Raw genomic sequence first — 72,089 nt, 5'->3', positions numbered from 1 at the left:
GGCAATCGTTGGATTGATTTGTTTCTATTTTTGCATTTGTAGTTTCTTTGTTGTTAAAAGCTGCTTGTGTTTAAACATTGTTGTTTTTAATGGTAATATTGATGAAGTAATGATGCATGTTTTGAATTAATTATCTCGCATTCGCTCATTTTTCTTCTCTTATATCAAAAACAAAAAAATACATCAGTGTTTCTCCCATTCACTTTTCTTTATCATAACTTTTGTTTTAGCAAAGATTTGAGGGAGGATGACAAAAATAAGATACCCATAATTGCTTATTATATGCTTTCGGATAAAAACCTGCTGATGATGTACAAGCATTGTTTCAAATTCCCAAACATTGGAGAGATAAGGAGTTAATCCCGAGTCAAACACTTCGAGCCTAGAAGTATGTGTTTATTTCGGATATACAAACCCTTATGTTTAACCCGGGGCAGGGTAGTGTTCAGTTAATCTGACTATGCATTCAAATTACAAGATGAAATATCCAGTATGTGGATCAACTACATGCCATTCTTCGCACACATCCTAAAGTGTCGAAGGAACCTTGAAAAATCAAAAAGTTATGACGGTTGTTCTTCAATGACCAATGACTTGGCAGTCACATTCTAAAAAAGGGAATCAATAAAAAAGCCCGCTAAGTCGATACCCCAAAAGGAGACTTAGGCAAAAACCGGGGCAATCCCGATGGACTAAAGCTTCAAAAAGAGGTCCATGCAAAAGTTAGGGATCAAAACAAAAATCAAAGGAGGTCACGAAAATCCTCAACAAAATAAAAACAAGATTTAGTGACCACCATATCAAGAATCAAAGGGTCACCAATATCCATGAAGAGCAAAATAAAGTGTCTGTCATTTCAAGAGATCTTACACCTGCAAACTCTCTTAAAAGTTGAATGTGTATGGTGAATTAACTGAGTGTATGACTGGAGTTTATCAAGAAGAAGGGTGGGTACAAAAACAATTTTGAGCCTCATATCCTTTGTTTCGATAACCGTGAACCAGGCCATGTTACAACCCTTAAAAGACCTAATTAAAGCAGGGTTTATTCTGAAAGCATACTACAACAAGGTTGCGTAAATTGACTCCTAAAAATTTGCTAATCTTTTACTGTAGTATAATCTTCTTGTTGTATCCTTTGCATTGTTAAATCATCATTGCGTTTGGATTAAAATGGTTCATTCGCCACACACTATCACATCATTTCAATAATAATTCTTTTCAAAACATGCATAAGTATCACGTTAAAATTACCATTTCTGAATAAACAATTTTAACTGCAAGTCAGTACTTGACGTCAGGGAAATTTCAGCAAAGAGCAATCAGAGAAGCTTGACCATTTATCAGAATCAAGACTACCTTCAAACCTATGAATATGGGGCATGCCACCTAAACATTTGTTGATCATAGGAAGATTACTCCAAGAATTGGCCAGTCTTAAACAATCTCCAAACATCTGTTAATCAGGGGCAAGTCATTTCATGAATCATTTGATCTAGAGTAAATCATCTCAAAATTCTATTAACTGGGGAAGATCACCTAGAGGTTATGTTGGCCAGGGGCAAACCCCTTCAATGTTCAGTTATGGTGAGTTAAGTCGCTTCAACGCTCATACTAGGGCAAGCTACCTCAAAAGTATAGAAAAGTAAACCACTCCGAGAGTCGGTTAATCAAGGAAAAATATTTTCATGACTTTAAATTTTGGGGCAAGCCATCTCCAAATTATGGTACAATTGCTTTTGAAATCCTTTCGAGGTAAACGTCCGCAAAGACTCAACAAACTGGGGCAAGATGAGCCACATAGGAGCAAGTCCTCTCCATGTTTTCAAGCTGGTCAATCAAAAAGTTTGGTCGCACGTCAGCAACCATAGAGTTCGAGACAAGTTTCGAGGAATCATGATATCATCCCATAAAACAACCATCTGGAAGACAAAAGCCTTTCTGCAAAGAACCTTCCCTTTCAATACCCACGCATGGGCATTTTGAAAACCTGCAAATCATTACATAAATCATCATCATGCATTAGTCATGTCACTTTGCTCTAAGATAAAACCATGCATATCATAACATTCATCGGGCCTAATCCCATAACATTGAACCTGATATTGAAAAGCCTTGAAACACAAAATCTGACACCAAAGCCCAGTTCCCTTCTGGAAATTCATTTCAAAGCCCAGTTCCCGTCTGGAAATTTATGTCAAAGTCCAGTTCTCGTCTGACAATTCATTTCAAAACCCAGTTCCCGTCTGGCAATTTATGTCAAAGTCCAGTTCTCGTCTGGAAATTCATTTCAAAGCCCAGTTCCCGTTCGGAAATTCATTTCAAAGCCCAGTTCCCATCTGGCAATTTATGTCAAAGTCCAGTTCTCGTCTGGCAACTTATTCCAAAGTCCAGTTCCCCGTATGGCAAACTATTTCAAAAATCAGTTCTTGTAGGAAAAATCATTTACCAAATACCAGTTCTCGTCTGGTAAACTATCTCTTAATACTAGTTCTCGTCTGGTAGGTCACCTATTTCGATACCAGTTCCCGCCTAGTAGTCTATTTTTCGTAACCAGTTCCCGTCTGGTAGCCTGTTGTAAAAGTCAGTTCCCGTCTGACAAACAAAAACAAATTCAATCCTGTCTGACATTTTAATTATTTTCCCCAGTTCTCGTCTGGTAACATATCCTTCAAGTTTTGTCCTCATCTGGCAGCTCAATCTTCTTTACTAGTTCTCATCTGGCAGTTCGCATTTAAAGTCCAACCTCATTGGCAGTCAAGAATAAAACCCTACAAAAACATCCAATTACCCAGTTGCATTCCCGCATGCATCACATGCATCATTTCATGCATAATTTCCTTCCAAACAGGAAGATTCATCAAACACAGTCATATCAATCATCAACATACTCATGCATAACACTCCCACAAAATGGGAATTTCAACAAAATAAAAATCATTCGCATTCCTACATGCACATCCTAAATACCCCTAGCAATTGCATACTGCATACATCTCATGCATGGTGCTTCCATCCAAAATGGAGCATCACACAAAAATCACACCTAAATATCAGGATCTAAGGTCATGCATATGTATCCCATACTTTCCTCATTTAGTTCAATGGATTTATTACCCTGCAAGTTCTCGTGGAATCATTTCCCAACAAGTCATTCTTTGGATTTTATGGTTAATAATGATATTCCCCAGCATCTTTGCTATTATGGCTCACCAAGCAGAGGTTACCCTAAAAAGTCTCTTATGAGCTTTTCCCCTGCAGAGCATTTCTAGTAAATCTCCCTCAAAAGGAGACTTTTCTTAAATATTTCCCCCAACAGTTGAACATTTGAGATGCTGCTTCATTCATCTGAAGAAGCTCATTTCTCTGTTTGAGATACTGCTTCATCAATATGAAGAGTCTCATTCCAGATTTTTTTAGAGATACTGCTCTAATATCCTCGAAGAGTCTTAGATTTAATTAAGACATCATTCCTTTGGTCTGGAATATCTTAATTCTATCAGATAAGATGCTGCTTCAACTCGATACAGAGAATCTCATCTTTGCTGTTTGAGATGCTGCTTCATCAATATGAAGAATCTTATTCCAGATTTTTATTAGAGATACTGCTCTAGTATCCTCGAAGAGTCTTAGATTTAATTAGGACATCATTCCTTTGGTCTGGAATATCTTAATTCTATCATATAAGATACTGCTTCAACTCGATACAGAGAATCTCAGTTTTGCTGTTTGAGATGCTGCTTCATCGATATGAAGAATCTCATTTGTTCTTAGAGACACTGCTCTAAGTATCCTCGGAGAATCTTAGACACGACTGAGGTATCATTCCCTTGTTGGAATATCTCGATTATATCATGTAAGAAACTGCTTCGTTGATCCCCAGAGAATATCGTGTTTTCAGTTCAGGACAATGTTCTGCTAATTTTCAGAAAGTCTTAGATACCGCTGAGGTATCATTCTATTGATGGAATATCTCGATCATGGCATCCAAGATATTGTTCTGATAATTCCCAGAGAGTCTTGATTGTTTCATTTTACCTTCCGATAACCTTTTCTTACTGTATTTCTCACTGCATTTTGTTTCTGCATTTCTTCCTTGCATTTCAAAGGACAAAATTCAGGTATTTTCGTATTTAATTATCTTCCACCACGAATGTACGAAGACTATTGTCATTCATACTTTCTGGTTCAAGGTAATTAAATAGGGGCAGTTGTCATACCCCAATTTTGTCTGGGCATTTTAAAATTTCATGAATCCGATTTTTATTTCAATTTGCATCAGTTGTACAGCATAATATGCATTTCATCATTAATAACACATAAAATATCAGTCGGAATAAATTCTTGAAAATACAGACAAGTTGGTGAAATCGTTCCTCAAGTACGGACCAAAACAGCAGATAAAAAGTTTCGAAATTATACTTGCAGTCGCCAGTATTATTAATCTACGGTCCGCGTAGTTCAACCTGGTGCGCTCGTTATATTTTTGTCGAATTTTTCAGCTGCATCTTAATCCGTTTGAGCCTTTTAACCGGTGAAAATTTATTTCAAAACTTAAAGAAACGCTGTATTTTTTCAATAAGTATATTTCGCACTGATCATTTTCATGCATCCGATTTAATTTTCCGAGCAAATTTTCGCCCGACTTTTATTCATTTTTAGTCGTTTTAATTTTGTTCTTTCATCAAAATAGCCAGTTTAAATAAATAGAATTTTCCATGTTATTATTTTAGTTTTATCATGATTATTTAAAAAGTTGTGAATTATATTTGATTCAATTGATTAAAATTGTTTTAAATCGATTAAGTCATCTAAAAAAGGCATTATATGTATTTTGATTTATTTAAATAGTTTGTGTTTCTTGGTGTGCTTCTTTGATTCAATCCAAACCATCGATTCAAATTAATCAGTGACCATTATTAGCAATCCACACTTATCCCATTTATCCAATCAAAATTAGATTTAATTAATAATATTATTAGAGAAAATCAGAAAAAAAATTAAAATATCTTTTCCCCACCAATCCACATGAGCCACGTGGCTCCCTTATCCTTCCAAATGTTGAGTTCACGTGACATTTTAAAGGGATACCACTCAAAGATCCTAAGGAAGAGGCATCCCACATCTTTTTCAACATGAGAATGGGTGACAGCTGGCCATGTGAAGAGGTGAGGATGTAAAACTTTTCCAACGGCTCTCTCAACGGAAAGAAAAGGAAAAAGACAAAAGAAAATGGAGATTTTTTTCGGTGACCTCACCTTTCGGAAAGATCCACTCACTGACTGATAAAGGGATGGCTTCAAAAGAAAAGAAAAGGGGCAGAAGAAAGGATCTTGGGGGATTTCTCTAAAAAAGGGTCTCAACCTTTTCTTCTCCGTCGGAAAACCCTTCCGTCAACCTACGACACACAACTCCACACCATCTTCTCTACCTTACATGAAAATTCTCCACTCTCTCATAGTACACAGACAGTTATTTACATTGGAGATGGATTTAAAGTTGTAGTGAATCACCTTAAACACAACAACATAAACCACATCTCTCACCTTTACTATTCATCTTCTTCCCACCTTCCAACAACACCCTCCTACCTCCATTTCCACCGCCAGCACAACCGCGACGTCGATCCGCCTACTCCCTCGCGGGCGAACACGAACCCATCATGACTTGACCTCTTTCCGATCCACTTCGACATCTCCGCCGCAATTCTTTGCCAGACTTTAAAATCACCACACTCATCTCAATATTTCTTCATATCCCGCCGCTCTAACCGCATCTCTCCGCCGTCAACATTATAACTTTGTCTTAATCAACCTCACCTCAAAGCCGATCCGCTATTAAGACACCGAAACATGACTTCCGAACCGCAAACTAGAGGTACATACCTAAGTGAAGACTTGAGATGGAAGCAGGATGGAAGTGTGTGACTCAGTGTGTTTCCATCATGACGCTAGTCGGCAGTGAAAGAAGCAGGATGAGTCGTGAAACGGCCTTGTGAACGCAATTTGGTATGTACTTTTTTCCCTGTTTCTGCATCTCATAACTCTGTTACTTTTCCATTTACTGTTATTTGCTTCTTTTATTTTAATTATAGTAATAATAGTCTTGAGTGCCTTAAGTGCCTTATTATCAACAACAAAAAACGCAACGCCTTATTTTCATGTTACTGTATTGTAGTTCTTTGGTTTGTTACTTCATAATAATTACTATACTATTTAAGTTATTCAAATTTTTGGAAAAACAAGAACTTCGTTACTCATGACTTTCCAATGTGTCTTAAGAAATATAAGACCAACCAAATCTCTTACTTTTACTTTAATAAATATCATTGTATTTCTTATGCTTAAAAAAGAATTTCAATGAAAAATTGAGAGTTTGTATCTACAGGAACCCCACGATCCTCTTTGTTTTATTATTATTATTATTTTTTAACTATTTTTTCTTCTTTTTATTTGATAATTAAATAATCTTTTGTCAAATAATTAGAGTTTTGTTTGATTTGAGCTTTGGATTTTGGCTCAATGTTTTTCCTATTTTACACCACCCTGATTTTTATTTGCATCCCCTGATTTTGTTTAGTTACTTAATTTAATTTAGCTTATTTAAATTTGGTTTATTAAAAAAATATCAAAAACAAAAAAATATGTCTCTAGTTCCTTTTCGTTGTGCATGCCCTAAACTTTCCCGATTATAAACTTGTAAATAAAATTAAATATTTTGTCCTTGTACATGAATCAAACTTTCGAACCACTTTCTAAATTAGAATCAGACGTTTGATCCAATGTCAAGTTGTCTCCCAATTCTTCTACCTTTTTTTTTTGTTCCTTATTTCAATTTTTATCAAGTTATTTATATTCTGAAATTTTGTTTTATTAAAACTATAATAATGTAAATATGTATACCGTTTTTTTTCTTTGATAAACTTTATTGGTTTATGTTTATATTTTTTGGAAAGAAAAAAAGATAATGTTTGCATACTGATTAAATATGTTATCATTTGATTTTGGATTTATGGTGCTATGGTACAAGTGATATTATGTGTATTGATTAATATTTTGTTTGATTGTAGCGTTGTCATGAACTCTAATTGGGTTTTTGCTATTTAGTTTGATCACTAAACAAGCTTGTAAGACATTGTAGCATAATATAAATATTGTAAATAATGTTTTGCTTGTTGTTGTTTAATTTCATTGTGATAAATCGGATTTTTCATCCGTAAATTCAGCAATTTTATGCCGTTATGTCGCCCAAATTTCAAATACATCAATAGAATATTTTCACCGCGTTATGATCTTGCGTATGGCATTACTCATGGTGTCATCTCGCACAAACCGATTCTTGAGCACATTGTTACCAATTTGATCCGATCTTTTTTTAATCGACATCGTCACCTATCTCTTTTAATCACAATTAAAATTAGTTAATTAAATTTTGACTAGTTAGTTAATTTGGATTAATTAATTTTAATTAACTTAGTTATTTGATTTAATTCAATAGTTTTAATAATTAATTGATTTAACCAAATTTTAATAAATTAATTCTGTTAATTAAATATTGATTGATTTCTTCCAATATCATTTCATAATACAAATTTGATTTCATTCAATTGCATCATCAATCCAAACCATGATAAAAATCACACAACTCTCGATTTAATGTCGAGTCCATTTTCAACACCTTTTTGTAAGTCGATCGCTTTTAAAGCATCGCCATCAACCTCCCATGGCTTACTCTTGGGCTTTCTTACAATGAGACCTATTCAATTTTAATTAATCAATTAGATGAACTATTCACTAAATAAATTCAATTCATTCACAAACGCATATATTCAAACCTTGATCGAATATCGAATATTTTTATTCAAATTAAATTAAAATGCCTAATCACAATCAAATGTTATTTCATTTAGAAATCAAAAGGGGGGATGGTTTTGAGTTTTCAACTCCTCTCCTCGATTATTTGAATACGAGTTCTCTTACTCGGTTAGTCAAATAATCGCCATTTCTAACTCGCCCAAACTTAACCTCATCAAATTATCTTCATAATAATGCAAATGAAAAGGGGGATGGTTTTGAGCCTTCAACTTCTCTCCTCGATTATTTGAATATGAGTTCTCTTACTCGATTATTCAAATAGTTGTCATTTATATCTGATTAAGCTTAACCTAATCAAATCATTTTCATAATAAGAAACGAGAAAGGGGATGACTTTGAGTTTTCAACTTTTTCTCCTCGACTATTTGAATACAAGTTCTCTTACTTGGTTAGTCAAATAATTGTATTCCTCTATAAACTTCCATACCCCGATTAAATCAAACTTCCTTTCATAACGACAAAAATGAAAAGGGAGATGACTTTGAGCCTTCAACTTCTCTCCCCATCTGTTTAAATACAAGTTCTCTTACTCGGTTAGTCGAACAATTGACATTTTTCCGCAAATCAATAAATCAATCAAAACTATACGAAAAGGGTGATGGTCTTGAGTTTTCAATTCCTCTTCTCAAATTCTTGGATATGAGTTGTCTTACTCAATCATTCAAGTACTTGTCGTTCATTCTAAAATACGTCAACCATACGCAAACTAATTTTCATAATCACTCAGGTGAAAAAGAAAGCGGTCTAGAGTCTTCTATTCCCTTTCCCGATTATTAGGATACGAGTTATCTTACTCGATTATCCGAGTAATCTTCATACAGTCAAAATACCTTAATTATTACTAAATCCTTTTATAATTAAGGATGAAAAAGAATGTGGTCTAGAGTCTTCTATTCCCTTTCTCGACTATTAGGATACGAGTTGTCTTACTCGACTATCCGAGTAATCATCATCCAACCAAAAATATCTCAACACATCAAATCTATCTGTCCTCGCCCCGTGCAATTGAAACCAATCCAACAAAACATCAAACACAATAACTCTACTTGTCACCCCTGTGTGACCAAAACTCTTTCCAGAAAGAACACTGTTTAATCCTTTCTAATGCACACAACAAACTAGTGCTTAAGCCTCCGCCGAGAGTAGACAAGCCAACGTTTAGCCTATAGAACATGATCTAAACAACTGTTCTCTAAAAGACACCAACAAACCATAGTTCCCCTAACTACGAATGCTCTGATTTCCTTACTGCACCATAAGGATACGTAGGAAGGAGATTGTTGTATCTTCGCGAGCACACTAATAAAAAACCTCCCTTTTCTCCATTATGAGGTTGCCATCCATCTCCATTCAATATTTTATGACCAGAATAAAACAAACAACATAAGTTAACATTCAAATCACAAATTAAACTAAAAGGTTCCTGTTGAGTACAACGGACGTGAGGGGTGCTAATACCTTCCCCTTGCGTAATCGACTCCCAAACCCGAATATGGTTGCGACGACCATTATTCAATTTTTTCAAAGGTTTTATCGATATTTTCCTATCCCTTTATTGGGATAAATAAAAGTTCGGCGGCGACTCTGTTCAAACATAATTTTTTCCGCGACCATCGCGAGGAATCGTATTTTTCGAGATGCGACAAAATGAACATAAGTATGGAAGATGTCTTGGTTCGAGGATCCATGCTTGTGATTAGTGGGTTGAGTGTTCTCCAAAGAATGACTTAAACAAAAGAGCAAAAGCAAAAGCAATACTAACTCCTAACTCATTAACAACTAACATTTAATTCCAAGTCATTTACTTTTAATGCACTTTATTTTTTAAGCCTTATTCATTTGCCATTAGTCATACCACTCTAATTGTTTATGTTAATGTCATTTTCACTTTGTCCACTTGGACCATATTTTGTGATATATTTTGTTTGTGAATATTGTGTTGGCTTATGGGGTCTTTGACCATTAATGTGCATAATAAGAACAAAAACCCTAAAAAGTATCTTGTGTGGACTGTTGGTTTGATCTGAGACTATTGGACTTAGAATTTAGGCAACACTCCCTATGCAAAGAACTTGGCCAATGCCAACTTTAATTTAACCAGGTGCTTGTAGCTTGAAACTTCATCTGATACATCATTGAAGATCCATTTGAGTTCATCTACAACATGATCATTGTGAAGCTGTTACTTTGAACCTATGACTTATGGCATCTTGAAATTCATCTCCTACTTGGGCATTTTTGAAGAAGATCATGGAATTTCTAAGCTTGGATGTGGCTATCTTTATTTGATGCCTTGCTCTTCAAGTTGATATATTGTGCATTGTTTGTTGCTTGATTCTAATGTCCAAGGGAATTTGGGTTTCTATATGACATTCTTGTCTATTGGATTGCAGCCCATTGGTCAGATCTTTTCAACTCTCAACTTTTAAATTTTTGCTTAGGATTAGTCTCTTCATCTCCTCCCCACTTCTTTAATTTCAAAATCTCTCCCTCCTTTCAAAAATATTCTTTGCTTGTGTTTGTAGATTTTCAAACTTGGACCACTTTTGCAAACTAGAAACTTTGGCCTTAAGCCATTGCATTTTCAAACTTCTTTTCTAAATCAAACTTGTAAATAAACTTAATTATACTTGACTTAAAAATTTCAAAATCCAAAAATAAATAACTCATTCAAACCATCTTTAGGCCTTTGTGCCTTTCAAACTTAAGTTTTTGTTAAAAGCAATGCACCCACTTTGAAATTGATACCACAAACTATGAGGTTTTAATCCCTCATTTTTATGTTGGTACGTAGGCACAAGACCGAAGGTCTTGTCAAACACAAAAACATAATTAATGAATTCTTTTCTCATCCCCCCATTCTATTTGCTTGTAAACATCATTTGTACAGAAACACATATGCACACAAGAAAGGGCTCCCTATGAGTACCTAGGATATTTTGGGTGCTAACACCTTCCCTCTGTGTAACCAACCCCCTTACCTGTAATCTCTGACATTTTATTAGTTTTGATTTGAAAACTTATCATTTGTAGGTTTTGTTTGTACTTTTCCCTTTTCCCTTGGAAACAATAAAAGCGCGATGGCGACTCTTGTTATTTGATGTCTAGCTTATCCATAACTTGATGATCATGAATTTACCGCTACAAAAATTAAGTGGTGACTTCACTGGGGAGTACTCTCCAGTGGGTTTAGCCTACTTTTTTGTGTGTGTATAATTGTATATTTGATGTATGTATATTTGTTTGTATGATATAATCTTCTTGTTATGCTTGGTGATCTCTGAGTGGTGAGATAAGTTCTAACCCGAACTTGAGTGCAATTAAGATAGGAGGATGGTATAATCATGTTCAACTTGTGCGGAGTAGTCCTTAACAAGTTGACTTGAGATCCATCTACTTAGTAGAGACCCTTTTGGATTTGGAAATGTCACACAAGTATTTATGGTTAGGCATTACTATCTCTAATTTGGGGTCCGAGAAGCTGAGGATCGTAGAAAATTTAACCTCTCTTGGCCTATTTAGGACGTAGTGCAGAGACTGTCCAAGTGTAGACTTGATCACACTTGTTACGCGATACTACACTCAGACGAGTTTCTCTTGAGAATATTATGGGTTGATGAGTCAGTCATCCTAACCTGTAATATCCGATAGATGGAATTAAGGCTCTGGGAACTTTTTAGAACATGATCTACAGGTTAATATCCTTAGTTCACTCCTTTGGGATGGTTCTTACCCAGACTCCATGCTCGTGACTCACAACAAACCCTTGATTCTTGGTTGATCCAATCAAGTCTTGCCAATATCAATGGAACTTGGGTGTTGATAAGGTGAAAACCATAATCCACCAAAATGGATGATTGATCTTGGCAATGACTTGATTCATCCCTTTACCTTTGTTTGCCTTGTGTGTGATCCCTTATTTATGATTGTTGCATCCATGCATTCATGCGCATCATAACATTCATCACACGAAAATTTCAAGGAACTGAAGTATTATTTACAAATATTTTTATACCATGGATTATGGACGAAGGAACACTAAGAAGTATAGTTTTAGATGTCCAGATTTTAAAGAGTTAAGGAAGCTATCATCTTTTGTATTAGATCCCTTGGACTTCAAACAACGTCATGGGAAGCTTCTATCTATATTATCCGTTGATGTGGTTGAAGGATTTCTGAGTGTTTTGGTTCAGTTTTATGATCCTCTCTACCGTTGCTTCACTTTTCCTGATTATCAGCTCGTGCCTACGTTGGAGGAGTATGCCCATCTCTTGGGAATACCCGTTTCTAACAAAATTCCGTTTAGTGTATTGGAAGAGGTTCCTAGATCTCATCTTATTGCTAAAGCTCTTCACTTGAAGAAGTCTGAGATAGAGGCTCATTGGGTGAAGAAAGGAGGATTGTTTGGGTTGCCATCTGATTAACTCATCAAGGAAGCTAATGCCTTTGCTCAAGCCGGTAGTGTGGACGCTTTTGAAGCTATCTTTGTGTTGCTCATCTATGGTTTAGCTTTGTTCCATAACATTGACGGTTTGATTGATGTTAACGCCATTAGAATTTTCTTGATTGGGAATCTTGTGCCTACGTTGTTGGGTTATATGTACTTCTCTTTGCATCTAAGGAATTCTAAGGGTGGTGGAACTATTGTTTGTTACATTCCTCTTCTGTACAAGTGGTTTATTTCACACTTCCCTCAGACACCTGCTTTTGTGGAGAACAAACAATGTCTACGATGGTCTCAGCGACTTATGTCTCTCACTAATGATGATATAGTTTGGTATGATCCTTCTTTGAGCAGTTTGGAGATTATTGACTGTTATGGTGAATTCTCTAATGCGCCCCTCATTGGTACACAAGGAGGAATTAACTACAACCTTACTTTGGCTCGTCGTCAACTTGGGTTCCCCTTGAGAGACAAACCTAATAACACTTTGTTAGAAGGTCTTTTCTATCAAGAGGGTAAAGATCCCTAACATTTGAAGCAAAAGATTATGCATGCTTGGCATAATGTTCATACGAAAGGAAGATCCGAGCTTGGTCCGTGCAATTGTGTAGCTTTGGAAGCTTACACTCTTTGGGTGAAGAAGAGAACTTTGGAGTTGAAGATGCCTTATCCTTGTGAGACTTATGTCTATGGTTGTGGTTGAGCCATTAACTCTCTCTAACCAAGATGTTGATGAGTTAGAAGACGCGCTCGCCAAGATGAAGTGAGAGAAGGATATGTGGGAAGAGTGTTTCCATGCTTTGAGAAAAAAGCATGAGGAGTTGCAGCTTGAGTCTAAGGATAAATATGAACTTATTGAGCTACTTGAAGATTTAGTGACAAAGAGACAAAGAGAGCCGGAGGCTTCATCTTCCTCTAGCATGACTCAGCCTTCCGTTGCTTGGAAGAAGATCATTGATCAGCTTGTCCTCGAGAAGACTCAGATTAAGGCTTCTTTTGAGACCGAGATCCGACGCATTCGAAGCAAGTACGCGCCTACAGCCAGATCTTCTGACATTGTTGTTAGGGATCCTTAGGATGACTAGTCTCCTTTTCTCTTGTATTTTTCATTTGGTTTCTGAAATTGTACTCATTGTAATCCTTCCAATTATATAAATAAAAGAGATTTTTATAGTCATATCAAAGTATTACAATTATTGTTAAATATAAATTTGCAAATAACATAGTAAGTTCCTTGAAAATAAAAATAATCAAGCATTACATTTCATGCATCATTTGCATAAGCAGGTTTCTCTTTCGCCAGATGTCTCATTGGTGTTTATTTCGTGCTACAGCCAAGCTGACTCATCGGTACAATACTCGCGCCAATCACTCCAGAATTATGGAACATCTTGAGTAAGAGAATTGAGACTTGGAAGAGGAGATCGTCCGCCTGACTGCCATGATGGAGTTAATTTTAGCTGCACATAGCCAATCTTCTCCAACGCCTGTAACTCCTCCTCCTCAGAGGACTGTTATTTCAGAGGTGGCTACCCATACTGTTCCTGCAACTGTTGCTCATTTCGCACCCAACATGCCTGCCAGATTCCCATGGGGAATGCCGCCAAATTTCGTGCCTGAAGGATTTGCTCCTACATTTGCTTTTATATCGGCATCTAGCCTGGTCATGTCAATGCCACCGCCTGTTGTGCATACCTTGCCTCGTGTGGAAGACACCATCTATCATTCTGAGCCGTATGAAGTCCCGGATGTGTATGAGAAGATGGATGAAATGAAAGATCAATTTCTTGAGATGTGCAAGGAGTTGAAAACATTGAGAGGTAAGGACCTATTTGGGAAGAGTGCTACTGAGTTGTGTCTACTTCCGAATGTGAAGATTCCAGTGAAGTTCAAAGTGTCTGACTTTGAAAAATACAAAGGGAACACATGTCCACTCAGTCATTTGGTGATGTATGCCCATAAAATGTCTACGCAAACAGATAATGATCAATTGTTGATCCACTACTTTCAAGACAGTCTGATCGGCACTGCATTGAGATGGTATATGGGGTTGGATAGTGCGAGCATCCGCACATTCAACGATTTGGGTGAAGCATTTGTAAAGCAGTACAAGTACAACGTCGATATGGCTCCCGGCCAAGATCAGTTGAGATCACTGTCTCAGAAAGACAAAGAGACGTTTAAGGAGTATGCTTAGAGGTGGAGAGAACTCACTGCTCAGATTACCCCTCCTTTAGAGGAAAAGGAGATGACCAAGATTTTCTGAAGATCCTGAGCTCATTTTACTATGAGAGGATGATTGTCAGTGCCCCCAGTGATTTTACCGAGATGGTAAACATAGGGATGAGGCTAGAAGAATGTGTCCGAGAAGGACGGTTCTCTAGAGGGGAGGTGTCTTCCAGCAAGAGGTACGACATCAGTTTTAGTAAGAAGAAGGATAGTGAAGCTAATGCAATTTCAAGTGGAAGGCAAAAGAGGCCTCATATCAGAAGAAGTCAACCACCCCGTCAACATCATCATCACATCTTCCGTAATTCTCGTATTTTCAGTAAGTCAATCAACACCAGTTTAACAACAACAACGTCAACAACAACAACCACCGCAATGTACAAACACCTATAACAACAACAATACCAACAATCATCAGCAACAGAATTTTGAGAGGAAGAAGGTCTCTTTCGACCCTATTCTTATGACATACGCAGAACTATATCCATCTTTAGTTCTAAAGAACCTGTTGCAACCAAGAAATCCTCTGCAAATCCCCGAACCACTTCCATGGTGGTACAAACCGGAACTCCATTGTGCTTTTCATCAAGGTGCCCCCGGACACGACATCGAGAACTGCTACCCTCTCAAATATGAAGTTCAGAAGCTAGTAAAAAGTGGAATGGTATCCCTTGAGGACCGTGCACCCAACGTGAAAGCTAACCCATTGCCTGCCCATGGAAATTCATCTGTTAATATGGTAGACGATTGTCCAGGGGAGTTGAAGGTATTCGATGTACGCTTCATTAGAAGGTCATTGGTGATGATACACAAGGATATTTGCTTGGTGAGCGATTGTGAGCATGACCATGATGGTTGTGTTATCTGCAGTGTTAATCCTAGAGGTTGTATAATTGTGAAGAGGGACATCCAGTGGTTGATGGATGAAGGCTTGATACAGATTGTTCAATCCTGTCACATAGATGATGATGTTAATGTAATAGTGTCAGTATCCAAGACACCAGAGAGAGTGGTGATTTGGTTTGATAGCAGCAATAGTAACAGTACCAGCAAGAGATCGATATCACTGTTGGTTATACGATTGGCGGGTCTAGTCCCATACGCATCCGATAAAGCTGTTCCTTATCAGTATAATGTAACTATGTTGAAAGATGGTCAAGAGGTTCCATTACCTATGACCAGTTCTGTCGTAAGCATTGCTGATGTTACTATGGTGACCCACAGTGGTCGAGTGTTTGGGCAAGTGTTCCCAAAGGATGTAGAAGATTGTTCAGTTTGTAAGAAAGTAGAAGTGCCTGCAGTAGATCCAGTTAGTGCTTCAAAGCGTCAGTCTGGTGAATCCAGCAATTTGAAGACTAACGATGATGATGAGGTACTTCGATTGATAAAGAAGAGTGAATTCAATATGGTGGAGCAGTTGCTCCAAACCCCCTCAAAGATTTTAGTACTGTCTCTGCTTATGAATTCAGAAGCACACAGAGAAGCACTGCAAAGAGTTCTTGAGCAAGCTTTTATGGAACATGATGTTACGGTGGATCAGTTTGATCATATTATGGCTAACATCACTTCTTGTAATAATCTCAGCTTTTGTGATGAAGAACTCCCATAGGAGGGTAAGAATCATAACTTGTGTAACAATCCAATTTTTAGTATTTATTTCTTATATTATTATTTTATTTTATTTTATTTATTTGGAGTGTTAATTAATTAATTGGTTGTTAGGTAGTATAATAATTGATTATATTACTTAACTTGGTGTGTATATTATGTTGGTTGAATTTATTTGAACTAAATAGAGATATTATAATACTATGTCTTATTGGGCCTAATAATTAAATTAGAGGTATCATTCCTTAAGCCCAAACATAATACTAGAATAGTAAGAGGTGAGGAGAGTGAGAAGTAGCACTCATTTGGTCATTTTCAAGGCAACAGAGAAAGAAAGAGGAAAAAGTAAGGAGAAGAGGGGAAGAACAAGGGAGAAGCTAGGACTTCCAGAAAATTGAAGAGGTAAGAGGGAGAATCCTTATTATTATGGGTTAGTATGATTGGGTCAATGGGTAGAAAAATGTTTAGGTTGAAATCCCTAATTTTTATGGTTTTGAAATTGTTAGGTTTTGATGAGTAATTTGTGATTTGTGGTGGTTAATTGTATTTGGAACTGATATATGGGTGAAATTGAGGGATAGGTGGAGAATCCAATTTTGATGTTTTATATTGTAGTAACGTTAAGAAAAATCCAGATTTTACACCGTGTTAACCGGTTACCCCAAAGGTGTTAACCGGTTACATGCAAAATTGGAGCCCAGAAATTGAATTTTGTTTCTAGTTAACGGGTTAACCAAAATGTGTTAACGGGTTACTTGGTGAAAATCTGCCTAGGAATTGAATTATGTTTTCGTGTTAACGGGTTAACCAAAATGTATTAACGGGTTACTTGCTGAAAATCTGCCTAGGAATTGAATTATGTTTTCGTGTTAACGGGTTAACCAAAATGTGTTAACGAGTTACTTGCTGAAAATCTGCCTAGGAATTGAATTATGTTTTCGTGTTAACGGGTTAACCAAAATGTGTTAACCGGTTACATGTTGAAAAATATGCCCAGGAATTAAGTTCTGTTTCGGGTTAACGGGTTACCCTAAAAGCTTTAACCGGCTACCACTATTGAAAAAAGGAAAAATTGAGGATTTTAAATGCTGTAACCATTTTAAAATAAAATCTAAGTGTGCGTGTTTGATGATGAGCCTATATATGTGAATAGTATATTTGTAATGAATGTATATACGTACCATTGGTGGATAACTCATAGAGTTGAATTATGGTTATATGTGGAATGTTAAGATGGTAGAGATGATCTTAATTGCATATATTGTTGGTATTTGTACATTCATTCATGGCATGGTCGACTTTATGGTGGAAGCGGTGAAACTGTGGGTTCACATGGTAATAGACGTTGATCCTTGAATGGAAATAGGCGTCGCAGACGTTCATCCTTAAATGGAAATAGGCGTAGCAGACGTTGATCCTTAAATGGAAATAGGCGTAGCAGACGTTGATCCTTAATTGGAAATAGACATAGTGGCTTTGATCTTGTCCGGATCGGAAGCGTGGCTTGGATTCTAGATATTGAATCGGAAAGCGGTGAAACGTTGGCTTCACATTACGGTACCACATGCATAGAGTCACATGTCTTGCATTGAGTCACATTAGAGTTATGTGATAATTGAATATATGCATTGATGTGATTGTTATGTGTGTATAAGATATGGTAATTGAATTTGGTGATGTTTGGATACATAACTTGGTAAAATATGTGATTATGTGATAATTATGGTTATGTGTATATTTGGGAATATAGCATTGGATTTTAATATTATACTCCTTGAGTTTTGATGTATGCTTGAAACATGTGAAATAAATATTGGTTAGTATTATTTACATGGCTATACAAGGTGTGATGAATTCCTTTAATTGTTGATTTAATCATTGTGCTTTATTATACTTCTTCATAATGATTCGAATTCTCATCCTTCTGTTTGAATGTTGCCTTTACATGGGCATCGTGCAGATATTCAAGAGTAGTATTGCTGAAGTAAGTGGAAGGTAGTTCACTCGAGATTTAGTCGGAGAGTGTTCGTGTTTTGGTTTAGAGACTAGGTAGTGAGTCAATGCTCTGGTCATGTAACACTGGGTAGATTAGTAGTATTGAACTCATATCTTATTTGGATATGTATTATGTTATTACTTGTGAACATGTTTAATTGCAATTTCTGTTTGTGAGGCCATAGTGCCAAATAGTCAGGATATGGCTTTATTTTATCTTGAGTTATTGAGAGATGATCATGGTATGGGACTTGAATCATTTTATCAAATACACGAGTATTCATTATTTTCCGATGCGAATGCATATTCTTGAATATTCATGATATTTGAAATGTGTTATTTTAAATGACTAGGTGTATTGTATATTGATGATGAATGATATTGGTTTTGAAAGCTTTTAGTTTTTGAAAACGTCGATGTGACGCCCTTTTGTTTATCTGCGTGCTTATTCACTCTGATTATATGTTAAGTATTTTGGGGTATAAAAAGGGGTGTTACATTAGTGGTATCAGAGCATGGTCGACCAGTTGGTCAATAGTCGTTAATGTTTTCCAATCCTGTTGTATTTGATTTCTGCATCAGACACGATCGATACTGTTTGTCTGGTTGTTCGGGCTGTTTAGGACGATGGTAACAGGCAGGAATGATGATGCCATTGCTGAGGCGTTGAGGATGTTGGCTGGCTCCATTGGTCAGATCCCTCAAGCGAATGCTGGTAACCGAAATGGAGATGATGATGAATTCCGTGCTTTGGGGAGGTTCCAGAGGAACAATCCTCCTACCTTTGAGGGTGAGCATGAACCTGATAAAGCTCAAGCTTGGCTGAAGGAAATCGAGAAGATCTTCAGAGTCATGAACTGTGCTGATGCTCAGAAAGTGCAGTTTGGTACTCATATGCTTGAGAGGGAAGCTGAAGATTGGTGGAACAACACTCTTCAGAGGTTCGAAGAAGATAGCATTGAGGTTACTTGAGCTCTTTTCCGTGATATCTTCTTGGAGAACTATTTTCCAGAAGATTGTCGTGGGAAGAAAGAGGTGGAGTTCCTTGAATTGAAGTAAGGAAATGGTACTGTTGCGGAATATGCTGCTAGATTTTAGGAGCTTATCAAGTATTGTCCTCATTACAATACTGCTAATGCTGAGAGATCTAAATGCTTGAAGTTTGTGAATGGCTTGAGACATGATATCAAGAAGGCCATTGGTTACCAACAAATTACTCGTTTTGCGGAGTTGGTTAACAAGAGTCGGATTTATGATGAGCATAATAGGGAGAGTGCTTCTTTCTACAAGAGTTTGAAGGGGAAAAATCAGGATCGTGGGAAACCGTATGATGACAAGAGGAAACAGTCTGGTTTTGGCAAGAAGCCAAGTGGGGGAGGATTTTCTACTCCACTTAAGTGTTTGAAATGTGGTATTGAAGGTCATCGTGCTGTTGATTATGGTAAGGATTCTGTGACATGTTTTAAGTGTGGCAAGAGTGGTCACAAAGCAAACAAGTGTGGAGTTGGTTCGAGTGTGACTTGTTACAATTGTGGTGAGAAAGGTCACATTAGTACCAAATGTGATAAGCCGAAGAAGGAGCAAGCGAAGGCAAAAGTGTTTGCATTGTCTGGTGCGGAGGCCACTACCGATGATAGGCTAATCCAAGGTACGTGCTTTATTAATGGTACACCTTTGACTGCCATTATTGATACCGGTGCAACACATTTTTTCATTTCTTTGGATTGTGCTAAGAGATTGAATCTTATATGAAATTCTAGTTATCAGACTTTGGATGTCACACTGGTTGTTATGACATCCAATTCTACACAGACAGGGATTATGCAGAACTTAACAGTAAGTGCAGTAAATAACACAAGTAATTGTTCACCCAGTTCAGTCCAACATGACCTACGTCTGGGGGCTACCAAGCCAGGGAGGAAATCCACTATTAGTAGTATCAATTCAAAGCTAAACTCACCCGTTTACAACTTATCACTTAATCCCTACCCAATGCAATTTCAATCTTAACCTAAGATCAGAGTTCCTACTCACTCCCCCTTAATCACCTCAGTGATTACTATCTTTAAACAATATTAAAGACAAGTTGAAGTCACACTTCAAACAACTCTTGATTGTGCTTCACAGCTTTAATCAAGATACACAACACTCACGCTTAAAAGCTTTGAGTGACACAACACTTACAACTCAATGAACACCCTATGCCAAAGCTATCATCTACTTGATAATGACTTGGCTTACAAGATACGTCTAATACAAGACTCACAAAAATACAGCAGTGAAGTATGATGGACACAAAATCTTCACGCCTCAAAATCCCTAAAACTGAATGAAGGAACGCCTTCCTTTTATATTGCAGTATCCTGGGCTTTTGCACCTGTATTCTCCTGAATTTAAGGTCACCCAAGTTCCCATAAATTCAACATTTAGGTTACTAACAAATAGGCTATTTGTTAGGTTCATTGAATGTAGATTGGTTGTTGATTTCCTGGTTTTTCTCTAAGCTGTTGACTTCCTGAAGAATAGCCTGAGAAAAAGCTGAAACAGAAAACTGAACAACCTACAATATAGCATATGCTGTCAGGCATGAATGTCACGACATTCAGCTTGACATCAAGGTCCATATGTTGAGTCTGTTTTTCCAGAAAACATACTGTACAATTTTGTTGACCTGTACATGATCAAAATGACCATACTACAGTGAAAGCTTACATTAATAAATGTCAAAGTGTCCAACTTAACATTTACACAATTGGCCTTAAGTTAGTTCTGTTATTCTCTTGAAGAACAAACTTAGTTACATGCTGAAGTATAGTAGAACACCATTCTGTCTAATCTTCAGCAGCTGCTGTCAATGATGAATGTCATAACATCCAGTTTGACATTCAGTCAGTAGGCCTTATGCCAGGTCTGGTCTTTCCTTGATAACCAGACTGGAAATAGATACTAAGTTCTAACAGAACACCTGCTGTTCTATTCCTTAGTATCTGTTGACAGGTATGAATGTCACAGCATCCAGTTTGACATTCAATAAGTCCTGTGTTAGCTAGTCCTGCAGTAACTACACTGTAGTCACACCTACATGTCATGACATCAGTCAAGACATTAGTAACCATCTAGTGTTTTACCATATAATGCAGCCAATTAAACACCTACAAACTCCCCCTTTGGCAAATTTTTGGCTAAAACACTTTGATCCCCATAACAGAGTTCATAGCAGCGGAAAGACACACCTAGCAGGAAATAATACTAGCTAATACACTCAGAGTGGCAGCACACTCACACACATGGAAGTTAAATAAAAACTTCACACAGCAGCACACACATACAGAAGTTAAATCAAAACTTCACACACATAGCAGCATACAAACAGAAGCTAAATACACACTTCATCACACAGCAGCTGTAGGGGAGAGAAGTTAAATAAAAACTTCACACACATAGAAGCTAAATACACACTTCATCACACATAAGCTGCAGTAGAGGAAAACTTCAATCTGTCAGAATGAGAACCTGTTTTAACAAAGTTTAACAAAGTAAACTTCTGTTGTCTTGGGGTATCACTTGCCACTCCCCCTTTTTGTCAAAAATGTTGCCAAAGCAACACTTTAAATTACAGATCCACAATTAGTAATTAGAGTTATACAAATGACAGACAACACAGAAAGACAAGTATTTAATCCTTAGCCTCATCATCAGCTTCCTCTTCAAAGCTGGCCTCCTCCTCCTCCTCCTCAGAACTTTGCTTATCAGCTCCATCCGTGTCCTCAGCAGAAGTCTCCAATTGCAAGATGAGCTTTTCCAGAGCATGCTTTCTAGCCTCCAGCTCTTTGCAGGTCTCTTTGAGAACTGCAATAACATTAGCTTTGTCTGGTTGATTGCCAGCTTTGGATGTTTCTCCTGACGTCAAGACAATGTCAGGGACATGCTTGCCCAGGAACAGTTTGTAGCTGAAAGCCAATGGACTCTCTCTTCTCCTCACAAAGTCATTATCTGTCAGGATATGTGGAAATTGATTCAGCACAATTCCACATATGAGAGATGGAAAGGCAATGGGTCCCTTCACACTAAAACTCCCAGCATGCTTCATCGTCTGATCAAAGATGTAAGTGCCATAGTCCACCTTTGTCTTGGTTCCCACTGCATAGATGAACTTCCCTAATGCCACAGACACAGTTGACTTGTGATTAGTGGGTACCCAGTTGGCTGCTCCAACTTTGTGAAGTATTGCATACTTAACACTTAGTTGGCTGGCTACCAGCTTCCCTTTGAGAGGCCATTTCTGGACTTGCTTTGCTGTGATGACTTGACAGATAGTGTTGTCAGTCACTTCAAGTTCTGGCTGCACTTCATCTGGTCTTCCCAAATACAGATTTATCACTGAAGGGGAGAAAGTCACGCACTTGCCACGCACATAGACCTTTCTAAATTCTCTGGATTTCCCATCAGCACACTCCTCAGACAGATTAACAATGAACTCCTTCACTAAGGTCTCATAGCATTTAGGGAGTTTACTCACAGTTCTCATCAGTCCTGCTTCTTTGATGAGATCCACAATTTCCTTACACTCCAATGCATTCTGAGCCAGTTCTCTCTCCAATGCCAGCCTCTTGTGGTATACATACTTCCACCTGTTAACACTGGATGCAAAGTGGAAGGACACATTGTCAATGGGAACTTCTGGGACACTGGTTGCCAGCCTGCTGGAAGAAGGCTTCTTCCTGGACATGGATGTTGTGACATCACAAGGGACATCAGATTCAGACTCAACCACCACAGCCTTGGTCTTCAACTTCTTGGGCACCTCTTTGCTCCAAGCTTTTGTAGGTCCATAACCTTTCCTTTTGTGTGCACTCCCTGACTCTGGTTGCTTGTGAGGATTTGTTTCACCAACTTCCTTGGAGGGGGACTTCTGCTCCACAGTCTTTTTCTCCCTTCTAGACCTAACTCTCTTGGCTATCCTAGGGACAACTGAAGCCAGAAGTTCATTGTCCGAGAGCTCTTCCACGTTAATCGTTTCAGCTCTAGGGTTGTCCTCAACACTTTGAGTAACCTTGGCCTTCTCACCTCTCACTTTGCCTGAGGGTTTGTCAATCTTTGACCCCTCATGAGCATCTGGTTGCTCAACATTGTCAGTGACATTTTTCCTCACCACTACAGCTTTATCTTGACATGCAGCAATATCAGGAATGATTGTGTTCAAGGGAACAGAAACCCCAGGAACATTTCGATTACCAGATAGTATCTGAGTGACGATAGTAGCAATGGAGTTATGTACATACCTTGACCCTTCCCTTGTGTGTTCATCGAGAGCGATTTCTGATGAAAACCCGGTGACCGTTTCCTTAGGTCTTCTTGCATGGGACGAAGTTGCTGCGTCAACAACTGGATCCTCCCGGGTAGGTTGGTAAGACTCGGTGCTGAGAGAATCAGACATGGTGGTGTAGGAGGAGGTATCGGATTGACGAGCCATGCTGAAAATCTTAGAGGGAAGATGAACCGTTTCTTTGGACAAGGGTTTGCACGAGTGGAGAATGAAGCGACTGAATATGAAACGCTTTATGCAAGAGTAAGGTCTATTATATTTTGACCACTCAGAGCTCACTATTTGTCGTTTAATAATTTGACTTATTAAACAGTAGCTAACTAACTTCATTAGTTGCTATAACTTTTCAGCCGCACGCATTCCCTTTTTGCCCTTCCTAGTTTCACACTTAGTAATGTACAATGTCATGACATTCCGGGTGATATTGTACTCCGTCTGCATCAGGTTCCTCCATACTAGAGATGACCACTTGTTACCACAAGCTAGGTACTGAGTTTTTGCAGACGTCAATAATACACACCTCTGTCTGTCCCTTGCTGTCATATCAGTTGCATGATGACCAATGGGAACCATGGGCTCATTACTTTTGATCAGACACTTTCCACAGTCTGTCCTTTTACCTAAAGACAGATATGAGACTCTTCTCATAGCTCCCTTGGAACTGCTCTTCTTCACTCCTTTTACCTGAAGGGGATCAAGTCTTCCATGTCCCAGCTTCCCTTCCTGATCTCCCTTGGCCAAAGGACATTTGGGAAGGTTGAGAGAGTCTTTAGATTTCCATAAATAGCAATTATCTTTGGATCTATCTCCTCTCATCACTTCTTGATTGCACCCATTCAACACCACACATCCTCCCTTGGTAAATTCCACCCTGTATCCTTGGTCACACAGCTGGCTTATGCTTATGAGGTTCACCGTTAGTCCTTTTACTAACAATACATCACTCAATTTTGGAGTTTCTGAACAGTCCAGCTTCCCAACACCCATGACTTCTCTTTTAGTTCCATCACCTAATGTCACAAACTTGGTGTTGGCAGGATGTAGATTCACCACTAGGTTGTTCATCCCAGTCATATGCCTTGAGCAGCCACTATCAAGGTACCAATCTTGTCTGATATGTCCCCTTGAAGAAGTGTGAGCAAGGTTAGCAACACACTGTTGATTCTCAGGCAAGAAGTGAATCTTAGATGCCAGCTGCTTAGGATTGACCTGAGGTGTCTGCTTAGCCGCCCATGTTTGTTTCTTAATGGGGACATTATGCGTACACACCTTTTTCTTAGGCCTACCTTGAGGGGTCTGGTTTGGGTAACCATGCAGCCTATAGCAGAATGGTTTTATGTGATCGAATCTACCACAGTAATGACATTTCCATCTCTTGAAGTTCTTCTTCTGATGGTTGTTCATTCTGGTTCCTCGATGTTGTGACATTGGATGTGACTTCCCTTTGGATTTCTGAACTTTAGCCTTTGGGCGTTTGCGTTCAGCTGAGGATCTTTTCCCAAAGCCTAAACCAGATGTGGTTCCAGACTTCTGTCCTGTCTTCAGGATTTCTTCCCAGGTGTCAGATCCCTTATTCAACATTTTGATGGATTTGGTCATTTGGTCTAGCTTAGAGATCAGCGAAGAAATCTCACCCTTCAGACCCTCTATGACTTTCAGCTGCTCTAGTTTCTCAGCTTCAAGCTCTTTGATGAGTTTCTTATGCTTTTCTCCTTGGATGCAAACTTCTGCACTTTTAACACATAATTCTTTATATGAGACAGCAAGCTCATCCAAGGTGAGCTCATCTCCACTTGAGTTATCCTCAGAGGCACAAACACTGGTCAGAGCAGTGACATGTTTGGCTGATTCTCCTTCAGATTCACTCTCAGTGTCTTCTTCTGACCAGGTGACAGATAGCCCTTTCCTTTGCCTCATGAGAAAGGTAGGGCAGTCAGCCTTAATATGACCATATCCTTCACATCCATGGCACTGGATTCCCTTGCCTTGGTTGACCTTTTCTTCAGAAGTTGATCTTTTATTTATGTCAGACGGGATGTTCTTGACATTAGGTCTACCCTGTTGATCAAATTTCTTTATGAGCTTGTTGAACTGTCTCCCAAGCATGGCTAAGGCTTCTGATATACTTTCATCACCTCCAGTATATCCTGCTTCTGACTCCTCTTCAGCATTAGATACGAAAGCTATGCTTTTGTTCTTCTTCTCAGCATACTCACCCAAGCCCATTTCAAAGGTTTGGAGGGAACCAATGAGTTCATCCACCTTCATGTTGCAGATGTCCTGCGCCTCCTCTATGGCTGTGACCTTCATAGCAAATCTCTTAGGCAAGGACCTGAGAATCTTTCTTACAAGTTTCTCTTCAGCCATTTTCTCACCTAGTCCACCAGAGGTGTTTGCAATTTCAAGAATATTCATGTGAAAGTCATGAATAGTCTCATCCTCTTTCATCCTCAGATTTTCAAACTTGGTGGTCAGCATCTGAAGTTTGGACATCTTCACCTTGGAAGTACCTTCATGAGTTACCTTGAGGGTATCCCAAACTTCCTTAGCTAGTTCACAGTGGTGTACCAGCCTGAAGATGTTCTTGCTGATTCCATTGAACAATGCATTCAAGGCTTTGGAATTTCCAAGAGCTAATGCCTCTTGCTCCTTGTCCCACTCTTCTTCAGGAATCTGCACACTGACTCCATCTTCACCTGTCCTCATTGGATGTTCCCATCCTTTGTTGACAACTCTCCAGACTTTGTTGTCTAGAGACCTTAAGAAGGCTATCATACGAGGCTTCCAGTCATCATAATTAGAGCCATCCAACATGGGTGGTCTGTTTGAGTGTCCTAAATCCTTGTCCATGGTACTAGAAAGTAACTTCCCTAGATCTCACCCAGAAATTCACAGGCAGGGTGCCTGCTCTGATGCCAATTGAAATTCTAGTTATCAGACTTTGGATGTCACACTGGTTGTTATGACATCCAATTCTGTACAGACAGGGATTATGCAGAACTTAACAGTAAGTGCAGTAAATAACACAAGTAATTGTTCACCCAGTTCAGTCCAACATGACCTACGTCTGGGGGCTACCAAGCCAGGGAGGAAATCCACTATTAGTAGTATCAATTCAAAGCTAAACTCACCCGTTTACAACTTATCACTTAATCCCTACCCAATGCAATTTCAATCTTAACCTAAGATCAGAGTTCCTACTCACTCCCCCTCAATCACCTCAGTGATTACTATCTTTAAACAATATTAAAGACAAGTTGAAGTCACACTTCAAACAACTCTTGATTGTGCTTCACAGCTTTAATCAAGATACACAACACTCACGCTTAAAAGCTTTGAGTGACACAACACTTACAACTCAATGAACACCCTATGCCAAAGCTATCATCTACTTGATAATGACTTGGCTTACAAGATACGTCTGATACAAGACTCACAAAAATACAGCAGTGAAGTATGATGGACACAAAATCTTCACGCCTCAAAATCCCTGAAACTGAATGAAGGAACGCCTTCCTTTTATATTGCAGTATCCTGGGCTTTTGCACCTGTATTCTCCTGAATTTAAGGTCACACAAGTTCCCATAAATTCAACATTTAGGTTACTAACAAATAGGCTATTTGTTAGGTTCATTGAATGTAGATTGGTTGTTGATTTCCTGGTTTTTCTCTAAGCTGTTGACTTCCTGAAGAATAGCCTGAGAAAAAGCTGAAACAGAAAACTGAACAACCTACAATATAGCATATGCTGTCAGGCATGAATGTCACGACATTCAGCTTGACATCAAGGTCCATATGCTGAGTCTGTTTTTCCAGAAAACAGACTGTACAATTTTGCTGACCTGTACATGATCAAAATGACCATACTACAGTGAAAGCTTACATTAATAAATGTCAAAGTGTCCAACTTAACATTTACACAATTGGCCTTAAGTTAGTTCTGTTATTCTCTTGAAGAACAAACTTAGTTACATGCTGAAGTATAGCAGAACACCATTCTGTCTAATCTTCAGCAGCTGCTGTCAATGATGAATGTCATAACATCCAGTTTGACATTCAGTCAGTAGGCCTTATGCCAGGTCTGGTCTTTCCTTGATAACCAGACTGGAAATAGATACTAAGTTCTAACAGAACACCTGCTGTTCTATTCCTTAGTATCTGTTGACAGGTATGAATGTCACAGCATCCAGTTTGACATTCAATAAGTCCTGTGTTAGCTAGTCCTGCAGTAACTACACTGTAGTCACACCTACATGTCATGACATCAGTCAAGACATTAGTAACCATCTAGTGTTTTACCATAAAATGCAGCCAATTAAACACCTACATTTTATTATCTGATATGCGTAGAAGTATGGTTATTGATACACCTGCTATGGGTTCTATTTCTACTTCTTATGTGTGTCTGAATTGTCTGTTGAGTATCTTTGGTAGGGATTTTGGAATTGATTTAGTTTGTCTTCCTTTAGAGCAGCTTGATGTGATTTTGGGTATGAATTGGTTAGAATTTAATCGGGTGTATATGAACTGTTTTGAGAAGACGATTATTTTTCCTGAGGTTGGTGCTAAGGAAGATTGGTTTGTGTCTGCTAAGCAAGTTGATGAACCGGTGCAAGGTGGTGCCGAGTTGTTTATGTTATTGGCAACTTTAGATATTCGTGAGAAGAGGACGATTGAAGAATTGCCAATAGTTTGTGAGTTTGCGGATGTATTTCCTGAAGATATAAGTGATCTACCGCCGGAACGTGAGGTTGAGTTTTTGATTGATTTAGTTCCTGAAACTAGTCCTGTATCGATGGCTCCCTATAGAATGTCTGCTTCTGAGTTGAAAGAGTTGAAGAGTCAACTTGAAGACTTGCTTGAGAAGAGGTTTATTCTTCCTAGTGTGTCGCCGTGGGGTGCACCTGTTCTGTTGGTCAAGAAGAAAGAAGGTTCTATGAGATTATGTGTTGATTATAGACAACTGAACAAAGTGACGATTAAGAACAAGTATCCACTTCTGAGGATTGACGATCTGATGGATCAGTTGGTTGGAGCTCGTGTGTTTAGCAAGATTGATTTGAGGTCTGGGTATCATCAGATTCGTGTAAAGGCTGAGGATATTCAAAAGACTGCTTTTCGGATAAGGTATGGTCACTACGAGTACTCCATGATGCCTTTTGGTATGACTAATGCACCTGGTGTATTTATGGAGTATATGAATAGAATTTTTCATGATTATCTGGATAAGTTTGTTGTTGTGTTCATCGATGATATATTGATTTACTCTAAGAGTGAAGAAGATCATGCCGAGCATTTGAAGGTTGTGTTATCGGTGTTGAAAGAGAAGAAGTTGTTTGCTAAACTCTCTAAATGTGAGTTTTGGTTGAGTGAAGTAAGTTTTCTTGGGCATGTGATTTCGAGTGGGGATATTTCTGTGGATCCTACGAAGATTGAAGTTGTATCTCAATGGGAAGCTCCTAAGTCTGTTGCTGAGATTAGAAGTTTCCTTGGTTTGGTTGGTTATTATAGGAAGTTCATTGAAGGATTTTCTAAGCTGTCGTTATCATTGACGCAGTTGACTAGGAAAGGTCAAGCTTTCATTTGGACTTCGCAGTGTGAAGCGAATTTTCAAGAGCTTAAGAGAAGATTGACTACGGCTCCTATTTTGATTTTACCGGATCCGTTAGAACCTTTCGTTGTGTATTGTGATGCTTCTTTGTTGGGTTTGGGAGGTGTTTTTATGCAAAAAGGGCAAGTGGTAGCTTATGCTTCAAGGCACCTTAAAGTTCATGAAAGGAATTATCCGACACATGATTTAGAGTTGGCCGTCGTTGTGTTTGTGTTGAAGCTTTGGAGACATTATTTGTTTGGATCGAGATTTGATGTGTTTAGTGATCACAAGAGTTTGAAGTACTTGTTCGATCAAAAAGAATTGAATATGAGGCAAAGGAGATGGTTGGAATTCTTGAAAGATTATGATTTTGGTTTGAATTACCATCCTGGAAAGGCGAATGTTGTAGCCGATGCATTGAGTAGGAAGTCATTGCACATGTCTATGTTGATGATTTGAGAGTTTGAATTGTTGGAGCAATTTAGAGATTTGAGTTTGGTTTGTGAAGCGACGCCTTCGTGTGTTAAGCTTGGTATGTTGAAGCTTACGTGTGGCATTCTTGATGAGATTAGAGAAGGTCAGAAGTCAGATTTGAAATTAGTCGATGTTATGACATTTATTAATCAAGACAAAGGTGGTGACTTTCAGATTGATGAGAATGGTATCATGAGGTGTCGTGATCGAGTTTATGTTCTGGATGTTGCGGATTTGAGAAAGAGGATTCTTGAGGAAGGACATAGAAGTGGTCTGAGTATTCATCCTGGTGCTACTAAAATGTATCAAGACTTGAGGAAGATGTTTTGGTGGCAAGGTATGAAGAAGGATGTAGCGGAATTTGTGTATTCATGTTTGACTTGTCAAAAGTCAAAGATTGAACATCAAAAGCCGTCTGGTTTGATGCAACCGTTGTCTATTCCCGAGTGGAAGTGGGATAGTATCTCTATGGATTTTGTTTCGGGTTTGCCGAGAACATCGAGTAATTATGAGGCGATTTGGGTCGTTATGGACAGGTTGATGAAATGTGCTCATTTTATTCCGATGAGGATGGATTATTCGATGGAGAGACTTGCTAAGTTATACATCGAAAGGATTATGTGTTTGCATGGCATTCCGTCGAGCATTGTTTCGGATAGAGATCCGAGGTTCACTTTGAGATTTTGGGAAGGTTTGCAAAGTGCTTTGGGTTCGAAGTTGCGTTTGAGTTCGGCATATCATCCGCAAACTGATGGTCAAACGGAGAGGACTATTCAGTCACTTGAAGATCTTTTGAGGTCTTGTGTTTTGGAACAAGGAGGAAATTGGGATAGTTTCTTGCCTTTGATCGACTTTACGTATAACAACAGTTTCCATTCGAGTATTGGAATGACACCTTTTGAGGCTCTTTATGGTAGAAGGTGTAGAACTCCTTTGTGTTGGTACGAATCGGGAGAGAGTGTTGTGATTGGACCCGAGTTGATTCAAGAGACTACATATAAGATTAAGATGATTCAAGAGAAGATGAAGGTCTCAGAGTCGTCAAAAGAGTTATCATGATAAGAGGAGGAAAGCTCTTGAGTTTGAGAAAGATGAGCATGTATTTCTTCGAGTTACGCCAATAACGGGTATTGGTAGAGCTTTGAAGTCGCGTAAGTTGACGCCGCGTTTCATTGGTCCTTATCAGATTTTCGAAAGGGTAGGTGAAATGGCATATCGGATTGCATTTCCACCGTCACTTTCTAATCTTCATGATGTGTTCAATGTGTCTCAATTGAGGAGGTACATTGCGGATCCATCGCATGTTGTTCCATTAGATGATGTTCAAGTGAGGGATAATTTGACGGTTGATACATCACCTATGCGAATTGAAGATCGAGAAGTGAAGAAGCTTCGTGGTAAGAAGATTGATTTGGTGAAAGTGATATGGGGCGGAGCCGCCAATGGCAATATCACTTGGGAACTCGAGGATAAGATGAAGGAATCGTATCCGGAGTTGTTCGTTTGAGGTAAATTTTCGAGGCCGAAAATCTTTTAAGTGGGGGAGAGTTGTAACAACCCAATTTTTAGTATTTATTTCTTATATTATTATTATATTATATTTTATTTATTTGGAGTGTTAATTAATTAATTGGTTGTTAGGTAGTATAATAATTGATTATATTAATTAACTTGGTGTGTATATTGTGTTGGTTGAATTTATTTGAACTAAATAGAGATATTATAATACTATGTCTTATTGGGCCTAATAATTGAATTAGAGGTATCATTCCTTAAGCCCAAACATAATACTAGAATAGTAAGAGGTGAGGAGAGTGAGAAGTAGCACTCATTTGGTCATTTTCAAGGCAACAGAGAAAGAAAGAGGAAAAAGTAAGGAGAAGAGGGGAAGAACAAGGGAGAAGCTAGGACTTCCAGAAAATTGAAGAGGTAAGAGGGAGAATCCTTATTATTATGGGTTAGTATGATTGGGTCAATGGGTAGAAAAATGTTTAGGTTAAAATCCCTAATTTTTATGGTTTTGAAATTGTTAGGTTTTAATGAGTAATCTGTGATTTGTGGTGGTTAATTGTGTTTGGAACTGATATCTGGGTGAAATTGAGGGATAGGTGGAGAATCCAATTTTGATGTTTTATATTGTAGTAACGTTAAGAAAAATCCAGATTTTACACCGTGTTAACCGGTTACCCCAAAGGTGTTAACCGGTTACATGCAAAATAGGAGCCCAGAAATTGAATTTTATTTCTGCTTAACGGGTTAACCAAAATGTGTTAACGGGTTACATGCTGAAAATCTGCCTAGGAATTGAATTATGTTTTCGTGTTAACGGGTTAACCACAATGTGTTAACGGGTTACTTGCTGAAAACCTACCTAGGAATTGAATTATGTTTTCGTGTTAACGGGTTAACCAAAATGTGTTAACGGGTTACTTGCTGAAAATCTACCTAGGAATTGAATTATGTTTTCGTGTTAACGGGTTAACCAAAATGTGTTAACGGGTTACTTGCTGAAAATCTGCCTAGGAATTGAATTATGTTTTCGTGTTAACGGGTTAACCAAAATGTGTTAACCGGTTACATGCTGAAAAATATGCCGAGTTCTGTTTCGGGTTAACGGGTTACCCTAAAAGCGTTAACTGGTTACCACTGTTGAAAAAGGGAAAAATTGAGGATTTTAAATGATGTAACCATTTTGAAATAAAATCTAAGTGTGCGTGTTTGATGATGAGCCTATATATGTGAATAGTATATTTGTTATGAATGTGTATACGTACCATTGGTGGATAATTCATAGAGTTGAATTATGGTTATATGTGGAATGTTAAGATGGTAAAGATGATCTTAATTGCATATATTGTTGGTATTTGTACATTCATTCATGGCATGCTCGGCTTTATGGTGGAAGCGGTGAAACTGTGGGTTCACATGGTAATAGACGTTGATCCTTGAATGGAAATAGGCGTAGCAGACGTTGATCTTTAAATGGAAATAGGCGTAGCAGACGTTGATCCTTAAATGGAAATAGGCGTAGCAGACGTTGATCCTTAATTGGAAATAGACATAGTGGCTTTGATCTTGTCCAGATCGGAAGCGTGGCTTGGATTCTAGATATTGAATCGGAAAGCGGTGAAACGTTGGCTTCACATTACGGTACCACATGCATAGAGTCACATGTCTTGCATTGAGTCACATTAGAGTTCTGTGATATTTGAATATATGCATTGATGTGATTGTTATGTGTGTATAAGATATGGTAATTGAATTTGGTGATGTTTGGATACATAACTTGGTAAAATATGTGATTATGTGATAATTATGGTTATGTGTATATTTGGGAATATAGCATTGGATTTTAATATTATACTCCTTGAGTTTTGATGTATGCTTGAAACATGTGAAATAAATATTGGTTAGTATTATTTACATGGCTATACAAGGTGTGATGAATTCCTTTAATTGTTGATTTAATCATTGTGCTTTATTATACTTCTTCATAATGATTCGAATTCTCACCCTTTTGTTTGAATGTTGCCTTTACATGGGCATCGTGCAGATATTCAAGAGTAGTATTGCTGAAGTAAATGAAAGGTAGTTCACTCGAGATTTAGTCGGAGAGTGTCCGTGTTTTGGTTTAGAGACTAGGTAGTGAGTCAATGCTCTGGTCATGTAACACTGGGTAAATTAGTAGTATTGAACTCATATCTTATTTGGATATGTATTATGTTATTACTTGTGAACATGTTTAATTGCAATTGCTGTTTGTGAGGCCATAGTGCCAAATAGTCAGGATATGGCTTTATTTTATCTTGAGTTATTGAGAGATGATCATGGTATGTGACTTGAATCATTTTATCAAATACATGAGTATTCATTATTTTCCGCTGCGAACGCATATTCTTGAATATTCATGATATTTGAAATGTGTTATTTTAAATGACCAGGTGTATTGTATATTTATGATGAATGATGTTGGTTTTGAAAGCTTTTAGTTTTTGAAAACGTCGATGTGACGCCCTTTTGTTTATATGCGTGCTTATTCACTCTGATTATATGTTAAGTATTTTGGGGTATAAAAAGGGGTGTTACAACTTGGCTCTGCATATCTCCATGAACTGCAAAGATGACGCTTTATCCAATGTGCTAGTTGACACCGGATCTTCGTTGAATGTGCTGCCGAAGTCAACATTGTCAAAGTTGTCATACCAAGGAGCGCCTATGAGATATAGTGGTGTAATCGTAAAAGCCTTTGACGGTTCATGCAAGACGGTGATTGGTGAAGTGGACCTTCCAGTGAAGATATGTCCGAGTGACTTCCAGATTACTTTTCAAGTAATGGATATCCACCTAGCCTACAGTTATCTGTTGGGAAGACCATGGATCCATGAGGTGGGAGTTGTTACCTCCACATTGCATCAGAAGCTTAAATTTGTCAAGAACGGGAAGTTAGTCATTGTTGGCGGAGAGAAGGCACTGTTGGTTAGCCATCTGTCATCTTTCTCTTATGTTGAAGCTGAGGATGAGGTTGGAACTCCGTTCCAAGCCTTGTCTATTGCTGCTGAAAAGAGATTTTAGGCACCTATGTCCTCGTTGAAAGATGCAAGAAAGATTGTTGAAGAAGGAATTGTTGATCAGTGGGGACGAGTGGTAGAGGTCTCCAATAACAAGAATAGAACCGGTATGGGTTTTCAACAAGGTTCATCAGCTGCTAGATCAGAGGATATGCAACTCATCTTCCATAGCGGAGGGTTCATTCATGGCAATGAACAACACTTAGCTACTGTGCTAGAGGATGATGAAGACGAAGACTGCACCAATTTTGTGACGCATGGAAAGGCTTGCAATAATTGGACTGCTGCTGATATTCCTGTTATTATGCATTAATCTAAGTAATTGCTTTTATGTGTTTTAAAAATCCTTCTCATATGCCTAAGGGAGAAGTGAACATTGTTTGGGCATTTCAAATTGATCATTAATAAAATATAAATCTATTCATCCACATCTATGATGTTTTGTTTTTACTTTTTGCTTTATTCTAAAAATGGTAATCACAAAAAACATAAATAAATATTTTAATTGTCCATCTGCATAATATTTGGTCACAAATTCACTTCTCTAAAATCAAAATATCAAATCATTATGCAGGTTGGTTTCTAACCCCATTGAATACAATGATCCTTCTCTTTCTCCAAATTTTGAATTCCCTGTGTTTGAGGCTGAGGAGGAAAGTGATGAAGAAGTGAGTGATGAATTGTCTCGTCTTCTTGAGCATGAAGGAAAATCCATTCAGCCATTCAATGAGAAAATTGAGTTGGTCAACTTGGGTTCTGAGGATGATGTGAAGGAAGTCAAGATTGGGTCTCAACTGTGTCCAGATGTGAAGAAGGGGTTGATTGATCTTCTTCGAGAGTATTCAGATGTGTTTGCTTGGTCCTATCAAGACATGCCCGGTTTGGATTCTGAGATAGTGGAGCATAGATTTCCGTTGAAGCCAAAATGCCCGCTAGTTAAGCAGAAGTTGAGGAGAACGCATCTTGATATGGCAATAAAGATCAAAGAAGAAGTGCAGAAGTAGATTGACGCTGATTTCCTCGTGACTGTCGAGTATCCGCAATGGGTGACCAATATTATACCTGTTCCAAAGAAAGATGGAAAAGTCCGCATATGTGTTGGTTATAGAGATTTGAATAAAGCCAGTCCGAAAGATGATTTCCATCTACCACACATTGATATGTTGGTAGATAATACAGCTAAATTCAAAGTCTTTTCATTTATGGATGGCTTTTCCGGTTATAATCATATTAAGATGGCACCCAGAGATATGGATAAGACCACATTCATTACACCTTGGGGAACATTCTATTATAGAGTGATGTCTTTCGGTTTAAAGAATGCTAGTGCAACTTACCAAAGAGCAATGACTACTCTTTTTCATGATATGATGCATAAAGAGATTGAAGTCTATGTCGATGACATGAATGCTAAATCTATTGATAAAGAGGAACATGTTGAGCATTTGTTGAAGCTATTCCAGCATTTGAGTAAGTATAAACTCCGCTTGAATCCCAATAAGTGTACTTTTGATGTCCGTTCTGGTAAGTTGTTTGGCTTTATTGTCAGCGAGAAGGGTATTGAGGTTGATCCTGCCAAGGTCAAAGCAATACAAGAGATTCCTGCGCCAAAAACTGAGAAGCAAGTCAGAGGTTTTCTCGGCCGCTTGAATTATATCTCAAGATTCATTTCACACATGACTTCCACATGTGCGCCAATATACAAGCTTCTTCAGAAAGATCAATCTTGTGATTGGACCGAAGATTTCCAGAAATCTTTTGACAGTATCAAAGAGTATTTGCTTGAGCCTCCGATTTTGTCTCCACCCGTTGAAGGAAGACCATTGATCATGTATTTTACTGTGCTTGAAGATAGTATAGGTTGTGTTCTTAGTCAGCAAGATGAGACTGGAAAGAAAGAATTTGCAATTTACTACCTCAGTAAGAAGTTCACCGACTGTGAGACTCGGTATTCTATGCTAGAGAAGACTTGTTGCGCATTGGCTTGGGATGCTAAGTGTCTGCGTCAATCATGTTGAATCATACCACTTGGTTGATATCCAAAATGGATCCAATCAAGTATATATTTGAGAAGCCTGCTTTAACTGGGAGGATTGCCCATTGGCAGATGTTTTTATCAAAGTATGATATCGAATACCGATCTCAGAAGGCAATTAAAGGTAGTGTCTTGGCTGACCATTTGGCTCACCAACCGATTGAAGATTACCAGTTTGTGCAGTATGATTTTCTTGACGAAGAGGTCTTGTACTTGAAAATGAAAGATTGTGATGAACCATTGCTTGAAGAAGGCCCAAAACCTGGTTCCCGTTGGGGCATGGTATTTGATGGAGCTGTTAATCAATATGGTAATGGCATTGGGGCAGTAATCATTACTCCTCAAGGCACGCATTTTCCATTTACAGCTAGATTGACTTTCAAGTGTACAAACGATATGGCAGAATATAAAGCTTGCATTATGGGGCTTGAAGAGGCCATTGATCTCAGAATCAAGCACTTAGATACCTTTGGAGATTCAGCTTTGGTTGTGAATCAGATCAAAGGTAAATGGGAGACAAATCAGCCCGGTTTGATCCCATATAGAGATTATGCGAGGAGGATTTCAACTTTCTTTACAAAGGTTGATTTTCATCATATCCCTCGAGATGAAAACCGGATGGAAGATGCTCTTGCAACGTTGGCATCAATGATAGTAGTGAAGTATTGGAATAAGGTTCCCAATTTGACTGTGATGCGTCTCGGTAGGCCAGCTCATGTGTTTGTTGTTGAGGAGATCAAAGACGAGAAGCCGTGGTATTATGACATCAAGTGTTTCCTCCAAAGTCAGATTTACCTGTTTAGGGCATCTTTGAAAGATAAGAAGACTTTGAGAAGGTTAGCCGACAATTTTTACCTGAATGGTGATGTATTGTATAAGAGAAATTCCGATATGGTTTTGCTCAGATGCATGGATAGACACGAAGCAGGCCTGTTGATGACTGAAGTCCATGAAGGTTCCTTTGGTACTCATTCCAATGGACATGCAATGGCGTAGAAGATGTTGCGAGCATGTTACTATTGGCTGACACTGCAATTTGATTGTTGCAAGTTTGTGAAGAAATGCCACAAGTGTCAAATCTATGCGGATAGGATTTATGTTCCTCCGACACTGTTGAACGTTATTTCTTCCCCATGGCCCTTCTCCATGTGGGGAATTGATATGATTGGCATGATTGAGCCTAAAGCCTCGAACGGACATTGTTTCATTTTGGTGGCAATTGATTACTTCACGAAAAGGGTTGAAGCGACATCGTATGCGAATGTAATCAAGCAAGTTGTTGTAAGGTTTATCAAGAATCAGATTACATGTCGTTATGGTGTGCCAAGTAAGATCATTACTGATAATGGATCGAACTTGAATAATAATATGGTGGAATATCTTTGCAAAGACTACAAAATTGCACATCATAATTCTTCTCCCTACAGACCCAAGATGAATGGGGTTGTTGAAGCTGCAAATAAGAACATCAAGAAAATTATTCAGAAGATGGTTGTGACATATAAGGATTGGCATGAGATACTACATTTGCTTTGCACGGGTATCGTAAATCCATCTGTACTTCAACAGGAGAAACCCCTTTCTCTCTTGTTTATGGCATGTAAGCAGTGCTCCCCGTAGAGGTTGAGATACCTTCATTATGTGTGCTGATGGAAGCCAAGTTGACTGAGGTTGAATGGTGTTAGACTAGGTTTGATCAGCTGAACGTGATTGAAGAGAAGAGATTGACTGCCATGTGTCATAGTCAGTTATATCAGCAGAGGATGAAGAAAGCTTTCGATAAGAAGGTTAGACCCCGCATGTCCAGAGAAGGTGACCTTGTGCTCAAAAAGATTTTGTCTTTCAAACCGGATTCTAGGGGAAAATGGACTCCTAATTATGAGGGCCCATATGTTGTTAAAAGAGTCTTTTCAGGCGGTACTTTGATTCTTACAACTATGGATGGTGAAGAGCTCACTCGTCCTATGAACGGAGATGCAGTCAAGAAATACTTCGCCTAAAATAGAACAACTCGCTAAGTCGAAAACCTGAAAGGGCGACTTAGGAAAAAATGAGCGTCTTAGTGGATTGAAAACCTGAAAGGGCGATCCAGGAAAAAGTTAGAGACATAAAACAGAAAAGAATTATCCCGATAAATTGAGTACCCCACCTTGGGGAAATTTATGCAAAAATTAGGGATTGTGGCAACTAATTGCATCCTGTTGATCTTCAGTGTTGAATACGTTTTTGAGCACAACGGTCAATGTTGATTCATGATCCCCAGCATCAGCCAAGAACACATTGGATATCACGAGTTGGTAGAAGGATTAGTGATCATTGTATTCAATGTAACCATTTTCCATGTAAATTACTATTTTCAACTTTGTAAAGATCTATGGAGTCTTGTCATTTACAGGCTACCATTCTATTAAATAAAGTTGAGCTTTTATCCAATTGTTTCTATTCTTATTTACTTCAGCAAAATAGATTTAAATTTTATTATGATCATTTTTGAAATTAATTTTTTTTAATCAAAATCATTTTTTTCTTAAACATATAAAAGCATGAATCTTAAGCAACCAATTTCATTTAAAAGAAATATCAACAGTGGTCTGAAAGCAGTAAGCCCTAAGTGTGGAACATTATTGGTTTTCCCTAAGAAGTAGGCACATTCCTCTTTCATCCCCGATAATGCTGATTCAGCGCTCGGTAGTTGTTAATCTCTCTGAGCGATTGTTGCTCGCCGTTTCCCCGGTAAAGTAGCCAGCTGATTCAGTTATTCAGTTCCCTGCAGAGTGTAGTGTTTATCCCCTAACCGATTTTGGTCTCTAGCCGAGTAAGAACATGTTTCCTCAGCAGTTCACATAGGTGTGGCAAAACTTCAGTTTCCCCACCAATCACCATCAGATTTGCTCCCAGTTAGAGTTTCCTCCTGGTTTCTGAGAAGCTATTTATGTTTATCCACTGCATGGTTGTCTCCCATTTGATATGGTGTTGACCTAAAATTCCCCGCAGACGCGATAATAATTTTTCTCAGCAGATCTCCTCTTTCCCCAGCTAGGGTTGAGCCTTTGAGATGATGATCTCTTTTTTCCAGCAGTTGTCTCCTTCTTTAGTGGATTGACCAAGAATTGTATCAATGGTTCAAATCTGCGACGCCTTTGTATCCTTTGCGATCGTTTTGTCAGCACAATCATCATATATACATATACATATACATATATACACTCATATAATTTCATTATTGCATCATCACACTTGTTGATTTATTCTTGTAATCTTAATTCGCTGTTATGGTGGTACTTTATCCCCATACAAGTTGGTTGTCTGTCCTCCCTCAATTGTAGAGTGTCAGCCTCTTAAGCAGAAAGACTTTAACCTTTCTCCCTTCCCCACTGAGTTATTTCCTCGTGGATGATTATTATTTCAGTTTCCTCCCCAGTTGATTATCTGGATGGAACCGCTCCCCTTGAGTTATACCCATATTGGGTGGAGTCTTGATTGACCGTTTCTTTCTAGATCTTACCTAGATATATTCTTTGGGTCCCCTAAGAGTCTATTACCTAGTAACTGGTAATATTCTTCTTAGTTTGCAGTTTGTTACTTCTTGCCCAATACCCAGAAAAAGTAACCCTTTTCTCCCCAGCGAATTCATTTTTATGTTTCCCCAAGAAGTATATCCTTGATATGTTCATCCTAACCGATGACGGATATTTTCTTCCCATGTTTGAGTCTATCCTTGATATGTTCATCCTAATCGATGACAGATACTCTCATGGTTGGTATTCTACCCAGTAAAAAGGTAGTTGTAATCCCTATTTTGCTCCCCAGAGAATTAATCCTTGGTATGTTCATCCTAAGCGATGACAGGTCTTCTTCTCTTCGCGGTCTTCTGCCCAGTAGCCGGTAGATGTAAATCTTGATTTCCTCCCCCAGAGTCTATCTTTGATATGTTCATCCTAACTGATGAAGAATATTCTCTTTGATGGTATTCTATCCAGTAACTGATAGATGTAATTCCTATTCCTCCCCCAGAGTCTATCTTTGATATATTCATCCTAACCGATGACGGATATTCTCTTTGATGGTATTCTATCTAGCATTCGATAGATGTAATTGCTACTTTTTTGTTCGGGTGGTTTATCCTTGATATGTTCATCTTAACCGATGACGGGTATCCTCCTTGACATCCCCAGGAAAGTCTATCCTTGATATGTTCATATTAATCGATGATGGATTTTCTTTCCTTTGAGTCTATCCTTGATATGTTCACCTTAACCGGTGACAAATATTCTCATCTTTGGTCTTCTGCCCAGTAACCGATAGTTGTAAATCCTATTTCTGCAGTTTTCCCCAACAAGGTTATTCTTACCCAATAACTGGTAATGAATACACCCTATTGGCGCTTCTCAGTGAGTCATCCTTGATATGTTCATCTTAACCGATGGCGGGTGTCCTCTTTGTCAGATCTTTATTATTTCCATGCCCAGTAACCGGTAGTGGACAATATATTTCTACTCCTCCTGTGTTGAAGTTCATTTCTTCCCTAGTTGAGTTGAGTGTGTATTTCCTTAGTGAAATCACTTTTCCTGCATGACCCAAGTACGTCAGTTTTATCCTGATCTACTCATTTCCCCTGCAGATGTTTTTATTTCCCCGACTGAATCTCTCCATTTTTTATGGAATTCCTCTATTCTCTCAGCAGTTTTTTAGTCATAGCTTGGCCTACGCGTAACCTCTTTTATCCCCTCAGAGTCTCTGTCTCCCCAGTGAGTTTTCCTTACGGAATGCATTATACTCCTGCGGACCTTCGGTCTCTCTGATTCGTTTTCCTTTGTGGAAATATCTCCCCATAAAGATTTTATTTTACATTCATATCATATACATCTCTTAGGGACCAAAATTTGTTTCTATATGTTGTTATTTAAGCCCATTCTACTGAGTCGATATGAATATTTTAACCTTCACCTCCTCAGTTAGAATGTCATTAAATAGGGGCAGCTGTAAGACCCCAATTTTGACCATAATATCCCTCATGCAATTTCATCATATGCATTAGCATTGGGATCATACCTTGCCATCCTCCTTACCCCTCTTTCATAGGGTTTGTTTTGGGAGAGATCACCAAGCACCATGTTATTGTATCATACTTGTATATTATCATTTTTTTACTAACCAAAATACCAAAAATATGTCTTTGTATTTGCCTAACTCTTTTGTAGGTAGGGCAAGATCACCATTGATCTATCATGTTCACATCTAGGGTTTGAGACCCTCATTGCTAAGAGCACAACTAAGGAATGATCCACAATATCTCTATGCATCATGTATGAGTCCCAATGATCTTTACATGTTATCTTGATCAAGATTTCTTCAAGAGTTTGGAGTTGGTTTGCCTTGGAAACCCTAGTTTATCTAGGTATTTTGAGTAACTTCTTCAACAAGCTTCCTCACCAATTGATCAAATTTCTCAAGGGACACTTCAAAATTCATCATCTTATACATATATGATCTACCATGAGCCTAAAAAGTCAAGATATTTGCAAGTTATCAAGTTGGTTGATGGTGGTTGGCCAGATGAATTCATCTTATCAAAACTAGGTCTCCCTAGACCCTATATCCTACACTTTTCATCATATGAAAATGATTCCAAGAGAAAAGTTACTCTAAATGACATTCCAAACAACTTTCATGTTGAGGTATAGAGCTAATTTTGCTTGTAAAGCCATTTTCTATGTTGAAACATTATAGGTCATTTTGTTTAAACCCTAATTTGAAAGTCAACTTCCCAAAGCCATAACTTGCTCATTTTTTATAAGATGAAAGACTTCCAAGTTGCACAATAAAATTCAAGGTGTCTACTTCAACTTTTATGATTGGAGTGAAAGCTAATTCAACTTTTATGAGCATGTGATATGAGGATACATTATAGGTCATTTTGGACCAATACCATTGAACAAGTGATTTTCCTCAACTTCAAAAATGCATAACTCACTCATTCTAAATCCAAATGATGTAAAATTGGTGACCATTTTTAAGGTATTTGAAATAGATACAACTTTGATGCAGACATTTTTCTCATTTGGAGCTCACATAAAAAGTTAAGCAAGGTGGAATAATGAAGTATGTCGAAATTTCTAAACTTCCACCTCAAAATTCACCATGATACAAGTTCCAAATGGAAAAGTGTTCAACATAATAGTTGTTCCTCTTGATCTAAGCTTTCCAAAGAGTCCTAATTCATTCATTTTGGATGAGTTTGAGGGGTCTGCGCATGGTGTAAACATGGTTGTATCAGTTGGCAAGATTCAAGCTTCACATGATCAAATAACTTTGCCTTGCCATTCAAGCTTCATTCAGACTTCATTTCATTGGATTTTGGATCTAATTGAGATGCTTCATGGGCCTGTACATGCCCATGCACACGTGCCATTCACATTGCCAAATTTGGACAAAATTTCAAGTCTGCAAATAACACTTCATTTTGCTATAAATAGAGACCCTCTGTACTCATTTCAAAGGACCCTTGCGCGACAGCTTTTCCTCCATACTTGAAACCCTCATATTTGAAAGGAATACTTGATAATTTTCATTTGAAAATTGAGTTTAAATCTCACTGTTTGGAGATTCAAAAACTCCAGGATCCAAAGCTTTGTACCAATCCTAAGCCACTTCTGCAAGCTACCTAAGCAAGATCAAACATGAATTGAAGCAGGAGAGATCAAGTTCTGCACAACATTGAAGGTATTTTCCAGATTTTTTCTTCTCTTCCATTCTCTCTCAATTCTCATCAATTCTCTTGGATCTTTGGTTGTCTAAAGTCCTACCAATGTATGCAAGAAGATTGAGTTGCTTTGAGGTCAAATCGAAGAAACTCAGTTGACACACCTCAAAATTCAACTCCACATATCTCTTTATATATTTGGAGTTAGTTAAAATTGAGGTGATATTCATGATCTACGTCATTTTATCTTTCAGTCATGTCCTCCTTTTTTATTTATGTTATGGTGATTATTGAACCAGTCCGGACAGGATCATCGGAGAAGATGACCGGCCTTTGGCTTCGGTGGTGATGTGGCACGGTTCAGAACCATTGATTCATTTTAAAATGTTTTAATATGAGGCATCCAAAGTGATTACCACGCGTTTGGAACATTTGACTTGGTGTATAGTGGAACGTGCGCTCAGATCCACTTGATCTGCCACCTCAATTAATGAGGGAGATCAAGTGGTCCAAAAATTATGAGAGTTTCACCAAAATTTTTAAAATAAAATCCTCTTTCATATTTTGAATTAAAATTATTTTTTGGATCATTATTAATACTTTTCATGATTTAATTGATTTTGTGAATATTTTTAATTATTTAAAAATACTTTTAAGTTTCGAAAAATACTTTTAAATCTCATGGCCATTTCTTTGGTGTTTTGATGAGGGTTTCGGAAATTGACCAACCATATTTAATTTAATATATTATTTTTAGTATTTTTAATTGAATAAATGCCAAATAAATTGTGTAGAGCCATTTTGATTGACTTTGGAAGTTTGACTTGTGTTGTTGGGCCTTGGTCAAGGTTTATTTGACTTTGCTAAGTTAAGATCATTGGATTTAGGGGATTAAGAATGTATATTACATATCCCAAAATGAATGAATGATCTTAATTTGGTAAAAGTCCTCCTTTGTCCAATTTGAGTTTGATCCATTCCCCCTCCCTCTTCATCTCATTCCCCTTCTTTATGCATTCATGTCAAGGGCCTATGATATCTCTATATTCTAAGGCTAGTTGATTGCAAAATCAACATAAGTATGTATGAGATTAGGCCCCCACTTTTGCATATTCTTCTTGTGTGTGGTATGTTTCATGAGCATAGTTCATTATACTATGCCTTTAACATGCATTAACACCAAAATTCTATTGTCCGACCTCAAATAGTTGTGACTTCTACATAAGTCCAATTACGATTGCTTAACATAGCGCTAAATTTTTGACGCAAAAGGCATAGCATTCTAGTTAGTGAGATTGTAAGTCTCCCCTCTTTCATGGTATTGTGTGGAAACTTGGCCTTTTTTCCTTCCTTTGGAAGATGTCTTGGTTCAAGGATCCATGCTTGTGATAAGTGGGTTGAGTGTTCTTCAAAGAATGACTTAAACAAAAGAGCAAAAGCAAAAGCAATACTAACTCCTAACTCATTAACAACTAACATTTAATTCCAAGTCATTTATTTTTAATGCACTTTATTTTTTAAGCCTTATTCATTTGCCATTATTCATACCATTCTAATTGTTTATGTTAATGTCATTTTCACTTTGTCCACTTGGACCATATTGTGTGATATATTTTGTTTGTGAATATTGTGTTTGTTTGTGGGGTCTTTGACCATTAATGTACATAATAAGAACAAAAACCCTAAAAAATATCTTGTGCGGACTGCTGGTTTGATATGAGACAATTGGACTTAGAATTTAGGCAACACTCCCTATGCAAAGGACTTGGCCAATTCCAACTTTCATGTAACCAAGTGCTTGTAGCTTGAAACTTCATCTGATACATCATTGAAGATCCATTTGAGTTCATCTGCAACATGATCATTGTGAAGGTGTTACTTTGAACCTGTGACTTATGGCATCTTGAAATTGATCTGCTACTTGGGCAAATTTGAAGATGATCATGGAATTTCTAAGCTTGGATGTGGCTATCTTTATTTGATGCCTTTATCTTCAAGTTGATATATTGTGCATTGTTTGTTTCTTGATTCTAATGTCCAAGGGAATTTGGGTTTCTATATGACATTCTTGTCTATTGGATTGCAGCCCATTGGTTAGATCTTTTCAACTCTCAACTTTTAAATTTTTGCTTAGGATTAAGCTATTCATCTACTCCCCACTTCTTTAATTTCAAAATATCTCCCTCCTTTCAAAAATATTCTTTGCTTGTGTTTGTAGATTTTCAAACTTTGACCACTTTTGCAAACTAGAAACTTTGGCCTTAAGCCATTGCATTTTCAAACTTATTTTCTTAATCAAACTTGTAAATAAACTTAACTATACTTGACTTAAAAATTTCAAAAGCCAAAAATAACTAACTCATTCAAACCATCTTTAGGCCTTTGTGTCTTTCAAACTTAAATTTTTGTTAAAAGCAATGCACCTACTCTGTAATTGATACCACGAACTACGAGGTTTTGATCCCTCATTTTTATGTTGGTAAGTAGGCACAAGTCCGAAGGTCTTGTCAAATACAAAAATATAATTAATGAATTCTTTTCTCATCCCACCATTATATTTTCTTGCAAACATCATTTGTACAGAAACACATATGCACACAAGAAAGGGCTCCCTAGGACACTTTGGGTGCTAACACCTTCCCTCTGTGTAACCAACCCCCTTACCTGTAATCTCTGGAATTTTATTAGTTTTGATTTGAAAACTTCTTATTTGTGGGTTTTGTTCGTACTTTTCCCTTTTCCCTTGGAAACAATAAAAGCGCGGTGGCGACTCTTGTTATTTGATGTCTAGCTTATCCATAGCTTGATGAGTATGAGTTTACCGCTACAACAGGTTTCACATCGGACCATCCAAACCAAAACCCCTTATCATCTTCAGTTTTTCCTTTAGTAACCTCTATCATTGATTTCTTGAGGGTTTCTAATTCCTTTTCGGAATTAGAAATCTTCTTTTCTAAATAGCAGAAAATTTTCTTATTTGAGGCTAGGCGTTTGAAAGCTTCCTTGGCCTCATTGTGTAGAGTACTAAAGACATTTTACAAATCACAATAAGATATTTCATCAACATGATCATATTTAGAATGACTTACATTCTTTTTCTTCTTTTAATGAGATGTAAGACAAAGATTGGTGTTTTCTTCTTCTTCTTCACTTGAGGACTCACTATCGCTCTCCCATGCAATGTATGCTCTTCTAGCTTTGTTAGATTTATTGTGACGTTTGTATTTTCCTTTGTCTTTCTTCAGCAAGGGAAAGTCCGGCTTATAATGACCGGCCTTTCTACAATTTAAGCATGATACTATTGACTTAGTTGTCTTACCTTCCTCTTGATTCGAGAATTTTGATTGTCTTCTATAGTTGATAGGATTTTTATCCGAATGTTGGACTTTGTTCTTTCTAAGGTATCGGTTATACCTCCTTACGAACAGCCCCATGTCTTCATTCGAATCTTTATCGTCATCACTTGATTCACTCTCACACGTATCATTGGTGGATGACTTATATCTTGAAGTCTTTAAAGCGATAAACTTCTTTTCGGTGTCCTTAGCTTTCTCCTTCTTTTCCTTATTTTGACTCTTCTCATGTTTTTCAAGGTTCATGAGCTCTTTCTCATGCTCTTGAAGTTTTCCAAACAATGTTGCCATGTCCAATGTTCTTAGATCATTGGCTTCCTTAATCGTGGTGACCTTTGGTAGCCAATTCCTATTAAGACATCTTAAGATTTATTAGTAGCAGTATCATTAGGGGTAGTTCTACCAAGAGCATTTAACCGATTGATTAGATGAGAAAATCGCTTTTAAATATCGACAATGGTTTCACCATCCTCCATATGAAAAAGGTCAAATTATTGAGTTAAAGTGTTGATTCTAGCTAGTTTGACATCATTGGTTCCCTCATGGGTAATTTGCAATGAGTCCCACATAGCTTTAGCACTAGTACAATGGGAAACCCTATAATACTCATCAACACCTAAGGCGATAATGAGCATATTTCTGGCTTTCCAATCGTAGCTATATTTTTTCTGATCTTCTTAATTCCATTGTGCTTCAGGTTTAGGTATAACAAAACCATCCGCATTGGTCATGGTTATTTCCATAAGACCATCTTGGATGACTTTCCATACTTTCCAATCAATAGAGTTGATATAGATACGCATACAATCTTTCAATAACTATAGTTTTCATTGGTAAAAATAGGCGCCCTATTATACGCCCTTTTAGGATCGTTACTCATTTTCTAAAAAGTTATATGTGAAGCACTAGATGAACCGGAGCTCGTGATACCACTTGTTAGACGATAGTACCGATCTAGAAGGGGGGTTGAATAGATCAGTTTTAAAATTTAACACTTTTTTTAAAAATATTTTCAACGGTTGCAGAAGCACCCTATATTGTAATCGTCTAAACGATCCGTTAATGGAAAGATCGGATATGCGTGAAACCGAATGGAATTACTTAAGATAGAGATTATCAACCCTATCTAAATCAATCCATTAACCACTATGATCCTTGATATCGTTACCTCTAATAATGCTTAACACAATAAGAGATCAAGTAAAATATTACTAAGTTTGTGTGAGATTAATTTTATCGAACACTTGGTGTGCACTCCACGCCAAGTTTCAATTTCACTCAAATTGAATGTGCAGAATTTTACTCAATTGCAATCCAAGTGATTGCAACAATTTACCGAACAATTGCTATGCACACCAATCAAGCGATATTGATTCTATGATTAATTTCACACAAAACGTAATTAATGCAGAATTTAAAGAGTTAAGAGATAGAGAGAATAAGACCGGATTTGTTGAGGCATTTCCCCTATCGTCCTCGCTTAGGATACGTCTTCCCCCAATTCTAAATCTAGAATTGAGATGTTTTTATTAACATATTGTAAAGTCAATAGAAGAGAACAAATGATCACCATCAATCAACCCCTAGAGTTGTTGCATATCCTATTCTATTCTCTCCCCTTGATTCGAGTTGAACCAAGTCCTTCAAGCACTTCGGACAAACCTCCGGTTACCGCTACCTTATTTCAAGAACGCCATGTTCTCCAAAACTTTAGCTGAACTAATTTCGAGCGCAAGTCGCTTGAACCCTAAGCTTTCTTCACAAACCTCTGGTTACCGCTACTTGTTTGACCGAACCTTCCGTTCTTCAAACGTTTCACTAGGCTGAATTTGCGAAGCAAAGGTTAGTGCAAGAACCCCCAATTCTTGGAGGAAAAAACCCCAATGGTTTTATTCAAGAAAACCCCACACAAAGTCTCAACCCAAACTAAGATAATCCAATCTTATTTGAACGTTATCACAACAACAATGCACAATGCTCAACAAAGATTATTATGTGTGATTATTGAGAAATGCAATGAAGAATGAATATGATGATGAGCACTTTGGTGTATATCTTTCACTTTTCTTGTTAAAATGTTGAAGAATAAACTCTAGAATATTTATATGATGCATGGACAAAGTAACAGACATAAGAAAATAATTTTGCAAAAATGCACAGCAGAAAATTGAGTGCCAACAGCGACCAGTCGACTTGTTCACACAGTTGAGTCGACTCAAACAGGTTGAGTCGACTCATGACTCGACCTGTTCAGACCCGTGGCAACATGGTTCAATGAAACAACCAATGAGTCGACTCAAACAGCCAATGAGTCGACTCAAACAGGGGATGAGTCGACTCAAACAGGGGATGAGTCAACTCAAATAGGTTTTTCTAGAGTTGAGTCGACTCATGACTTGACTTGTTCAGACCCGTGACAACATGGTTCAAATGAAACAACCAATGAGTCGACTCAAACAGGGGATGAGTCAATGCAAAATTCTTAAACTGTAAAAAATGAGTTTTTGATATTTTGGTCAATTCAAACCATTTTCTTATGAACCTAAGGTACCAATAATAATTAAGTGCATTATTCACATCTATGAAATGCTCCTATATACATGGACTCATTTCACTTATACTTTGAGCATGTTGGAGGATGAATACATTCTATGATATGATGACACCATCCAAAGCACACATTATGAGCAACTAAGAAGTTTTTGTAGAAGCAAGCTTCAATCCAAGAAGTATTTTGATGAAGACAACATGCATCAATGCAAAAAGAGAAGAGCTTCAAAGATAATTCAAGCATCAAAGTGATCAAGCCATACGCATGAGGAACTTTTTGATCAAGCTTCTTTTTCAAGTCAACCGTTTGCAAGATTGTTGATTCACTTCTTAGGTATATCTAACTCACTCTTAGATTAGTATACAAGTCTTCAACAATAATGATCTGCATTTGCATTTTTAAAACATAACCATTTGTTAACACATTGAAATGCAAGACACAATTTTCTTAAAGTATTTTTCTGCATTTCAACAGTGTTAACCGGTTAACCATATGGGTTAACCGGTTAACAGCCCAGTTTTTTGAAATCCTGTGTTAACGTTGTATGCGTTAACCGGTTAACCCATTTGGTTAACCGGTTAACACTGTTCGTTGCAGTGAAAATGTTTTTGAAAAATTATATCTTTTCATCAATGTTTATGGAGAAAATGATACCTCTTTGAAAAGGTGTTTTGGCAATATAAATTCTTAAATTTTCAAAAATGAATTTTCACCTCCAAGAATTTTCATACAAACTTAAGATAATCACTCTTTCATATTTCCTTCAATATTTTTTAAAAGTGTTCATAATCAAAGTTTCATCTCATTCTATTTCTTGAACACTTGTATATTATTCATTGAGTGAATTATTTATCTAAGGAGAAGATCAATCAAGAGAAGATTGATAATACTACACTTTGTTAATATCATCAAAAGAGTTATTTCTGTTTAACTTGTGATCCAGGATTGTTGGACACAAGGGGTTGGTGTTGAAGAGGATTGTTCTTCATACACTTGTTTACCTATATGTTAGATAGTAGGCATCACCGTTTGTGTGAATAGGCTGTACCATAATTCTAACTATAGTGAAATCTCTTTCGTGTGGAAAGGGGAGTGGATGTACCTTCGGATTGTGAAGGGAACCACTATAATTTCCGGTGTCTTTTTACTTTCCGCAATTTATCTTTCCGCACTTAAACGTAAAATAACCAAAAACCGGAAACAAGTTCGAAGAATTTTTAACCACCTAATTCACCCCCCCCCCTCTTAGGCGCATTTACAACTTACAATTGGCATCAGAGCAAGTTATAGGTAACTTGTTCCTAGAGATCCAGCATGGCTTCCGCAAGCATAAATCCGGTTTTCAAAGACGGTGGAAGTAGCAACAAGCCCCCACTCTTCTCCGGAGAATATTTCGATTTCTGGAAAATCAGAATGAAGGCACATCTTGAAGCCCAAGGGGAAGGTATATGGGAAGCAGTTGAAGAAGGTCCACACAAACCGGTAAATATGGTGAATGGAGTTGGTACCCCAAAGTTGAAAAACACTTATGACGAAGATGATAAGAAAAGGATTCTAAATGAGAAGAAGGCAATCAACATACTCCAAAGCGCTCTTAGTATGGACGAGTTCTTCCGTATATCTCAATGTAAATCGGCAAAGGAGATTTGGGACACCTTGGTTGAAACACATGAAGGAACCACCGAAGTGAAGAGATCGAGGCTAAACACTCTAAGTCAAGAATATGAGATATTCCGCATGCAGCCCGGTGAATCTATAGTTGCCTTACAAAAGAGATTCGTCCATCTAATAAATCACTTGATCGCTCTGGGTAAAACTTTCACTAATGATGATCTCAACCTGAAAGTCCTAAGATCTTTGACAAGAGAATGGCAACCGAAAGTGACCGCTATTTCGGAAAAGAAGAGTCTCTAAACGATGACATCCGCGTCTTTATTTGGAAAACTTCAAGAACACGAATTGGAACTTGGAAGGCTCAAGAAGCACGAAAGTCAAGAAAAGAAGTCCAAGGGAATTGCCTTGAAGGTTGATTCAAAAAGGGACAAAGATGATGAGACATCCGAAGATGAGAACTTTATGCTTCTTGTAAAGAAGCTTGGTAAGTTTTTAAATAAAAATAAAAATTCCTCTTATCCTAAAAAGAATAACCATTTCAGGAAAAAGGAAGCATCCACATCAATGCAAGACGTCACGTGTTATGAATGTGGACAACAAGGTCACATAAAGCCGGACTGCCCAAAACTTGCAAAGAAAGGAGGATTCAAAGGCAAGAAGGAATTCAAAAACAAAAAGGCTTACGTCGCTTGGGACGATAATGAGATCAGTTCATCTTCGGAATCGGAAAGCGATGAATGTGCGAACATGGCTCTTATGGCTTCACATCACTCTGATGAAGAAATCGATGAGGTTAGTAGCAATTTTTCAGTTTATGACAACGACGCACAAGATGTTATAAATGAACTCTTAAAAGAATGCAAGACATTGTATAAAAGTATTTCATCCCAAAAGAAACAAATTTCATCCTTAGAAGAAAAAAATACTGCTTTGGAAAAATATATTGAAAATGGAAAACAAAAGTTGATGGATGAAAAACAAAGTCTTGCATGTAAGAATTGTGAATCTTTATCTTTTCAAATTGTTCAACTTAAAAGAGTTTTAGAAAGATATGAAAAAGGTCAAATTGGGTTGGAAGAAATTCTTAAGCACCAAAGGTATTCTAATGATAAAAGTGGATTAGGATATTCTAAGTTTTCTAAACCAAGCACAAATAAGACCATTTTTGTTAAAGCAAGTGAACAAGTTGCTAAAGAGAAAGTAAACAATTCTAAAAATATGCATCAAAGTCATAAAAAGAAAATGATTGCTAAGAAGAAGAATTATGTTCCTAGATATAGGAGTGATTTTCAACCTACTTGCTTTTATTGTGGAATCAAAGGGCACACACCTAATGCTTGTTATGTGCGAAACTTTAGCGTTCCAAAAGGGCATTATGTGTGGGTTAAAAAGGGTACTAACTACCAAGGACCCAAAGCAATTTGGGTACCTAACAAAACTTGATTTTGTTTTGTAGGTATGCTTGAAGACAACCTCGAATCAATGGTATCTTGATAGCGGTTGTTCAAAGCATATGACGGGCGATATCGACAAATTTTCACATCTATCTTTAAAGGCCAAGGGATATGTTACATACGGTGATGACACTAAAGGAAAGATCCTTGGAGTAGGAACCATTGGAGCACCTCCTTTTACCATCATCGAAGATGTCCTTTATGTTGAAGGCCTAAAGCACAACCTACTTAGCATAAGTCAATTGTGTGACAAAGGGTTCCAGATCAATTTCTCAAAAGATGAATGTGTGATAGAACATGAAGTCACCCATGACATTTTGCTAAAAGGTAAAAGGGTTAATAATATTTTTATGACTTCTTTTGATGACTCTTCCTTGAAGGTAAAATGCTTAATGACAAACAACAACGAGGCTTGGCTACGGCATAAAAGATTCGCTCATATACACATGGAGCACATGAACAAATTAATAAAGCATGATCTAGTTGTTGGTCTTCCAAAGATTAAATTCATCAAGGATAAGCTCTGTGACGCATGCCAAAAGGGAAAGTAAACCAAGACAACTTTCAAATCCAAGAATGTTGTATCTTCGTCGAGGCCACTTCAACTCTTGCACATGGATCTCTTCGGTCCATCAAGAACGAAAAGTTTCGGACGTAATGTTTACGGTTTAGTAATTGTTGATGACTTCTCTAGATATACGTGGACTTTGTTTCTTGTGCAGAAAAGCGATGCTTTCAAGGCTTTCAAAAAATATGCGAAACAAATTCAGAATGAGAAGTCTCTCTCAATAACCTCCATAAGAAGTGACCACGGGGGAGAATTTCAAAACACATTCTTTGAAGAATTTTGCGAAAAGCACGAAATTTCTCACAACTTCTCCACACCACGAACACCACAACAAAACGGTGTCGTAGAGAGAAAGAATAGATCCTTGGTGGAACTCGCAAGAACAATGCTCATTGACTCCAACCTTCCTAAATATTTTTGGGCGGACGCAGTTAGCACAGCATGCTTTGTTAGCAACCGTGTCAACATTCGGCCGATTCTCAAAAAGACTCCGTATGAGCTTTTCAAAGGAAGGAAGCCTAATATATCTTTCTTTCACATCTTTGGGTGCAAATGTTTTGTCCTCAACAATGGAAAGGACAACCTTGGTAAGTTTGATGAGAAATCCGACGAAGGTATCTTCCTTGGCTACTCCCTATCTAGTAAGGCATTTAGAATTTTCAATAAAAGAACTCTTACTATTGAAGAATCAACGCATGTATGCTTTGATGAAACTAACCCCTCGAAAGAGGATAACTTTGTTGTTGATGACGATGATGATATAATAGATATGTCACAAAAGGAACCTTCAGATATTCATTCAATACCACAAGAAGATGGATCACCAATCATTGAAGAACATCATGATCTACCGAAAGAATGGAAAACTCATAGAGATCACCCGATCGATAAGGTTATTGGTGATATTAGCCAAGGCGTTGCAACTCGGCTAAATCTCAAGGATGCTTGTCTCAACATGGCTTTTGTATCTCAAATAGAACCAACCAAAGTCGATGAAGCCTTAGGCGACGATCAATGGATAGTAGCAATGCAAGAAGAACTCAACCAATTCGAAAGAAATCAAGTTTGGAGTCTTGTACCAAGACCGGACAACAAGCACATCATAGGAACAAGATGGGTCTTCAAGAACAAACTTGATGAGAATGGGATCATAGTTCGTAACAAAGCAAGATTGGTCGCACAAGGATACAACCAACAGGAAGGAATTAATTTTGATGAAACGTTCGCTCCGGTAGCAAGGTTAGAAGCAATACGACTATTACTTGCTTATGCTTGTTCTATGAATTTTCAATTGTTTCAGATGGATGTCAAAAGCGCTTTCCTAAATGGCTATATCAATGAAGAAGTCTACGTCAAACAACCTCCGGGTTTTGAAGACTTTAAGAATCCCTCACATGTTTACAAGTTGAAGAAAGCACTATACGGCTTAAAGCAAGCACCAAGAGCGTGGTATGACCGCCTCAGCAACTTTCTATGTGAAAAGGGATTTGTAAAAGGAAAGGTTGACAAGACTTTGTTCATAAAGAAGATCAAGGGTAACACCTTATTGGCCCAAGTCTATGTCGACGACATCATCTTCGGTTCAACAAACAAAGATCTTTGCGAAGAGTTTTCAATCATGATGCAAGGAGAATTCGAGATGTCCATGATGGGAAAATTGAACTATTTTCTTGGACTACAAATCAAGCAAACAAAGGATGGCATCTTCATCAACCAATCCAAGTATTGCAAGGAATTATTGAAAAGATTCGATATGGATAGTTGCAAAGTGATGTCCACTCCTATGGGATCCGGAACGTACGTTGATCAAGATGAATCCGGAATGTCAATAGATATTACAAAATATCGAGGTATGATTGGTTCATTACTGTATTTGACGGAAAGTCGTCCTGACATTATGTTTAGTGTATGTTTGTGTGCACGCTTTCAAGCAAACCCGAAGGAATCGCATCTCACCGCCGTGAAGAGGATTATGAAATATCTCAAAGGAACAACGAACGTCGGACTATGGTATCCAAAAGGTAGTATATGCTCCTTGATTGGTTATTCTGACGCTGACTATGCAGGATGTAAGATCGATAGAAAAAGCACAAGTGGTACTTGTCACATTCTCGGGAATGCACTAGTGTCGTGGGCATGCAAGAAGTAAGCATGTGTCGCACTTAGCACGGCCGAAGCAGAGTACATTGCAGTAGGCAGTTGTTGTGCATAAATTTTATGACTTAAGCAACAACTTCTGGATTTTGGTGTAGACCTCGGCTGCATTCCTCTTCGATGCGATAATACAAGTGCCATCAACATCACAAAGAACCCGGTCATGCATTCAAGGACGAAGCACATAGATATCCGACATCACTTCCTTCGAGATCACGTGCTTAACGGAGATGTAGATGTTACGTTCGTGGATACACATAACCAACTCGCTGACATATTCACAAAACCATTGGCTAAAGAGCAATTCTTCAAGATTCGGCGAGAACTTGGTATTCTCAATGAAGGTGACATCTAACCTAGTCTTCAAATTACTTGTTATGTGGTATAGTTGCTAAAAATGTGTTTACTTTCAATTTTTATGTTATGCAATGCTAGCACTTCTTTTTCGCCGTTTTCCGTTTTTCTTACTTTCGCATGTCCAAATATTGTCCGTTTTAAAATATTTTTAAATCGAAAGTTGCGTATTGATAAGTGCTAATACTTTGTGTAAATTTTTTTTAAAAATCTTTTCCCGATTCTTCAAAACGGAGCTGCTGTTTTTCTTTTATTTTTGAAAAATTTCAGTCCGTTAACCGGTTAACGGTATAGGTTAACCGGTTAACACCTCCAAAACAGCACTTCTGCGTTAACGTTTTGAATACAGATTTTTTAATTTTATTTTTTTTAACTTTAAATTTTATTGTGGTATGTGTGTTTATGTTAAATGCATGTGCTTTAATCTTTCACCTACACCTCATAACTCTCTCCTCCCTCATTACTCACCATAAACCCTTCATCTCATTTCATTCAACTTTCAACCTTCTTGAGTGTTGTTTCTTAAAACCCATTAAACCCCACTCAACCATACTCTCTTATTAACTCTCAAAATCCCAAAAATCCTCTCAAAACCCTAGCACCCTCCTTTTCCCCCATGGCTCCTTCAAGAAGAGAAAAGGCTCCCGTATCGGCATCTAGCAGTGAAGAGGAAGAAGTGCAAATGGAAACAGCAAAGAAGAGGAGAATGGATTTCAAAGACAAGGTTAGACATTTGCTCAAGGGTAAGTATGTGAATCTCAAATCCTTCACTACCTTCTCTTTTCCTGAGCTGTTGAGATATCAAGGGTTGCATGCGTTCATAACTGATAATGGCAAAATTTATACTGATTTGGTAAAATCTTTTCTGAACCATTTTACTTTAAATCTGAATGATGATGATCAACATATGCTGTCTGCCACTGTGAGAGATTGTGAAATTGTAACAGACCTAAGGTCGCTGGCTGCGTCTCTTAAGATTCCCTATTCAGGATTTTTTCTTCGGAAAGGTGTTAATCATGATGAAGGAAAATGGGCTCAATATGATAAAATGGAATATTACTACTCCATCTGTCGGTTTCCAAGGGATGCTGTTGTGTCGGGACAACGCACTTCTCGCATACTCTGTTATGCTAAGAACTTGTCTGTTGATGATCGAATGCTGCATTATGTTATTTGCCATGTCTTGCTGCCAAAGGATTCAAACCTTTCCCAAATCAATGATTTGGAGATGCAGGTTCTCTTTGCTGTGAAGAACAAAATTCGAATTAATTGGCTACCTACTATGATGTATCATCTCAAACAGCAACTATCTCTCAAAACAAGGCTGCCATACGGTCGTCTTATCTCAAGGATTTTGGAATTAACAGACATGGAAATCGGGAGAGAACCGTTTCTGGCTATGACCACTACCGCCAATGAAATCAACGGCGTTACCATTATGAAGAATACCGGGATTATTCAATGCAATGACGGTTCCTACAAGTATGATGACGGGTCTTCTTCTTCAAACTTCCCTATTCCGGAAGGTGGCATTACAAACGAGTTCCTTTACACCACCATGATGAGCCAACACCGTGAAACCACCCGCGCTATCAAAAGTCTTCGGAACCTAGTGTTAAGTTCCCGCAACCTTCCCATGGAAGATGATGAAGGTGAAGCCGGTAGTGAAGCGGAAGGCGAGGAGAATGAGGACAGTTCGGAAGAAGATTAAAGCATTATGTTTTTTCTATGTTCCTGTTATGTGTTGTTCTATTGTTTTATTGTATGTTGTTAAACTATGTTTATGCTAATTATGCTTACCGTACACTTAACTTTTAATCCATTTTTATTCTGTCATAATATGTGCTTGAATGCTTATCTAATGATCACAAAATGTGTGTATGCTTGTATACTTTTCCTTTTTCATAAGTCTCTTCCTTTTTGCTAATGCCAAAGGGGGAGAAGACTTGTTTCTCTAATGGTTTCTCTATGCAGAATTTTGTATGCCTCTCATTTAGGGGGAGTTCTTAAACTTAGGGGGAGAATCAACTTAGAGAAACTTCACTCTCAAGCATCTATCTCAAAGTGGTTGTCATCATCAAAAAGGGGGAGATTGTAGAAGCAAGCTTCAATCCAAGAAGTATTTTGATGAAGACAACATGCATCAATGCAAAAAGAGAAGAGCTTCAAAGATAATTCAAGCATCAAAGTGATCAAGCCATACGCATGAGGAACTTTTTGATCAAGCTTCTTTTTCAAGTCAACCGTTTGCAAGATTGTTGATTCACTTCTTAGGTATATCTAACTCACTCTTAGATTAGTATACAAGTGTTCACCAATCATGATCTGCATTTGCATTTTTAAAACATAACCATTTGTTAACACATTGAAATGCAAGACACAATTTTCTTAAAGTATTTTTCTGCATTTCAACAGTGTTAACCGGTTAACCATATGGGTTAACCGGTTAACAGCCCAGTTTTTTGAAATCCTGTGTTAACGTTGTATGCGTTAACCGGTTAACCCATTTGGTTAACCGGTTAACACTGTTCGTTGCAGTGAAAATGTTTTTGAAAAATTATATCTTTTCATCAATGTTTATGGAGAAAATGATACCTCTTTGAAAAGGTGTTTTGGCAATATAAATTCTTAAATTTTCAAAAATGAATTTTCACCTCCAAGAATTTTCATACAAACTTAAGATAATCACTCTTTCATATTTCCTTCAATATTTTTTAAAAGTGTTCATAATCAAAGTTTCATCTCATTCTATTTCTTGAACACTTGTATATTATTCATTGAGTGAATTATTTATCTAAGGAGAAGATCAATCAAGAGAAGATTGATAATACTACACTTTGTTAATATCATCAAAAGAGTTATTTCTGTTTAACTTGTGATCCAGGATTGTTGGACACAAGGGGTTGGTGTTGAAGAGGATTGTTCTTCATACACTTGTTTACCTATATGTTAGATAGTAGGCATCACCGTTTGTGTGAATAGGCTGTACCATAATTCTAACTATAGTGAAATCTCTTTCGTGTGGAAAGGGGAGTGGATGTACCTTCGGATTGTGAAGGGAACCACTATAATTTCCGGTGTCTTTTTACTTTCCGCAATTTATCTTTCTGCACTTAAACGTAAAATAACCAAAAACCGGAAACAAGTTCGAAGAATTTTTAACCACCTAATTCACCCCGCCCCCCCTCTTAGGCGCATTTACAACTTACAGTTTTGACATCATTAAAATAAGGACAAGGGATCTTTTCCCTCACAGATCCTACCAGCCATTATCAATGTTTTTGTATGCACTCACTATTGAAGGGTGTCGGTTAGAGATCAAACATAAGTTTGGTTGAGGCGCAATGTGCAATCGGAGATTTCTTAGGAAGAAACTCCATCCCTCAGCAGCCTCCCATTCAACTAGGGCAAAGGCGATTGGAAAAATGTTGTTGTTGCCATCTTGTGTCATTGCCATCAGTAACGTTCCTTTATATTTCCCGTACAACCATGTAACATCAATTTGTCTAATAGGTTTGCAGAAAGCAAACCCTTTGATGTATGGTTGATACGCCCAGAAGAGACAGTGGAATATTCCATTTTCAATAGTACAAGTCCCGTTTGGGGTATACGCCGACAATGTTTCCAACTTGACAATAGTCCCTGGAGTATACTATTTAAGAGACACCAAGTATTTTGGAAGTTGTTTGTAAGATTCCTCCCAATTGTCATTCACTTTTTCAACCGCCTTTGTCCTAGCTATCCAAGCCTTCCTGTATGATATAGTATAGTTGTATTGTGTTACAATATGTGAGATTATTGTACTCACCTTTAACGACGGATTATCGCTAATGACAGACAAAATTTCATTGCATATTAATTGAGAGCTAAGTTTCTGATGATCTTGCATTGGGTTCGTGAGCATGCATGTGTGAACTGGACCCATGGATCAAATCTCCCAAGAATCACTCCTCTTCCGGTACGAAGCCGACAACCTGAAAAGGTAGTGCTCATTTCGACAATAAATCTTGTACCTCATTGCATTAGTTCGATCAACTCTGTAGTCAGCTGATAGATCCATGTGATACTTTTTAATAGCTTTTACATAATCTTATTTTATGCGAAATGTGTCTCCTTCTTTCAATGATCCTTGAATTTGCACATAAGGATTGTAAAATATATTTGATGAAGGTTCATCGACATCCAAATTCAAGCTTGTCATGTGTTGAGGTGGACAATATACATGACTAGCTGGTAATGACTCCTCTTCTTCTTCATCGTTCACCATTGAACCAACCAGTTACTCGACTTCTTCTTCTTTGTCATCTACAACATTGACCTTAACTTGTTCGTCATCATCAGTTTCATAAAACACTTGTGACTGATCAATGAACTGAGACACTTGTTGTTGTTATGGTAATATATATAACTCTATATCATTGTATAGAGATTGTTCACGACTGACAAACATATGATGAACATCGTCATCATTTCGAATCTTCAACTGATAAAACTTTACCTGGTTGTCATCATACGTCCAACAACAAATCCCCATCCAAGAACAATGTCAACCCACCCAAACCCAACGACCAACCTCACACCATCATCCTACCATATACACCCAACAACCAAATACCCAACCTGACAATCCATTCATGCCACACACCCAACCTGGTAACCCATTCATGTCACACACTCAACCTCAAAACCAAGAATCAAACCCTACCCACCAACAACCATACGCAACCAACACAACAGTCTATAGCCTAGATGATTCATACAATTCATGCCATCGTAGCCCCCCACCAATGACCACTCAAATATCCCATCACCACAACCCCCGACCATTGTTTAACTACAGTACACCCATGAACCATTGATTCGTTTCCAAACCGATTCAATGTCCCAATTTGGGCAACCATACCGTCCACAATTCACCTAACCACATCGACCCAACTACGACAACATGTGCACCGAACAATTACGGAAGCGGCATCAGCTATATTACTTGTGTTTTATGATATTCTTTTATTTGTGTATTAGTGATATAAATATATGAAAATTATTTGTAGTCGAGAAAATAACCCGACAGCTATGATCGTGGATACTGTGTTATGAGACAAATGTTTGATATTGTCTCCGGAGGCCTCACAAATGGATGAACTATGTTTCAGGTATTAGCTTAATCCATATACATGAAATTTATGTATATTTATTAAGTTAATGTTCTTGTTGTTGTAAACTTATCATAATTTAAATTTTGTTCTATTTATAGGAGTTTAGCGATAGAGCACCATTCTCACATGAATATATAGATGACATCCGACCACGTTAGACCGGTGTCTTCTTATCTTATTATGAATCTTAACAATAGTTTTCTTGATTGTTATAAGCTTAATATATATATATATATATATATATATATATATATATATATATATATATATATATATATATAAGTTTTATTATTTTTATGTGCAAATATGTAAAATTTATATTATGTGTTGTTGGGAACAGTGTAAATTTGTACATTTTATTTTGAAAACAATAAAAATTTAGTATTATGTGTTTACAAAATTTAAAATAATATAATTTTGGTTTTGTCAATATTTTGTAGTTTCTGTGTAAAAAATGATATAGATGAGTCAAAATGAGATAAAAGTGACGACTTTTCAAAATGATACAATATTTTGTAGGGATATAATCAATAATCATTTCCATTATAACTTTGGTTTTTCCAAAATCAATAGGATAAAGTGGCGAGTTTTCATATCGTCCATTGTTACTCCGACAATGTAACTAAGATAAAAGTCATTTCACGTCCGATATATTATTTATAATATTGAATATAATAATATATTAAAATTTATGTTATGAGTTTGATTTTATTAAACTATAATTTCATTAAATTTTAATTTTAACTTTTATATACATATGTTAAACATATCGTCTCTTATATTTTTCAATTAATAACGGATCGACTTATCCGGTATTAGTATTGTGTCCATGTTTCATTGCAATCTTCAATTAGCCACTGTCAATGACAGTTTATAGTACTGAACCTTTCAAGTCAATCCTCTAATTCTTAAAAGCAAAACACTATTTAAATTTATGAAAAAAATTAATGAATTTATTGCATCAGAGAGAAATTTATCATTCCAAGTGCATGTGTGGATTATAATAAACTATGTGAACTTGATGAATTTTAGTATGGTCTAGGATAAATTCCATCCAAAACGGCATCTCCAATTACAGACCAAATATTTGAACGTGGCTAAACCGCATACTTACATTTTCTTAATTTGTTAAAATATTTAGCTTTTGTGTTTACTTTACAAAGACTTTTTTTGTTTGATTTTATGCATCTTTAACGACTTCAGTTGCCAGCTGACCGTAACCAGAAAAATATACTCGTATTATTATTAGTTCATAATGATTTAAAAACTAAACTAATTTATATTAATTTGATTGTTTGTTATATTATTAAAACTTATTGATATCATGTAAAGTCAACTATCTAGATTTCTCATGCAAGAAAATGTTGAACTGGCCTAAAGTTGGTAGATCAAAAAAACCAAATCAAAGTCAAATACAATGAACATCAAGTGGTTGTAAACTTGAATACATATATACAACTCTTCATTAAACAAATAAAGCACTTCAAGAAATAAGCCATTTTTTCTGAATCTGTCAACACTCAACAATGTCCAACAAAAACCATAATCACACATTTCCGATTTCAGCTACTTTGTTGATTTTCTTGTTGCTAAATCTATGTCAAGAAACTTCAGGGCTAACACAATATGAGGCCTTGTTAAAGTGGAAACAAAGTCTCCCTCAACAACCAATTCTTGATTCATGGATCATTAACAACTCAACTTCAACACAATCACCATGTTCATGGAGAGGTATCACTTGTGATTCAAAAGGTACTGTCACAATTCTAAACTTGGCATATACTGGACTTCAAGGTACTCTTAATCACTTAAACTTATCCGTTTTTCCAAACCTTCTTCGTCTCGATCTTAAAACTAACAATCTCACCGGTATTATACCAGGAAATATTGGTGTTCTTTCGAAACTCCAATTTCTTGATCTTTCTACTAATTATTTCAATGGAACTTTGCCTCTTTCTATATCTAATTTGACTCAAGTTTACGAGCTTGATGTTTCGAGAAACGATGTATCTGGTATATTAGATAGTCGTTTGTTTCCTGATAAGCCCAGTTCTAAAATTGGACTTATTGGGATTAGGAATCTTCTTTTTCAAGATACTCTCTTAGGGGGTCCGTTGCCGAACGAAATAGGGAACCTAAAAAACTTGACTTTACTTGCACTCGACGCAAACAATTTCTCCGGCCCTATACCTTCGTCTCTTGGAAACTGTAAACATTTAAGCATTCTTAGATTGAATGAAAACTATTTCACCGGACCGATTCCGCCGAGTTTAGGTAAATTGACCAATCTAACCGATCTTCGGTTTTTCATCAACGAATTAAATGGTACCGTGCCACAAGAATTCGGAAACCTCTCTTCTTTGGTCGTTCTACATCTTGCTCAAAACAATTTCATTGGTGAGTTACCACCACAAGTGTGCAAAAGTGGAAAACTTGTGAATTTCAGTGCAGCCTATAACAGCTTCACAGGTCCAATTCCAAGAAGTCTTAGAAACTGTCCTTCTTTGTATAGAGTTAGACTTGAGTACAATGAGTTAACTGGTTATGCAGATCAAGATTTCGGAGTTTATCCGAATCTTACTTACATGGATTTCAGCTATAATAAGGTTGAAGGTGATTTATCTTCTAAATGGGGGTCCTGCAAAAACTTGCAGTTACTCAAAATGGCTGGTAATTCGGTGGATGGTAACATTCCAAGTGAGATTTTTGAATTGAAACAATTACACGAGCTTGATCTATCCTTTAACAAGTTATCCGGAACTATTCCTTCGCAAATTGGAAACTCTTCGAATTTGTATACTTTAAATTTGGGCGGAAATAGGCTTTCTGGTAAGCTACCGATTGAAATCGGAAGGCTTTCTAATTTGCAACATTTAGACCTTTCGATGAACATGTTGTTGGGAGAAATTCCATCTCAGATAGGAGATTCTTCCAATTTGCTGAATTTAAATTTGAGTAATAATCACTTGAATGGAACAATTCCATTCCAAATTGGAAAACTTGCATCTTTACAAGACTTTTTGGACTTGAGTTACAATTCGATTTCCGGGGAAATTCCTTCTAATATTGGCATGCTTTCGAATCTGATAAGCTTGAATATTTCAAACAATAATTTATCAGGTTCTATTCCTGATGAAATTGGTGGAATGTTGAGTTTGTCAAATCTTAACCTCTCTTACAATAACTTAGAGGGTCATGTTCCTAAAGGTGGCATATTCAAAGTAAATTCTTCTCATGCACTTGACTTGAGCAACAATCAAGGTCTATGTGGTAAATTCCAAGGTTTGAAACCTTGTAATGTATCACTCATTGAACCTAGTGATGGAAGTAAGAAAAAAAAGGTTTGGATTCCAATTGTAGCTTCTTTAGGTGGTGCACTTTTTCTATCATTGGTGTTTGTTGGTATATTTTTCTTGTGCAACAAGAAAAACTCAAGAACTTCAAGACAAAAAAAGCTTTCATTTAATATACCAAATCCATTTTCAATTTGGTACTTCAATGGAAGAGTTGTATACGGCGACATAATCGAAGCTACCAACAACTTCGACGAAAAATATTGTGTTGGCGAAGGAGCATTCGGGAATGTTTACAAAGCCGAATTAAAAGGAGGTCAAATATTCGCGGTGAAAAAGCTGAAATGCGACGAAGAGAATTTAGACATGGAGAGTATAAAAACATTTGAAAAAGAAGTAGAAGCTATGACAGAAACAAGGCACAGAAACATTGTGAAGCTTTATGGATTTTGTTGCGAAGGGATGCATACATTTCTTGTTTATGAGTATATGGATAAAGGGAGTTTGGCAGATATGTTGATGAATGATAAGAAAGCATTGGAACTTGATTGGTTTAAAAGGGTTAATATTGTTAAAGGTGTTGCAAGTGCTCTCTCTTATATGCATCATGATTGTTCACCACTTCTGATTCATAGAGACATATCAAGCAAGAATGTTTTGCTATCTTCAAATCATGAAGCTCATGTATCCGATTTCGGTACCGCAAGGTTTCTTAAGCCAAATTCGCCTATTTGGACTTCATTTGCTGGTACATATGGTTATGCTGCTCCAGGTAATGTATCTTATATCTATCTCTCTTATTTTCTATAATACCGAAAATACTATTTTCGATTTCTTGTGTTCATTTTACTAATTTTCGCTATTTTTTTGGCTACTATAGAGCTTGCATATACAATGGCAGTGACAGAGAAATGTGATGTATTTAGCTTTGGTGTTTTAGCATTTGAGATTCTAACAGGAAAACACCCTGGTGATCTTGTTTCTTACATACAAACATCGAATGATCGAAAGATGGATTTCAAAGAGATGTTAGATCCGCGTCTACCTTCTCCTCCGAAGAATGTTTTGAAGGAGTTGGTTTTGGTTGGAAACATGGCTCTTTCTTGTTTACAGACAAATCCTCAATCTAGACCTACCATGAGAAGCATTGCCCAAATGCTAGAAATGGAGACTACATATAACTCTTGATTGTTTAGTCTATTTGCTTTGTATATAGACGCTTGTTGTGTATATCATAATGATTGTTTAATATAATAAGAGAATGAGAATGTGATTTTCATTGATATAAACTAGAATAGCTATTATCTTTTTTTATTCATTTACATAATGTATCAAATTTAGGTACTTTCACGTTCATAGAAATAGAGTTGGTTCGACATATTGAAGTTAGTGCAAAAGCACATTATTCATTTGCAAAGTTTAGAGATGAAAATATTGTAATTCTTTCATAGCTTGTTCGGTGAATTTCTTCAAAACATGTTGCATGTATCCAATTGTTTTAAGTGAGCTTAAAAGTTTATTCTATCAGCAAAGCATGAAACACTTTGTAGTAGGTCAACGTGATTCTAGACTCTTCATATTTGTTATTTTGTCTCTCCGTTTTAAGTTTTAGGTTTTTACACACATATTAAAAAATATAATAATATTAATATAAAATATTACACTTTTATAAAATTAATCATATATATATATATATATATATATATATATATATATATATATTAATTATGCGTCAATCACATTAATATCGGCCGACTACTTAAAAGAGGTTATATTTCTTAAAGAATCTTCTCAGTACACGAGGGTCGTCATTTTAATGATCAATAGAGATCCTAATTACAAGTGCATCAAACGGTTCTCCGTATATCACTTCTAACAAATAACAAATTTCTTATTTACCTATCTATATATAGAGAGAATGCGCCAAATTGAGGTAATAGTTTTCAAATCCAATTTCATTTCATTCGTTTTTGTCATATATTGACTTAAGTGTTGGAGTGCTAATCTTACATATCACATTGAATCAGAGACTATGATCAACCATCATCGTCATTCCTACACTCATTTTTGGTGTTAGAATGGAACAATGGTGCCATTTGTGGGAATCGAATTATGATTTATACGATTTTAATAAGTTTAAATTTACTTTTCAAATTCATCGATTTTGTTCCGTTGTGGAACCAGAAATGGAGGAAATCACGGAAGTCATGGTGGAACGATGCTTCGTCGGTGATTCTACGATGCAATACCGTGGATTGAAGGTTGCGATCACGGTGCTTCTTGGAAAAGAATGGTTGATCTTGAATCAACTTCGTTGATCGGAGACGATCTTGAATTGGTGTTGCTAATCTCTGATGCAACGATTTAAAGGGGGATACCTACATGGTTAGCACTCTAACACCCAAGTCAGCTTAGGGTCTGATATAACTGTAATGGGAGGAAGATTAGAGATGGTATATGTAGCACCTCAAATTTGCACCTACCATTTGTACATTCATTTCATTTGTTAGGTCCTTAACATTGCATTGTTCATTGCGTAGTCCATCAAGTCATCAGGCAAGACTGGTCAGGAGATTCAACTGTGCAAGCAAGCAAGTGCATTTTCCATGAGATCAAAACCCTAGAGTTGGTACAATGAGCTCATATGGTTCAAGGATCATTTTGAAGGTTCAAAGCTCATCAGTCAATGTGAAGTTCATCTGAAACCCTAAAAAGTCAACAAAAGTCAACAAAAGTCAACTGTCAGTTCAACTGTGGATTTGGAGGTGGGATATGGTTAGAGATGCCTCATTCATGTGTGAACAAGTCTCATTTGACATTTCAAACATCAACATTGAAGAATTTGAGGTCAGATCAAGACTTTCCAAAAATAGTAAGTGACCTGTAATTTGAAATTGCCAAAAATGGAAAGGTTTTCAACTCAAGATTACATCTTCAAGAAAGCTTCAAATGAAATTTTGTCCAACATGAAAGTTGAAGATCTTTCTCTCCCATTTCCAAAAAGTCCAAAATCATGGATTTCTCATGTGTGGTTGAGGAGATATGGATCAATCTTGGCCAAGTGTGGTTTGAACTTCAAATGTGCATAACTTTCAAACCAAAAGTCCAATTCAAGTGGTTCTTTTTGCATTGTTCTTGTTTTGACCTATGCTTTCCAAATCATGCATTGCATTTCATGAATTATGATGACATGAACATTTGGTATTTCACTTAATTTTTGGAGGGAAAATTAAAGTTTAAAATTGGTGCATTGTTTAAGCATTCTATCATTGCCAATAGCTCCAAAATGGTTTTTTAAGTGAATTTGAGCCCAAACCCGTGTACTGTTCATCCATAATTTTCATGCATAAGGTGAAATATCAAATTGGCATATGCACCTCTTTTTTGCTAATCCACTTAACCAATGCTTAAACATGCTTAAGAGAGTGATTAGGAGGGAGTATATAACACAAATCATAACTGTTTTTGCATAACCATAATCACTTTTTCAGATCTAGATCCAAACTCTTGAAATTTTCTCTCAAAATTTTCTCTCAATTTCCTCACATAACTTCACATTCTCTTGATCAATTCATCATCTGGAAGCATCATGGAGCATGTTTGAAGCAAGAATCAAGAGAATTGGTGCAAGGTTGAAGCAGCTCGAAGCTTGAGTTCATCCATGGCAGATGCAAATTCTGGAGGAATCAAGCACGATTAAGCCTCAATCCTCTTCCCAAACACTTGTACAAGCATCATAGGAGGACTGTTTGAGCATTGCAAGGCCTGATTCCATCAATTCCAGTTTTGCTTCTTCAAGAGGTCACAAAATCAATCCCTCTAATTCATAAAATTCTTGTGCTATTATTGTTAATCTTTGAATGCTGATGATGTTGAGCTTTGAATCATGCAATTCCATGCCAAATTGAGGGAGATTCGATGGATTAAAGTTTGGTTGATGATTTTTCTTTTCTTCGATCCGTGCATAATTTGATGTTTCTTGATGAAATAATTATGGATTCGTGATGTATGTTGAATGATCTTTACAATGATATGCGCCATGTTGATTTCTGGACACTTTTAATTTTTCTAGAAAATTGATTGATGAAGATCTTCATGTGTTCATACTGTTTTCCAGTTACCTGCGAATTTTCTTGCAACATTCATACGGTTTGCTGCGAATTTTATTGCGTGTTCATCATAGTTTCCTGCGGATTATGCATGCACGTGTGTTAGGGTTAGTATGAAACGGCTGCGTTTCAGCCTTCAGCGCGCGATCATTTGAAATTGGCTTCAATTCGATTCCTGGCCGTGCCAAATATTCAAAAATGTTTCACATTATTTTCTTTTCCCTCCTTACATTCATGTACCATGTTTCATGCATTTTTTATTTTTTCTTCATCTTATAAAAATCATAACAAATTAAATAATGCTCCAAAAAATATGAGGTTTTTTGCATTGCATTCTACTTTGTGTCTAGTATTTTATCATCATTTTTCCATAAATTGTGCACGGCTGGAAATTATTTTGTGCTAGGGTTTGTGTATATGTATGCATTCTTGACCTTGCCTTTCCATATCCTTTGTGAAATGCTGGTTGTTTATCCAATGCTCATGAAATTTTACATGTTGGAACTAGACTCTTGGCTTGACATTTTGGTGTTGATTTGGTATTTTTACCATTTGTGGTTTCTGTTTTATGATCATGTTAAGGTAGGTGTGACAATTTGTGTCACACCTTTGCTTGTTCATCTTATGTGATTAATTTGCCATGCCAAATGAATTCCAAATGCCTTGATTTTTTGCATGATGCTTGATATGGATGTTGTGAGTGCTCATGATTTTTCTTGGAATTTTTGGATTGATTTCTGATTTAATTGAAATTTTTCATTTTGGATGGTCATATTTGAGCTTTTGAATTGCCTTGATTTTCATTTAATCATGAAATGCTTGTTCTTCATCTAATGAATGTGAAACTTTGCACACTATTTCTAGACATGTTGAATATTGTTTTGGCTTTGGTTTGAAGTTTTTACCATGATTTATTTCTGTTTTAGGCCTATGCTAAGTTGGTGTGCCATTTTGTGTCACACATGTGCTTGTTATGTTTGCCTTGACTTATGCAATATGATTACCATGCCTAATGATGTCCAATGCTCCTAATTTTTTGTGTGTTGACCATGTTGTATGCTCTGTTTACTCATGGATTTTTTCCAAGATTATTTGAGTCATTTTTTATTTAATGTGCATTTGTTGCTTCTGATGTCACAATGTGGTCACAACTTGCATACCTTGCCATGTTTGATTCATGAAATGGATTTGGTAATTGATATTGATATGAGACCTTTTGGACTGTGTTCTTGATTGAATGAAGTTGATCCATGTTAAATTTCATGTTCTGTTTTGAATGTTTGACCCTCTTTTGACCCTAGGCTTGGACCTAGTGGTTTGGACTTATCATTTGGGTTGTGGATTTTAGGTTAAGAAGCACATTGCCATGATTGGAGTTGCTCACTCTCTTGAGTTGATTAAGTGGTTAATATTGACTAACTTTGAGTTGTTTTGTAGGTTGATGCCAAGTTACTTGTGTTGTGCCCATTGGCTTGTGCCTTGCACATTGCTTGCTTATCTGTCTGATTGTGTGATTGACTGTCTGTTTGATTGTTGGAATTATATACTGATTGGGTTAGATTTTTTCAGGTACATAAGTTGCTTTGAGTTCTTTTGAACTTGCTTTTGCTTTGCTTGGTTGCTTAACCATTTGAGGTATAACTCTCTGACTTCATGTAGTCTGGAAGACCTGTCCTGTTATGTGGGCAAGCACCTGTCTGAAGCCCTCCTTAAGAGGCAATGCTTGTGTTTGTTTATCTTTGTGCCAAGACGGAAAAGTCCTCTTATGAGGCAATTGGCAGATAAAAGAGATGTGTAGTCCATCTCCTGCTACTCAGTGTGTCATTCACTTTGCTCACACACCTTGTGTTGATGCATTGTGGATAATAGCCCAAGATCTTTGTTGTGTCAGTCATATGTGGATAGAAGAGTTCCTACTTTCTGAACTCCCGCACCTTCTATTTGAGTCAAGCTCTCCCAGGCCAGGGATAAGAGCTGTGAGGTCTTACCCTCACTTCCCATTTCATCTGCTTCACCCTAACTCTCAATGTTAGGGTTAAGAGTTAAAAACACCCCATTCCAGTTGGCTTGTTTTTACAGCCTAACCTTGTATGAGCCCAATTGTGTGCATATAGTGTGTGTGCTTGCTTTTGTGCTTGTATGTATTTTCCTGTGCTATTTAGGATAGCTTGCTCCCCGTGCAAGTTAGATAGAAACCTCAACCTAGGACCATGGTGAATTTACATGATAACTATTAGGCTCGAGTCAGTCTCCCTTCTAGTTTGTCATTTCCCAGTCTCTGGTTAGGTTAGAAGTTCTTTCCCTGCGTAGGGGAACTACGTCGCCCTGATCCTCATACCAGATGAGGTACGTAGGCAGGAGATAAGCAGATCTCTCCGGGCGCCCTTTTTCTTTTTCAACCCCTTTGCGTGTGTTTGTTGTGTTTGGAGTCCGACGTAAGTCCAGCGATTGGAAGTTGGTTTCCTGTGTGTGTGTTTGTTGGTTCGGAGTCTGACGTAAGTCCAGCGATTGGCAGTTGGTTTCCTGTGTGTGTTTGTTAGTTCGGAGTCTGATGTAAGTCCAGCGATTGGCATTCGGTTTCCAGGTTTGCCTGTTTGTGTGGAGTCTGACGTAAGTCCAGCGATTGGCTGTCGGTTTCCTGTGTGGTTTTGTTTGGCGTGTGTTAGCCGAGCTACGAGTGCTCTGATTCTTCTTTAGTCCGAGAAGATACGTATGCATAGGATGCGACATCCTAGCGAGCACGTTTCCCCCTGTCCCGAACTACGTCGACTCTGATGTCTGTGCTTGACGGACTACGTAGGCCCAGGATGCGATATCCTGCCGAGTTAGTTTCTGTTGTCTTTCTGTGTCTCCTTTCAGCCAGTGTGTGCAGTTTGTGTTCAGTTTTTAGCAACCTTATCCGTTCTTTTGTGCGTGGATCCCGTCGAGTACGACGGATGCGTAGGGGTGCTAATACCTTCCCTTCGCATAACCGACTCCCGATCCCATCTCTCTCTGGTCGCGAGACCATGTCTTTTCCAGGTTTACTTCGAGCGTTTCCTTTCCCTCTTTTGGGATAAATAACGCACGGTGGCGGCTCTGTTGTTTCGTTTTTCCCGCCGGTTTTTCGCGTAATGCGACAGCTGGCGACTCTGCTGAGGATTATAGAGAAGTTGACCTTCTGCTGGTCCATCTTCCCTAAGCGAGTCACTCCTAGCGCTCTTTAGGATAGTGTTGGTTGCTTTTACTGCTTTATTTATTGCATTTATGATTATGATATTATTGTATATATGTGCATTATGTGTTTGCATGCATCATATTATCATTGTGCTGGTTGTCTGTTTCTCTGTTGGGGTGGGAGTTACAAGAGGTAAAAGGCCCAATACCCAGGCTACGAGTGAACTCTAGGACACCTAGGAATAGAGTGATTCATGGGAAGCGGGTGGTATTGCGCCACTTAGCGGAACATGATATCACGAGCAGTTCAGACTCTGATGGGGTATTATCGGTGCATACATCGGGTGTGCACATGATGATATTCTTGAAAGGGTTGTTTATCCTGCGTTTCTCTTGACCTTACCCTGGCCTAGATAACACCCGTGAGTGGGGAGGGAATGAATCATTACAGGTACAGTTGGTGACTATTGATCAGTTGGTGACTTGATCTGTTGGTGACTCTTGGTCCTGTTGGTGACTATTGGTTCCCGTTGGTGACTTGGTTCAGAGATATGAGTCTCAGATGACTTTGTGGTTCCGAATTCAAGCCGAAGTTTTGATCATGTGCCATGGGATGCACAGCCCAACCAGTCATATGCATCATTTGCATCATAGCATGTTTATTTTCAAAAAATAATGCATAAAAGAAAAAAAGTTAACCCGCATGTGCATATCCTTTATCAGGATCATTCATGATAAAATATAGTACCCATATCATGCATATCATGCACATATCATTCTTGCATTACAGACATGCTTGGGAGAGGCTTCTCACTTTGGTTCCTGTTTGAGGCAGGATTGTTGATCGTCGTCCGCACCGCTACGCTACGAGACTGAATCAACAGAGAAGTATGGATCAAGTGCAATCTGAATTGGCTGAGATGAGGGCTAACATGGCCCAGTTTATGACAATGATGCAAGGGGTTGTTCAAGGGCAAGAGGAGCTGCGTGCCTTAGCCCAAAGACAGGAAACCGTGATTCCACCGTCCAACCGTGCTTCACCAGTGGGTGTACCCGTTCATGAGAATGTTGTTGCTGCTGCTCCCGCCAATGATTATGTTGTGGGTGATGAGTTAAGGGGGATCAGAATCAACGGACAACCTCTTGCTGCAGAGACTGTTAATGCCAGAGTTACCCGGGCTCCGATTCGTCATCCTGCTCTGATTGTTGATAGACAAGAGGACATGTTCACTCTGCTCAGTGAAGATGATGAGGTTGTGGGGAGAGTTGAAGAGAGGGACCGTAAAGTTGATGCCCTTGCTGAGAAAATCAGAGCTATGGAATGTCAGAACTCCCTTGGGTTTGATGTGACGAACATGGGTTTAGTGGAAGGTTTGAGGATCCCTTACAAATTCAAAGTGCCCTCATTCGATAAAAACAACGGTACTTCTTGCCCTCGCACCCACGTGCAGGCCTATTACAGAAAGATCTCTGCTTACA

At 37.6% G+C, this 72,089-nt stretch overlaps 2 protein-coding genes across 2 annotated transcripts; one reads left to right on the top strand and one right to left on the bottom strand.

Annotated features, from left to right (window-relative positions):
* Window positions 1-21,825: 21,825 nt before the first annotated feature.
* On the bottom strand, window positions 21,826-46,492 carry LOC127103823 (uncharacterized). Its single transcript, XM_051041064.1, has 3 exons — window positions 46,168-46,492; window positions 22,986-23,315; window positions 21,826-22,049 (listed from the first exon to the last, which is right to left on the bottom strand). Exons 1-3 carry the CDS (start codon window positions 46,490-46,492, stop codon window positions 21,826-21,828), a joined length of 879 nt encoding a protein of 292 aa, XP_050897021.1.
* A 14,979-nt stretch (window positions 46,493-61,471) lies between these two features.
* On the top strand, window positions 61,472-64,721 carry LOC127107285 (MDIS1-interacting receptor like kinase 2). The gene is made up of 2 exons (XM_051044580.1): window positions 61,472-64,117; window positions 64,226-64,721. Exons 1-2 carry the CDS (start codon window positions 61,579-61,581, stop codon window positions 64,531-64,533), a joined length of 2,847 nt encoding a protein of 948 aa, XP_050900537.1. The 5' UTR covers window positions 61,472-61,578; the 3' UTR covers window positions 64,534-64,721.
* Window positions 64,722-72,089: the final 7,368 nt, after the last annotated feature.

Source organism: Lathyrus oleraceus, chromosome 7, assembly GCF_024323335.1.
Source record: "Lathyrus oleraceus cultivar Zhongwan6 chromosome 7, CAAS_Psat_ZW6_1.0, whole genome shotgun sequence".
Lineage (NCBI taxonomy): Eukaryota > Viridiplantae > Streptophyta > Magnoliopsida > Fabales > Fabaceae > Lathyrus > Lathyrus oleraceus.
The sequence above is the reverse complement of the archived record's forward strand: the minus strand, read 5'-3'. Positions and strand labels throughout refer to the sequence as shown.

Bases quoted from the DNA above. Each gene is read 5' to 3' on its own strand.
- LOC127103823 (XM_051041064.1), bottom strand. From the start codon at position 46,492: ATGGCAACATTGTTTGGAAAACTTCAAGAGCATGAGAAAGAGCTCATG. The intron at 23,316-46,167 runs GTAAGACAACTA...CTGCATGTCAAG, and splicing joins ATTCTCGAATCAAGAGGAAG to ATAAAGCTGTAGTGGTGAGG. The intron at 22,050-22,985 runs GTTATGGACCTA...TCTTGACGTCAG, and splicing joins GAGTGCACACAAAAGGAAAG to GAGAAACATCCAAAGCTGGC.
- LOC127107285 (XM_051044580.1), top strand. From the start codon at position 61,579: ATGTCCAACAAAAACCATAATCACACATTTCCGATTTCAGCTACTTTG. The intron at 64,118-64,225 runs GTAATGTATCTT...TGGCTACTATAG, and splicing joins ATATGGTTATGCTGCTCCAG to AGCTTGCATATACAATGGCA.